The 70,148-nt window shown below is 45.1% G+C and overlaps 5 protein-coding genes across 8 annotated transcripts in view; 1 reads left to right on the top strand and 4 right to left on the bottom strand.

Moving 5' to 3' along the window:
* The window catches only part of cipcb (CLOCK-interacting pacemaker b), a 5,428-nt gene extending 2,196 nt beyond the window's left edge, over positions 1–3,232 (bottom strand). Inside the window, exons 1-3 of the mRNA XM_048250654.1 lie at positions 2,926–3,232; positions 1,387–1,559; positions 450–631 (exon numbers count right to left, since the gene is read on the bottom strand). Of these exons, the coding sequence (XP_048106611.1) occupies positions 450–631; positions 1,387–1,495 (291 nt within the window). The 5' untranslated portion in view covers positions 1,496–1,559; positions 2,926–3,232. The remainder of the gene's footprint in view (positions 1–449; positions 632–1,386; positions 1,560–2,925) is intronic.
* Positions 3,233–3,304: 72 nt separating this feature from the next.
* LOC125299396 (snake venom vascular endothelial growth factor toxin ICPP-like) lies at positions 3,305–18,113 on the bottom strand. 3 transcript variants are annotated; one of them, XR_007194353.1, is made up of 8 exons: positions 17,529–18,113; positions 7,620–7,653; positions 6,146–6,351; positions 5,403–5,482; positions 5,001–5,030; positions 4,832–4,897; positions 3,790–4,506; positions 3,305–3,387 (listed from the first exon to the last, which is right to left on the bottom strand). XR_007194353.1 is itself a non-coding variant. In XM_048250657.1 (8 exons), the coding sequence occupies exons 2-8, from the start codon at positions 17,601–17,603 to the stop codon at positions 4,482–4,484; spliced, it is 516 nt and encodes a 171-aa protein (XP_048106614.1). In that variant the 5' UTR covers positions 17,604–17,819; positions 18,001–18,113; the 3' UTR covers positions 3,706–4,481. The 3 variants fall into 3 exon arrangements, 2 of the variants coding, with proteins under 2 accessions (XP_048106614.1, XP_048106613.1); XM_048250657.1 differs by lacking the exon at positions 3,305–3,387 and having other exon boundaries at positions 3,706–4,506; positions 17,529–17,819; positions 18,001–18,113; XM_048250656.1 differs by lacking the exon at positions 3,305–3,387 and having other exon boundaries at positions 3,706–4,506.
* An 11,165-nt stretch (positions 18,114–29,278) lies between these two features.
* actr10 (actin related protein 10) lies at positions 29,279–43,760 on the bottom strand. The gene is made up of 13 exons (XM_048251068.1): positions 43,571–43,760; positions 42,913–42,985; positions 42,708–42,790; positions 42,284–42,392; positions 41,090–41,197; positions 40,482–40,549; positions 38,289–38,368; positions 36,804–36,839; positions 35,233–35,312; positions 34,332–34,405; positions 33,864–33,945; positions 31,644–31,845; positions 29,279–30,318 (listed from the first exon to the last, which is right to left on the bottom strand). The coding sequence occupies exons 1-13, from the start codon at positions 43,645–43,647 to the stop codon at positions 30,137–30,139; spliced, it is 1,254 nt and encodes a 417-aa protein (XP_048107025.1). The 5' UTR covers positions 43,648–43,760; the 3' UTR covers positions 29,279–30,136.
* A 670-nt stretch (positions 43,761–44,430) lies between these two features.
* Positions 44,431–57,381, top strand: LOC125299114 (armadillo-like helical domain-containing protein 4). 2 transcript variants are annotated; one of them, XM_048250238.1, is made up of 8 exons: positions 44,431–44,634; positions 46,034–47,446; positions 50,312–50,689; positions 51,118–51,276; positions 51,861–52,025; positions 53,427–53,458; positions 53,788–53,922; positions 55,282–57,381. In XM_048250238.1, the coding sequence occupies exons 2-8, from the start codon at positions 46,126–46,128 to the stop codon at positions 55,351–55,353; spliced, it is 2,262 nt and encodes a 753-aa protein (XP_048106195.1). In that variant the 5' UTR covers positions 44,431–44,634; positions 46,034–46,125; the 3' UTR covers positions 55,354–57,381. The 2 variants fall into 2 exon arrangements, with proteins under 2 accessions (XP_048106195.1, XP_048106194.1); XM_048250237.1 differs by having other exon boundaries at positions 44,432–44,634; positions 50,309–50,689.
* Positions 57,382–57,812: 431 nt separating this feature from the next.
* On the bottom strand, positions 57,813–65,266 carry naa30 (N-alpha-acetyltransferase 30, NatC catalytic subunit). The gene is made up of 6 exons (XM_048249701.1): positions 64,234–65,266; positions 62,581–62,704; positions 62,395–62,450; positions 61,150–61,383; positions 58,382–58,472; positions 57,813–57,934 (listed from the first exon to the last, which is right to left on the bottom strand). The coding sequence occupies exons 1-6, from the start codon at positions 65,050–65,052 to the stop codon at positions 57,813–57,815; spliced, it is 1,446 nt and encodes a 481-aa protein (XP_048105658.1). The 5' UTR covers positions 65,053–65,266.
* Between the last annotated feature and the right edge of the window lie 4,882 nt (positions 65,267–70,148).

The following is a 70,148-nucleotide window of genomic DNA, read 5'->3' as shown; positions in this document are numbered from 1 at the left end:
TTCATCTGCATCGCTAACTTCAGCTAAATATGTTACGTTGGTTAGAGAGGTATTTTTTGTTTTCACTGTTTCCGTTATATGTAGCATGGTTGGAGAAACGTTAAAGCAGCTGCAGGTCAACTAACGTTATTAGCTAAGTGTTAATTACATCTGGCAACCCAGAAGAGGCTCGCGTCTTGCGAATGTTTACCAGTGTTTTAATTTTGACCTACAGAACGTTCGATAACAATCCTACAAATCGTTGCATTTTCAATAAAAAGGTGCTACAGGTACAATCAACCAGGAGTTGATACACGTATTCTGATGTGATCATAGAAACTTCTTGATTCATAATCAAAGCAAGAAAACACACACAACTGACCAAATCTCATGGTCACATTATTTAAAAAAAAAAAAAATGAAAAAAAGACTATATATAAGAATATATACACACACAACTGCTTGTTTACCTGCTTAAGGAGAACGTTGTTCATGATGATCATGGGGGACAGGTTCGGGGAGAAGCCCCCGATGACAGCCAGCTGTGAGTGCTGAGAGGATGGCCGAGAGGCTCCCTTCCCCGCACCCCCTTTCCGAGAGTTGTCGTCTGACTCCGCCTGGTCCATCACACTGAAATGCTCCGAGCTTGTATCTGTGGGAGAAACCCAAGCAAAAACAAAGTCACCACACTGCGTCATCATGGTGCACCACAGCTTGTTCTTAAGAGACAACATGCCCCAGACACATCAAAGATCAAAGAAGCTCAGGTTAGCTCAAGGTGTCTTCCTGTTAAACTGTAGTAGAGGTCTGCACTCCCGCGGTAGACCCGCGGGTCCCTAAGCAAAAGAGTGCGGCGCGGGACAACTTTTGAAAGCTCTTTGCGGGAGCGGGCGGGATGAGAGAGGTCGCGGGTGCGGGACAAACCGATGATTCACTGCACTCCCGCAAATTAAATATGGCCGTAAAATTAAATATGGAAATGATTAAAAGTAGTGTTCATAACTATAGTTCAGCTGGATGTTCTGTTAGGCAGCATTAAAAAACGGGGTTTAAGCATAACTGACGGATAGCAGGCCTATAGCCTATATTGTCATTTACGTGGGTTCAATTTGTTCCAGCTGCTGATTGTCAAAACTTGAAATCGAAAGCATGACAGAGGAAGAGGGCACCAGACTAGGCCTACTTCAGCTGTTAGCCTACATTCAGAACCAAGAAACTGACATCTGGAGTCTTTCTCAGGTGTGTGTGCTCCTTTCGTGAGACAGAAAGAAAAACTGAATAGGCTGTCCCTCCTGCATGCGGGCTTTAGCGGGCGGGAGCAGGACAGAAAATTGCGGGAGCGGGCGGGCGGGTATTATTTTTAATACAACTGACATCCAAAAAACATTAATCATGGCAACCACAGACCTGAGAAGCCGGAGTCTCTCTCGAATTCTGGCCGGGACTGGTCAGGTCTCTTGGTGCGAGACTTGCCCATTGTCTGAGGCAAGCTCTCCTCCTTCCTCTTGGTACTCATGTTGTAGTTGCCCTCAGTCAGGGCTGGTCGTTTCGCCACTGGTCACACTCCGCAGTAGGCAGTCCTGGAAAACACAAGGGTGCCGAGACAAAACTTGTGTTCACAAACTCACCACCATCAAAGCTTGCTGCATGATCACCACACCAAGCAAACGGACACGAAACAGGCTGGCTAAACCACATGATTAAGGGCTTTTACAATCAAATGTCACCATCAACTGATACGGCCATACCATATGATCAGGGGTGTATTATTTTAAATTAGGCCTTGACTAATGTCAAGGTTACAGCCATAACTGGCATAATTGTCTCAACGTTTAAAAAAACATAATACCAGTCACTATTGATAGGCAATGGGCCATAACAAACCAGGTGGAACTTAAGTCTGCCATACCATAGGAGAGTCGACGGTAAAAACAAATTTGAAATCTTAAACTTTGCAAAACCAGTTCATGTTATCATTTTTCATTGCCTTGCAAATGCTGACCATCATCATATTTGTTCATTTAATTGATCATTTTACGGTTAACGTGAACAATCAAAACAAAGACATTACAAGTTAGAGGTTAGGCGACATTCCATTTAAGTTACAGTAACGTTAACGTTGTTAGATAGATAGATAGATACTTTATTGATCCCCAGGGGAAATTCAATGTTGACCATTGTTGACGTTAGCTTACTAGCTATGCAACTCTAACGTGACTTTGGCGTACTGTTCAATACATCAAGGGGTATTCCAAGTATGTGGTTTAGTGACAAACATGGGTAAGTTAACTCAGAGTAAGTGGTAAACCTCCTAATAGATGAGCTGTATGTAACAAAACAACACCATAGGGCTTTTGTTGTAGGAGGTTTACCACTTACTCTGAGTTAATTTACCCAGGTGTATCACTAAACCACGTACTTGGAATACCCCCCTGTACAATTATCTATCGGCAGACAGCTCGACAAATACATAAATAGCTGGGCAGCCAGACTAGATAAAACATCCGATCAATCGCCAAATCTTGCCGACCCATTTTCCCACAAAGCTAGCGAGCGTGCTATGCTTGTTTATCTGACTAACTTCTTGGCAAGACATGCTACTGGCCTTGCACCCATTAACGTTACCCCTCAACCTACGTTAACGTTAGCAATTGAAGTTACCCTCGGCCTGATCAACTCAACATTATGATGTCAAATCAGGTTGAAATCTAGCAAATTCGGACACACAGCTATGCTCGTTTCATTCAATTGCGATGTCTTGTGTTGACGACTTGCAAAACAGTGTCGAGGCTAACGTTAACGTTAGCGGTTTCAGAGGCAAAGTTGACAATAGCAGTAGCAAACACCTAAAATGGTAAATTAATCTGCAATAACCTACAACTAACTGCTATGAAATGTAAATGGTCGAAGTTAGTTTATGGTAGTTAACGTTAAACCCAGCCTTACCTTTCAAATGTTTCTCAAGTCTCAAAATGAAGACCAACTGTTTGGCTCCGTCGTGTCAGCTGAGACTGGGTGGCTAGCGTTAGTTCTAGTGGCTACACGGTGCTGTACACGGGACCTAGGACCACACTCTGTACTCCTGACAGCTGAATCACATGCCAACAGGAATGCTTCAGAAGATCCTCATCATATCGATTCCCACGTCGCTTAACATAGAAACTTGGAGCCAAACACACAGGTAATGATTGTTATTGGATCTGAAGGTGTTAACTCACCGGATAAACAAGGAATATGCAAAATATTGTGAAATACGTTTGCTGTCTTTGTGTTCCCTCTCACCTTATTTGGAAATACGGGGCGTGTCTAGAAATACTATTTAATTGACGTCATGCGTTGTGATTGGTTGGTCCTTCCCACGTGAGCTATCATTGGTTAATGAGATAGACATTAAGCCCTGAAACGTGACTGCACAACAAATGTGTGGCAACATGAGTACACAGTGTTCAACAGTAGACGCGACGCACAGTACAGGTTCAAGAAATCAAGACGTAGTAGGCTACCGCCTGTACACTGTTGCAATTACATAATCGAGCTCACGCTGCATCCCCAGCTTAACCCGGGGGTGACAGGGAACCCCACGTTGTCCTGAGTTTCCAACTCCACCCTAATGATATAGGCTACTCAATTACTAATTTCCTAATTTAGTTTCATGCCAAACTATAAGGCATGGATTTAGGTCTTTAGATATATCATGGCAAATAAGTGATAAGTTGACATATCAAGGATGATTGCATACATTTAATAACACATTAGGACATATTTACAAGTCCATCATTCAACATAAACTTAATCAAGAACTCAACATACTTTATTTACATAATATTCATTTTCAGACAGTCCAGCCCTCTGCATTGGTGCTATTTCATCCACTCCCCATAAGCCGACATCCCCTTGGGTCCAACCCACACAGGTAGTATTGTTTAGTATGCTGGCAGACGATCTGTCTGGGATCAAGGTATTGTGTGTCCTTGTCTCAGATAGGCTATAGCCTATAAAGGGATCTCTTTCAGCTGCTGTGGTCCAAAACAGGTAGACACCCACAGAAACTAGACCTGTCTCATACATTAGGCTACTTCTCTTATGTCGATCAGTCAACACAGGGATGGTAGTATGAGGATGGGGGTCATAGTCTATCAAAAGAGCTGTGAAATGCATCTGGTTAAGGTCAAATCGGTCCCAAAGGTGTCTTAGAAAATCATTCTGTGTCAATGTTTTAAATGGCAGGATGATCTAGATGGTAACTGGCTGACTTGTGGCCCAGATCTGGCCCCTAGCCTGTCAGAGCCTAGAGCTGTTCAATAGAATCATCTGAGATGTTAAGGTGATGATGTCACTCCTGTTCCGGATGCATGCGTGCACGTGTGCTGATGGATCAGGCATGCTGTTCATTGAAGTTAGTGTTCTTATGATGTCATTGTGGGCATGGGGCGTGCGGGTTGACGTGGTGCCAAGGCCGGCGGCAGCCCGCGGTCAATCTGAGGGGGAAGCAGAGGTCCCCGCTAGACGCTGCGTGGATGAACACACCTGCCAACAAGAGAACTATCTTCACTTTCCTCGTAGGAGTGAACAAATAATCATCACAATAACACTTCACAATAACACTTCCAGGAAGTAATCAGGAAAAAAATACAATTCAATGAGGTAATAAACTTTTGAGGCACCAAACACCTCCCTCGTTTGAAAATGTAAATACAGCCATATCAAAAATGCTAGGAACTGCAGGCTAATTGTTTTCAGCAAAGGTTTTTTGAAAACATGAAGGCCAGTCAAGCAGCATCACACACTGTACTGCCAAGAGAAATCCTGGATGTACATGCAGATGACCAGAAGAGGGCAGTGCAGCACTTACTTGCCACAGTTTTTCCCTTGTTTCCTGTCTTTTCGCCTCCTGGCTCGTCCCCCCAGCCTGCGTCCACTACATTGAAAAGGTCACAGCACATAAAGGAACAATAAAAACAGTAACAACATGTTTTTCTTACCCTCAGATAAACAAGCTGACCATGACCCAACCCACTTACCTCTTGTTGGTCAAATAACTCCTCTTTGGCCTGTTTTTTTTTTTTGGGGGGGGGGTAAACACACAAAAAAATCTAACTTTACTGATGGCAGAGGGTACAGGACAAATAATGATCTGTTATAATATTGGTCATTCATAGTGTTTGAAAATGTCATAATGACTGATATGAATAAAGTTGAAGAGAATTCAAAGTGTTTGGTCTGAATGGGTAACAAAGAGGAGAGTTCTAAAGAGAATAGCCAAGTTCAGAGGCTCTGGCCAAGTTGAGCTCTAAAAAGAACAGTTGAGTTCTAAAGACAACAATTGAGTTCTAGAGACAACAGTTTATATGTGAGTTATAATAAGAACAGTTGACTCTAGAACTGGTCTGTATCTGTCCCAGATCCACTGTAGGAGGTCCTACCTGCATTCACAGGTGTCATGCTCCATGAAGCTGAGCTCTACGTAGCTCCTGGTTTTCTCAGAGGGAGTTATCCTCAGGAGCTGTGGGACAGGGGGACCAATACCCATCAGGCAACAGGACACAGTTATGAACCAAAAGGGGCAAACACAAGGCAACGGGACACCAAAGGGGCAATGTGGACACAGTTATTAGCCAAAGGGGAAACACAAGGCAACTATGGTATATGGTTACAGGTAAAGAACTTATGGTGCATACAATTAATTCAAATGTGCATAAAACTTATAAACAACGTTAATAATTTTAATAATGCTTAACAAATTCATAATACTTTTTATTTGTATATTATCTTTCTCAAACCGAAGGGCGCTATAAAACGATGCACACTGATCTTAAGGTCAACCAAGAGGAATAAACAGAGGATATTCTAATGTATTTAGCACTTATTATGTCATTAAAAATATCAATGTGTTATAACTTATAACATGTAAAGCCATTGTATATCATGACATGCCAAAGAGATATTGCTTGATCTAAACCTGTAGAATGTGTGAGTTAATGAGCTAAATGTGTGATGAATCCACCAGAGTTGACGTGAGCGATGAGCTCAGAAGATTCTCGCAGCAATACCGTGGGCAAATACATTAACCTCTGTAGCTAGGCAGCAGTGGACTGTGGAAAAAATTTCGGTTTAAACCATCCCAGAATCAGCTGCCATGGGTAGTCATAGCGACAGCCTCAATTACCTGCATGGTGACGTTATGGGTGAGAGTGGGGTGGCACTCCAGGTTCTCGTCACTACAGCAACCGGAGCAGCGTCGTAGAAGAACGCAGCCGGGGCTGAAGACGTACTCGACCACGCCAGGGTACTCCTGCTCCACCTCCACCATGCTCTCCAGCGTGCGGCACAGGCTGCGCCCCCACACCTCATGGAACAGCAGCGGCGCCATCACTGCGCAGGGACACACACAGGTGGAGAGAGAGAGAGGGAGCTCCGTAAGTCATACAGCAGAGCAGCGAGACACTAGATAGACTCTTCACCTTACCCTGCACCTTACTCTCTTCACCTTACCCTGCACCTTACCCCCAAAAACTATATCTCCAAAAAGCTATATCTACTGACAAGGTATGTTTCACGATTCTCGCAAGATGTCTTCAGGTCGACAATTCTTGAAGTTGCATTACTGGTTCTCTCGGCAGCAACCAGCTACAGCTATGCTCTATGGCTATGCTAGGTGAACGATTGCACTATTACAAGTTCATTTACCATCAAATTGGCTTTGAAGAGGTTATATTAAGGTAAAAATATTGCATAGTGTACCTTTAAGCTCAAAATTGTGCTTCTCACATTAAAAGGCCTCCATAACCTGACCTTAACCTGGATTTAAAGGGAAACTTGGCAGGATTAGCTATATTTCCCCCTCTGCTGGAGAAATTGTGCATTATGCTATTTCAAACTGTGGAAAAAAGGCAATGATATGCACATGGATTTGTTTACAAGCTAGCGAAACAGTTAGCATAAGTTCGGCAGAACAATGTGGATGTTACAAGGTAAGAAACAGTTTCTCACTTCCCTTTCCGGGAAGGTAGTCTCAATGTTGCAAGGTTGGTTTTCTGTCTGGGGACGCTAGGGGCAGCGGGGAAAGTCACCATTTTCACCGGAACAGGTCATTTAACCATCCTAATTTCTAAACGGGTTTATTATGTTGAAAAAGTAGCCAAGTTTCCCTTTAAATACTTATCTTTCTCTATTCAATACTGATTTAAAGACTTCTTTTTCTTCATAATTTTTCATTGCTCTTTCTCTGCTACTTTGTGTGTTATTTTCTGGCCCTTTTTCAGAGTTTATAGGCCTTGAGCTCTATAAAGTGCCTTGAAACTGTTGTTCACAGCACTATAATGAATAACACTGAATTCAAAAATTTAATTTACTATGCTTGATTGGACATTGCCTCAGTTGCAAGTCAGTGTGGATAACAAAGCCTGTTACACATTATGAACAAATTGCATATTATGTTGATGATTAGCTGGTTTATAGCTAATGCGAATGCTGTTGAATATAAAAATTATGTAGACAAACTGCAGATTATATGCTGAAATCATGATTCTAGTAACAGAGTCATTATTTACTTTTTTTTGTAACTTTGGCAGTGGTTACAGCTGTATGAAATACATGCAAGTGTGAAATGGATGCAGTCTGGTACACATGCTATCACTCACCTTTACTCTGGTTTTTGCTGAGGGAGGTAGAAGCCTGAAAGACAAGAGAATGAAATCAGCATACATGTCACTGATAAGTCACTCCTCATTAAGGGCTCATGAAGATCACCAACACACAGCTGACAGCTTTTGTGATGGACAAAATGGCGCAAATAACAGCCCAGAGGTCACAAATGCATATTCATATGGGAAGGACCACTCAGTCAGTCAGTCAGGACCATTCAGTCAGTCATCTGCTTCCTGTCTCATTCACACCATTCACACACCATTCAGTCAGTCATCTGCTTCCTGTCTCATACACGCCATTCACACACTATTCAGTCAGTCATCTGCTTCCTGTCTCATACACACCATTCACACACCATTCAGTCAGTCATCTGCTTTCTGTCTCATACACACCATTCACACACCATTCAGTCAGTCATCTGCTTCCTGTCTCATACACACACTCATTTGTTTACATCCAGGGCACACTCATTCATATCCAAGACAAAGATAATTAATGCGTAGCAAGATGGGTCGTCCTAGTTCATGTCTATGAGCGCAAAGTGGAGTTCAGTCAGAGACGGGCTCTGGTTCAGTTTGGAGGGTTTGGAGATCATGATACCGTGTCCGAAATGTGCATCCATTGCTCAGAAAAATATGGCTTTGACAAATTCTGGGAAATTCTTGGATTCTGCCATAGACCTCAATGTTAAAAAGGGAGCCTGATCACTGCATAAATGGGGGATAGTGGCCCCATCGTGCGGGGCGTGTACTACTGCTACCCTATTTGCATACATTTCAGGGGACAGGAAATGGCCTCTCAGGAAGTATCTTCGTAATCAACCATCTTTGCCCAAGAGCAGGCTGGCAATCATGCACCAGGAGACTACACACTACTGCCTCCTAGTGGTGGAGAGTGGCACTACTGCAGAAGTAGGCCTCATGACCACCGAAATTCAGGCACACACCTGTGTCCCCCCTCCCACACACACACACCTCCCCCCAACCCTCACCCCTCAAGTGTCTGCATTCCTCGTACTAAATGAGCAAAGGTAGATCGCTTCACTCACTGTGTGCTAAGGCCAAGACCGGTACGCATCGCAGACAAGATCTTTTTATATACTTTATTGCAATTGTTTATCTACATCCATGTCAGGTGCCCACTTCACTTATTTCACACGTTACATTGCCATTTTTGTTTTTTTGTTATTTTATACCTAAAAAAAAGAAATAAGAAAATACATGACAAAAAAAAGATAGAAAAACTTATACAAAACAAAACATGACACACGGAAAAAAGGGGGGAGGGAAAGAAGGAAGTGGTATTTGAGCCTACTTGTGTATTTTATTCTATGTGCAATTGTACTTGTTTTTAAGTATTTATAGGAGCATTTTTGGCCATTTATAGGGGGGTGTTTAAGCCTACATGTGTTTTCTTGTCCTGTGTGGAGTTATATGTGTTGTTGACCGATGTGTGCATATAATTTCTATTATTGAAAGAAATCATTATTTTATGTAGTATTTTTTTGGGGTATAACTTATTCCATTTACTAAGTTGGTTCCTAACTCTAAAGGTAAGTCTTTCCATATCAAAAATGTTTTCTATTGTGCTATGCCACTTACACAAATGGTGCTTTTTCTTGTTTCCATCCCCTTGTTAGTTGTCTTATTGCAGATATACGTATTATATTGAAAATTTTTTGATATTTAGGTTCTATTTTCTTGGACAGGCCTATCCCTAAAAGGTTTTCTAATGTTAAGGTCTGTTGCAACTCAAAAATATATTTTATCGCCTTCCAGAATGTTTTTAGTACTGGGCATAAGAAACAAATATGGCTATAATTTGGGTTTTGCTCTCCACAGCTTCTCCAACAACTAGTCCCTAACGGCTGAGATTTCCCGCATTTGTCAGGTGTAATAAAAAAATCTCTGTTGTAATTTCCACGCAAATTCATTCCAATATTTTGATTGTGTTATTGCAATATTTCCTTTTAGTGACTCAACTTTCCATTGTAATATACATTTTCAACTCTTTTCCCCATTTTTCTTTAACTTCAACCTTTACCAAGGTGAGTTTTTGGAGTATTTTGTATATTCAATATTCCCCTTACCTGTATTCCTATTCTTAATTAAATATTGTACTAAATCATTTTCTGTTTACTCCGCTAAGTTTTCCTTAACATAACTTCTGACCTGTAGATACTTGAAGAAGTGTTTTTTATCTAAGTCGTATCTTGAAGCTATATTTTCATATGTATCCACCATGTGTTTGTTCAAAACTTGTGAGAATGATATTAATCCTTTATTAGCCCAACTGTTCAAGATTTGGTCCAATCTGTTTGGTAGAAAGTCTGGGTCATGAGCCATCTCCCTGATATACATAATCAGTCTTTATTTTTAGTTTTTTACAAATTCGTTTCCAAGTTCTTATTGTGTTCAAAATGCTAAAATTTTGACCCGTGTGAAGATTTTGAGTCTTTTTCCCTAGGAAAGGTAAAGTCCCTAATGATACAGTTGCCAATTCTCTTTCTATTCTAATCCACTTAGTTTCTACTTCCTTGTTCATCCACATCATTATTGTTTGAATTTGTGTTGCATAAAAGTAGTTTTGTAAGTTTGGCACACCTAACCCCCCTTCTTCCCTTTGTTGAGTTAAAGATTTTAATTTAATTCTATGTCTTCTATTATTCCAAATGAAATTAGAAATCAATTTGTTCCATACCTTAAACTGGGATTCTAAGAGTGCCAATGGTAATGCCTGAAACAAAAATAAAGCTAAACTATCTAGTCCACACAGCCATGAAAGTCATTGGTCTGAAACAGTATAACAACCCTCAGTTTATTTTCGATCAATGTGTGTTAAAGCAAGCAGACATAATTCTTTCTGATCCCTCTCAAGTCCTGCATGCACAATATGAGTTGCTGCCATCAGGCAGGCGTTTCAGAGTCCCCCACTGTAGACTGAATAGATTCAGAAACTCCTTTATCCCCATATAAATAACACTCCTTAACAAACACCGCAAATAAGCGCCCTCAGCCATCAGGTTCAGCAAGAGGTTTCTGTTTTTATTACTTTATTTATTTAATTATACTGTCTGTTATTAGCCTTTTATGTCCATGTCTCTGTGTCTGTATTGGGTCAGAATTTCTGAGAAGTCCAAGACAAATTTCCCCAAGGGGATAATAAAGTATCTATCTATCTATCTATCTATCTATCTATCTATCTATCTATCTATCTATCTTATGCTCCAGCACGCCATAGTTATTCTCATACAGATCATTCAGTTTCTTACTTATGTAGATACCCAGATATTTTATCTTCTGCACATATTTAAAGTTATAGCAGTCTTTGACCTCTTGTGTAATTTCTTTCCCAATTATTAAGGCTTCACAGTTATGTTCATTTACCTTATATCCTGAAAGTGTTTATATTCTTGGATTGTTTTCTTTAACTCCGGCACTGATTCGTCTGGTTCTGCTAAATAAACTATAATATCGTCTGCATATAATGCTAATTACGCAGCGAAGCGGCGGTCATATAGGTTTAGTCAGATTTTTTCTTTTTTCTTTTTCGCATGCCCAAATTTCCGTCAATGATTCCCGGGACACTGAAAGACCGGGGTACACGAAACTTGGTGGGCATGTAACCCCACATGGATAGCATGGAACCATCGTTTTTTGTTTTGATCTGTAGCCCCCCGCTGAATTGGACCCCCCCGAAAGGAGGGTAGGGCAGACACAGTTTTCTGTGAATATCTCGAAAACCGTAGGGTTTAGGAGGACCATTTTTTTTTGTATGTTGATCTCAAGGGGCCATGTCAACCCATTCCATAACCACTCATTTCATGTATAGCGCCACCTAGTTAAACACAAAAAAATAAAAATGAGGTGTTGTAATTGAAGGTATCTGTGACCTAACATAGTCAAAACTGCACGAAATTGGAAGTGTAGGATCATTATGACACCCTCTGTATGCACGCCAAGTTTTGTGGAATTCCGTTCATGGGGGGGCCACACAATAAATTAATTTATGTTACTATACACCAACTGGCCTGTAGGTGGCCGGAGACAGTTTTCTGTGAATATCTCGAGAACCGTAGGGCCTAGGAGGTCACCCTCCGAATGCATGCCAAGTTTTGTGTACTTTCGTTCATGGGGGGCCTTACAATAAAATAATTTATGTGTACATTTAGTGACGTACACCAACAAGGATTCCCGGGACACTGAAAGACCGGGGTACACAAAGCTTGGTGGGCATGTACCCCCACATGGATAGCATGGAACCGTCATTTTTCGTTTTGATCTGTAGCCCCCCCGCTGGACAGGACCCCCTGAAAGGAGGGTAGGGCAGACACAGTGCTCTGTGAATATCTTGAGAACTATAGGGCCTAGGATGACCATTTTTTTCCGTATGTTTGCCTCCAGGGGTCATGTTAACCCATTTCATGTGCACACATGTGCACAAACAGATACACACACACCCACACATACATTCACAGTAATCATACATATGACACATACTCACACAGTAGACATATGTACGCTTGCATGCACAGGCACATATGCAGGCAGGCACACACACACACACACACACACACACACACACACACACACACACATAACATGAACATAACACAAACAATCAAGAATTTATCAGAATTATGAACAGGCAAGATGGAGGTGGGGTTGTATAAAATGAATTTTACATGTAAAATCTATGAACTAATCATGTTTTGGTACTTGTTGTCTAGCAGATACCAGTGAGAATTGAGTGTGGATAATGCAATTTAGTGAGACAGTTAGAATCATATAGGCCTTTCAGTGTGATTTCTTTTTGTGGAAAAAATGTGCTGGACTGGGCGGCGGTCATATTTTGTACCGCTCTGCAGTACATCTAGTTTATGTACATCTTGTCCTATATGTATCCCTTTTATACATGTGTTTTGTCTTATTGATGCTGCTAGCACCTCAATATATATTGCAAATAAAAGAGGAGAGAGAGGGTCTCCTTGCCTAGTACCTCTTTGTATTTTAATATTTCTAGATAAAGTACCATTCATTTTTATTCTAGAGGTTGGATTTCTATATATTGCTTTTAACCATAAACAGAATGTTTTATTTAAACCTATTTTATTAAAAACCTCAAACATAAATGGCCAGCTAACTAAATCGAATGCCTTTTCTGCATCTAATGTAATTAAAGACAAGATCTGAGATTTTGTCTTGGGGCAAGATTTAGATAAACTTGTTCATGCCTTCATACTGTATCTTGCAGGGTTGACTACTGCAATGCTCTCCTGACTGGCCACCCCAGACTCCTGCTCTCTACTCTTTTAAAACAGGCAATACTGAGCACGGGCTGAGCTGAAACTGAAACATTTGTCTCTGTTCTTGTCAATGTAACATCCTCATTACACTCATATGGTTTTCAGTGCATCATCTTTTTAGGATCGGGCTGCTTGTGGGGTCCTGTTCCATATGGTCACCTACTCTTGCCTAGCATGAGAGTTGGCTATGTGCATGGAAGAAGGTCAAACACACCCAGGACCAGTTTCAAGACCAGACATGGATTCAGTTAAATTCAGTTCAGTTCAGTTCAGTTCAGTTCAGTTCAATTCAATTCAATTCAATTCAATTCAATTTTATTTACATAATGGCATATGAATATGTCTTCAGGCACTTCACAGGGCATAGCTAGAACTTAATCCCTTTAGTGCGAGCACTATGGCAACTGGAGCGGACTAGGCTTAATCTACATTCTGGAAACTGGAGCAAGGAATTGGACTGCAACTGGCTCCCACAGTTTAAACTGAACTTTTTTTTCTAACACCTGATCCTTTTACATGCCCTAGAGGTCCCTGATCCTTTCATATGCCCTAGAGGTCAGATCAATGCACTGCTTTGATTAGCAGATGTGATACTTGAATCTTGTTTTGGTATGGGTCTTATCAGTCTGATCGTGTCAGCAATCCTTGCCCTGCTCCTGTCAGCAGACTGCTTCAGTCCCAGCGTATTGTTAGGTGGTTAGCGGTAAGACAACACAGCAAGTGCGAGGCTGCCAGAAATCCTCTGCACGAGCTAGTCTGCACGTAACTGCCCTTACCTAAAACATTCCTTCTCTCGCTTTTTTTTTTTTCCAGGGCAAAAAATCTGGGGTCTGTCACCATGGAGACGGTTGCCAGCCACGGAGTGCCCTGCTGAGCAGAGCATAAAAAGACACGACAGGAAATGTTTATCTTTGTGTGTGTGTGTATGTGTGTGTGTGTGTGACAGCATACTCTGAGGTAAAAGGGGCATCGTTCCGGATGTATACACGCACACACACACACACACACACAGTTACCGACCTGGTGGGTATCTCTCTTTCTCTTTCTCCCTCTCTCTCTCTCTTTCTCTCTCTCTCTCTCTCTCTCTCTCTCTCTCTGTGACCATGCACAATGGAGGCAATGAGGGGGCAGCCCTGAGATAGCTGAGCTGTATAGCCCACTGGCCTGCATCAGGTTCAGGTTCTGGGCTCCCCGCACAGGGAGGCCCGTCTTTTGGGCAGCAGCGCCTGACCCGTGCTGCTGTCAGGGTCGTTAGTTCCTGTCGCGGGGCCTGTCTGGACTCCTGGCCTGTCTGGACTCCTGCCCAGGGCGGCGGGCCCGCGGAGGGGCACTAATGGGAGGCCGATTGGTGAGGGCGGGTGGGGCCCAAGTGCAGTGGAATATGGCCCAGTGGAATATGGCCCAGTGGAATATGGCCCAGTGGAATATGGCCCAGTGGAATATGGCCCAGTGGAATATGGCCCAGTGGAATATGGCCCAGTGGAATATGGCCCAGTGGAATATGGCCCAGTGGAATATGGCCCAGTGGAATATGGCCCAGTGGAATATGGCCCAGTGGAATATGGCCCAGTGGAATATGGCCCAGTGGAATATGGCCCAGTGGAATATGGCCCAGTGGAATATGGCCCAGTGGAATATGGCCCAGTGGAATATGGCCCAGTGGAATATGGCCCAGTGGAATATGGCCCAGTGGAATATGGCCCAGTGGAATATGGCCCAGTGGAATATGGCCCAGTGGAATATGGCCCAGTGGAATATGGCCCAGTGGAATATGGCCCAGTGGAATATGGCCCAGTGGAATATGGCCCAGTGGAATATGGCCCAGTGGAATATGGCCCAGTGGAATATGGCCCAGTGGAATATGGCCCAGTGGTGGATTTCTGTCGGGGGCCTGTCTGGACTCCTGCCCATATGGCCGGGCCCACGGAGGGCACTAATGAGACGATTGGTGGGGCCGGAGTGACGGGCGGGCGGGCGGGCCGAGCGGAACCAAGTGGGCCGGACTCACACACACACACACACATACTGAGCACTGACCAGAGGGGCAGGGCATACAGGCTCCGATGCACACTCAGAGAGGAGCGTGGGGGGTGGGTGAGTTGCGGGCTCCAATGCACACACACAGAGGAGAGTAGAGAGGTGGGGGTCGTTTGGGGGGTCGGGGGGCATCAGTTGGGGGCTCCAATGCACTCACAGGGAAGAGCGAGAGATAGGGGGCTTTCAACGGGGCCCAGTGGAATATGGCCCAGTGGAATATTCCATTGTGACTCTCTCTCTCTCTCTCTTTCTCTGTCCATATTCTCACTCTTCCGCCATATCTTCTGCCATATTCTCATTGTAACTCTCCCTCTCTGTATTACTGTATTCTCCACCTCTCTGTGGTGTCGAGTCACATATTAGAGCACTGCTGTTGGCCATAAAGTCTTCAGGCGCGTGATAACTCTGACAAACCTCACAGCCCGGTAACCGGGTACGAGAGGACAGGCCCATAAACTAGGCTCGCCAGTAAGGCCTTTCACTCTCACACAGCATGGGTTTCGGCAGGCCTTCCTCTCCCACATGGTGTGGGTTTTGGTAGGCCACATCTGGGCTTGTTCCAGGGCTCTGATTAATCACATCGTTTGGGTTTTAATGGGTCTCTTCGGCAAGGGCCACAGACGGGGACATAAAACATCCTCGCTGGTGGAGAGCCGGCTGGAGGCAGTTAGTCGAAAAATAAATGTCATGTCCTACATAGCAGCTGGATCAGAGGCGATGGTTCTGAAACAGTTCTGGTGTCATGTCCTACATAGCAGCTGGATCAGAGGCGGTGGTTCTGAAACAGTTCTGGTGTCATGTTCCAGATAGCAGCTGGATCAGAGGTGGTGGTTCTACAACAGTTCTGGTGTCATGTCCCAGATAGCAGCTGGATCAGAGGCGGTGGTTCTAAAACAGTTCTGGTGTCATGTTCCAGATAGCAGCTGGATCAGAGGACCATGGTGGATGCTGGTGCTGGTCAAGTGGCCAGTGATCACGGGCGGATTTGTTCCAGAATAAGGTTCCATCTGGGGGTGGGGTTCAGGGTGCCCATGGTGCTGATAGAGGGAGGAGGCAGAGCTGATGGAGCAGAGCACCCTACTGTACAGGGCTGATGGAGCAGAGCGTCCTACTGTACAGGGCTGATGGAGCACCCTACTGTACAGGGCTGATGGAGCATCCTACTGTACAGGGCTGATGGAGCAGAGCACCCTACTACACCATCCTACAGAGCGTCCTACTGTACAGGGCTGATGGAGCATCCTACTCTACAGGGCTGATGGAGCATCCTACTGTACAGGGCTGATGGAGCAGAGCACCCTACTACACCATCCTACAGAGCTTCCTACTGTACAGAGCTGATGGAGCAGGGCACCCTACTGTACAGGGCTGATGGAGAAGAGCACCCTACTACACCATCCTACAGAGCTTCCTACTGTACAGAGCTGATGGAGCAGGGCACCCTACTGTACAGGGCTGATGGAGCACCCTACTACACCATCCTACAGAGCTTCCTACTGTACAGAGCTGATGGAGCAGAGCACCCTACTGTACAGAGCGCCCTACTGTTGAATGAAGAGGTAGAAGTAGAAGTGGTGCAGGCAAGCCCACAATACCCAAACACTTACAAACACAAACACACATGTGCACATACACACACACACACACACACACACACACACACCTGTGCACACATACACAGACATGAACACACATACAAACACACATACACATTACCAGAGTCTTCCACTCTTTCACTCAATCTCTTGGATTTCTTTTGGTCTTTATCAGCTGAAGCCTCCTAGCTGGCACGCAGTCTTTGTTTTGCTACTGCAACCCCTTCCACACCACTGACATACAGTAGCTATGATCTTCACAGAACATTCAATTGTATTCCAACTAAATCAGGAAGAATTAGCCTGATATGTTTTTTCCTTTTTTATGAGCTTGAAAAATGAGGTAAGGGGTGGGTTGGGGTTTGAAATAGCTGGCAGAGAGAGAGAGAGAGCTTGCTGCCAGTCACATAGACACATTATTGTTTTACCAACAGCTAATGTGAAAGCAAAGATCATAGTTTTTCAGAGGAAATTGACCATGCCATGTCTACATTATTATATGGCTGCAGTATTTTTTTTAACAATGAGATATGAGCTACAATGAGATATGAGCTACTGCTACTGCTATAACACAGATAAAGAGATTCCCTTAATTATGTCATGCTGTGCAAATAGAAAGGACCATTTACAGTGACACCAACGGGGTGCATGAACATTACATGAAGCACAATTAAGATCAACAGACAGAAGGCAAACACCCAATAATCATAATCTGTTTAAACTTCGCTGCTTGAACTATAACTCTTATCTTTTTGAAACCAAATATGGGAGATTTAATACCACAACTACACAACACCAACTGCTGCACGCGCCCTGCTACATTTGCATACGCGCAGTTTCATTATTTTGCCAGATCTATAAAAATGAGCTATACGGAAGTTTTTCTTTTTAACTTCGCGATATTCCAGCGCTCCCATCATTCATGCTCCTCCGGCAGACACAAACACATTGAGGGTTCCACATACCTGGGCACAGTGGGCAGGTGAGAAGTTGAACAGCAGGGTCGCGAAGATCTGAGAGATGCCGAGGAAACTTTTCATTTCGAGCGTCTATCATTCAACAGGGGACGGTGAATGTCGACTGCCCCTTGAGAAACGGAGCGAATTCCCTTTAGGACTCGGGGCGGAGAGAGAGACCGGTCATCGCCAGGCGTGTTTCACGGGAGAGAAGAGATAGTTGGTTTCGCGTTCTCCCTTAATAAACTAATCCCAACCGGATATTCACGTGCATTACTTGCCTTTTCAGCCGACGATGCTCTTATAAACGAATGAAAAGAAAACAAGGCTGTATGAAACTTAATAAAAGTTACAGTGTGGGCTAAGCCTTTAGTCTTTCATCAGGTAACCTTACTGGCAGCGTAATGTGATATTTGATATCTAGTTATTAAACAGCAATGATTGCTCTGCTTCGTAGACACAGCTCCTTTGATGGACGCACCTCAGCAATCTCCCATAATCTGCGTTGGTGCCCTCTAGCCTAGTTCCCTAGAATGTGTCCAGACAGCGGTGATGGAGATGTCTTGGCAGCGGCAGGCGTGTCAAGCAGGCTCCTCTGTCTGGCTGCTTCACAAATTTACCCAGGAGCAAACCTAAATACATGTGAGTGACGTCATGCCAAACAGGATGGAAAGTCATTATTGGGTCAGACTTCCTATCATTTCAATGTTTTCTCTCTCTTTGTCACTCACTCATCCGTTCGTCATCTAGAGACGAGCTCTTGTGCAAGTTAATAGTCGGCTAAATTGTTGGGATTGTTAGCACCTATAAATTAAGAATAATAATCACCCAACGGGACGTTTGGCACCTTTTTGCAAGCTTGTTCATTAGTTTTAGAGGCCATTAAAGGTCTAGCTATGGAGTGCCCAGTCCTCTTTCCAAACGAGTTACAAGACTCCCCCTTTTAAAATACCGCTCAGGGCTCATCAATCTTCCTACCACCCATGTCTTTAGTGCTTTCTCTGATCCCTCCATTAATTGATGGCCGCGAAGGCGGCCTCCGCAGGCCGCACACACAAACAGAGATTATCTGTTCCCGGTGACCAGGCGCTATGTCAGGACTGAGCGCTGGAATGAGAGGGGAGTCTGATCCTCCGTGGCATTCTGCTCATAGTTGCCGAGGAGAAGCGATAACACTCCGGGCTGGAGGGAGATGTGTTGCACTTAAGATACCTCAATGAAATGTAAACAAACGTACACGAGCCACAGAGGTCCTCAGCCAAGGCGCTTATAAGCAGGCGGTAGACTTTGCAAAAACTACGGTAGCAGTTAACAGTCGGCTCTTACACCAGAGTGAAATGCTGTTGGCTACTGTCTCTTAAATAAATCCTCCTGTTTATCACATGCACTCTGTGTGTGTGTGTGTGTGTGTGACTGTGTGTGTGTGTGTGTGTGTGTGCACGTGTCCCAGCCTGCTAATGGTACCATCCTTCTACATCACCAAACTAATGAAGTTGACCCATCTGCTTAGGATGTGATGACTCCAGCACCAGATAAGAGAAACAGATCATCCCCCATACAATATAATTTAGCCACTTATCTTAAAGCTGCTTAATGTGCTAAAGACTCAATGGAATACTCTCTCTATTTTTCATTCTTCACTCTCTACACACTCACAGAGAGAGTGAGACAGAATGGGTTGTATTCAGGGCCGAAGTAAAGAGCAAGACGCCTGAATGTTGTTTATTTACACACATTCCCACATGAATTCCCACAGAACACACCACAAAAGCAAACACACACACACACACACACAAAGAGAGAAAGAGAGAGGAAGAGGGAGAGATTATATTTATGTTTGACTGGTTACTTTGTAGCAGTGTTATTGTAAAGAGGGCCGCGTTTGTTTGCTTGTCTGTCGCCGTAGCGATGGGAAGTAGCTGAGTAAATGGCAGATACTACGCTGAGGGCACCCTCAGTCCACCCAACATTACATCATCACGCGCCACTGGGGAACCCTGCAGATGTCAAACATGCAGCTGGCTGGATACACACTCCCCTCCCCTAACACATACACACACACACGCACGCACACACACACACACACACACACACACACACACACACACACACACACACATACACACACAGAGTGGAACTAACCACAGGGCAAAGGTGTCTGGCTCAGATCCATCCCCGAGCTGGTCTCATCCTGGCCCATATCCGGTGCAGAGCTGACCAGGAAGTGGACACTGTCTGGACACTGTCTGCATGTACACACTGCACTGTATGCCAACTCAGTGGTGAGTACGGTACTCTCCACCGTGACCGAGTAGATATTTGGTGTGAATGTGATCTTCATGGTTTTTGGGCAGCCGTGGCCTACTGGTTAGCACTTCGGACCTGTAACCAGAGGGTTGCCGGTTCGAACCCCGACCAGTAGGCACGGCTGAAGTGCCCTTGAGCAAGGCACCTAACCCCTCACTGCTCCCCGAGCGCCGCTGTTGATGCAGGCAGCTCACTGCGCGAATTAGTGTATGCTTCACCTCACTGTGTGTACACTGTGTGCTGTGTGTGTTTCACTAATTCACAGATTGGGATAAATGCAGAGACCAAATTTCCCTCACGGGATCAAAAGAGTATAAATATCTTTTTTATAAATACTTAACCAAAGTATACAATGCCCCTATGGAGACATGACTTAGTGGTCTGTGCCTTTAGGAAAGACAAGTTGATGGATGTGGTTTTAATTACAGGAACTAATTACATTTACATGTACATTTATTCATTTAGCAGATGCTTTTATCCAACCCGACTTACATACTGTATGTCAATTATATTACAAGGACATTGTCCCCAGAGCAACTCAGGGTTAAATGTCACAATGGTGGAAGCCAAGAATTGAACTTTTCAGGCCACTGCATGCTAGCTCAGTAATTAAAGTAGATCACAAGTTAAGTTGTCTTCTGAATTACATGCAACAGTCCGGTAAACCTGACCTTGTTGCTTGGAATTTTGCCTTTGCATTGTGTAATTTTGCAGACGTTATGGTGCGTCAGCTATTCGGAAAACCAAAATGACGAGACAAAAACAATCTGTCAATCCCATAACAAAAACCCTACCAAGTAGAAGTTACATAATAAAAGCGAGTTGGTGTGGAAACGTGTCTGCAGTAGTGAGAGGGTAAGTTGTGTTGTGTGGAGTTGTGAAAAGGTGTCTGTAGTAGTGAGAGCACGAGATGGTGTGAGAAGGCGTCAGCACTAGAGAGAGCACGGGTTGGTGTGAAAAGGCGTCCGCACTAGAGATAGCACGAGTTGACGTGAAAAGGCGTCTGTAGTAGTGAGAGCACGAGTTGGTATGAAAAGGCGTCTGTAGTAGTGAGAGGGTGAGTTGTGTTAAGTGAAGTTGACGTGAAAAGGCGTCCGCACTAGTGAGAGCACGAGTTGGTGTAAAAAGGCGTCCACACTAGAGAGAGCACGAGTTGACGTGAAAAGGCGTCCGCACTAGTGAGAGCACGAGTTGATGTGAAAAGGCGTCCGCACTAGTGAGAGCACGATTTGGAGTGAAAAGGTGTCTGTAGTAGTGAGAGCACGAGTTGGTGTGAAAAGGCGTCTGTAGTAGTGAGAGCTGGTGTAAGTAGCGAGCCTGCAGGGCGAGAGTCTCTGTGGCGAGACCCTGACAACGCTCTGGGACCAGTCAGTCACCCTCCCACTCTTGAGGTCAGAGGTTACTCCTACAGCTGTTCCTTCCTGTCTTTGGGAACCGTGCCGACGCCAGGGTCCCATCCAACCACAAAGCTCACTAGCAGAGGAGACGGGGGGTGGGGGGTATGTGTTTACGAGTGTGTTTGGAGGACAGGGTGGGGGTGGGGGGTGTAAGTTGGCGAATAGAGTAAGTTTGGGGTGGGCTGGTGTGTGTGTGTGTGTGGGGGGTGCTGTTGGCGGATAGAGTAAGTCTGGGGTGGGGGTGGGGGTGGATGGGCTGATTTATGCACCGCCCAGTTATCTCTTCTTTCCGCAGGTGCTGCCAGGGTAGAACACCCTGTGGAATTGTGGGAGATGCGGGGGATTGTGGGATACACAGGGCTTAATTGCTGGGGTCCTGACCTCCAGTGCATCATGGGAAAAGAGATTTCCTCTTTAAAGGTCACAGGTCTGACTTACATAACATGATCCACAGACGCTCAGCAGACTCACTGGCCTACAGGTGGACTAAAGGCTCGTCCACGCTGCCCATGATAATTGCTGTATAACGACAACAGCAAAAACTAGTTTCATCCACTCCGCACACTATAACGACAACGTCATGAAGAATGATATAACTGCACATGCTCCTTTAAGATGATGAGTTTGATATTTGATTTCGTGGGGTTTTACTGGCAAAAATCCGAGATGTTATTCCCACAGGCAGTTGCCAGGCCCTTAAGTCTCCAAGTCCCAGGTGCATTGTGGTTATGGCTACTTGGCTCTCTCTCATACAAAAACATCTGCTTCAGTATTCAGTATAGTATCAACATTTGGGTGGTAAAGCTGTGGCATTGCGATATAGTAAGAATATAAACTCATATATATGCTTCTGCATTAAAGGTGCAGTCAGGGATTGCTCAGGAAGTTGTGTTTGTTTGTGTTTATGTTTAAATTTATTAGCAGACGCTTTTGTGCAAAAAAACATGCATTATATTTTAACCAAGGACCAAACAAAACACGCCAGAGAGGTAGCTCACCCCTCCCTTCAGTATTCCCAGAGAAATTCGAAGCAGGGTTTTGTTTTTTGTTTGAGGGACAGGCAGCCCCCACTTTGTTTGTTTCCCGTTTTCGGAGTCTGGGCTGCCTACAGAGACCGGGGTTTTTCTACAAGGTAGGCTACTCACGGAATGGGCAGCTAGCAGCCGTGAGGAGGTGATTGCTGAATGTGACAAAACATTTTATAGGCTTGAAATCACGTAAAATACCTGACTGTAATTTTAATGCATTTAGCTGATGCTCTTATCCAAGTGTGGTAGAAATGTTGGGTCACTAACAAAATCTTATGCAATTGAAGTGATTATTAATATGTTTATGTTGAAGTGAATAATCTACATGTATTACATAAAGGTGATTAACATTACATTTTCATATATTATGTGTATGCTTTTCTGTATATTCAATTCTATGCATCAATTTTGCTTTGTCTGCCATTTGTTCTTTCCATGTCACAACTTTCTAATAACGGTCATGTGACCCCTTTTGTCACAAGTTAGGGGTATTCTGCCTGGATGCATAATACTGTATTAGGAATATCCTGACAGGGAGCATACTATGACAAGAAAATGCTGAAGGATGTATATGTATTGTATTGACCTATTATTTTACTTTCTTGGAGTAGCCTAATGACTTGTGTGAGGAGGATCACATGCTTTGTCCAAAAAGTATCCATGTATTGTTGTATTTCTGCATGTATGAGGAGTTTTGGAAAAGACCATTGTATGTTCAAGTTAGAAGGACTCATGTGATTTGTATTACTATGATGTAACTAACATGTATAAGATGGGGCCTTGCCTATAGAGAACTGTGGGTAGTCTTACTGGAAAGTGCTGGTATCGTGAATAAATCTGCAGTGTTTTCTCACACCTGAGTGTGCCTGGAGATTTTTGACCACACAAGGGTGACTTACAGAGAATCCATTACAAGGACAGCACTCTGTATGCCATGTTACAGGGACAGCACTCCGTATACAGTATGTTACATTACAGGGACAGCACTCTGTATAAGTGATATTACAGGGGCAGCACTCTGTATATCTCATATTACAGGGACAGCACTCTGTATATGTCATATTACAGGGACAGCACTCCGTATATGCCATACACTGCACAGCATTCATCCTTAATAACATTAACCCTGTAATTGCCACACGTTAGTTAGGCCTTGTCAGTCTCCAGAAATGTGACGTTTGAGTATGATTCTACAGGTTTAGGTGTAGGTTCCATCTGGTCCTATGAACATGAAGAGTCTAGTTTCTGTACGTTTCTCTGTCTGTGATCTCTCCCAGTCATTTGACCTAAACGTGAAACGAAGCACACTTTGATACAGTGATTACATAACGCTTTAATTTCAGTTGCTCTCTCTCTCTCTGTCTGTCTCACCAGCAGCACTCACCACTGCCTCATCCAAAGATTGAAATGTCACAACTCCGACCGTGTTGGTTCTCTCCTCAGTTCTTTTTCTTGGATCCGGCATTTGTTTGCTTTAATAGTTTGAGTTTAAAAAAGGGCTGAATTCCTTAGCAGTGGGAGCTTAAAAGGCCGGTATGCATGTGCCGCCCCTGCTATGTAGTGCCTCTTGATCATCGCGCGCATATATACGGCACTCATATGGGAGCCATCACAGACACAATTCACTAAACCACTGTGACGCGTTTCAATAACATTGATTTAACGTTACTGTAAAGTTAAACCCTGACTGTGCTGGTGAGGGCTGAGGGAGCATGATTGCTTTAAATCCATGTTGATGTCCATTGCGTCAGAGCATGGTGGGACCTTTAGAAATCTGTAAGGTGATATGGTGCACGGGGGTCCGTGGCCCTGATGTTTGATCCATGGGGGTTCAGACATCCATCTTCAGTCTGAGATGAAATTGAAAGGCAGTCACGCTGTGCACAAACATCCTTAAATACCCCGACATCGCTTCGCCCAATGAGCTACCTGTTTGATTGCTCCAGAGTCAACCATGTCTCGGACGATTTTCCAAATACAACTAAAACAATCTTGTTGGCATGATTTTACAATCTGGTTTTCCAAATAATCAAGAGAAATTGAGAGAAGGTAAACAACGGCATGGCATTTCCTGTCTGGTCTGAGGTTTCACATATGAGGACAATGTCATGACTGCTCCCTTTTGTCCATTCATAGATAAAAAAGGGCTGCTAATCAAATTCAAACATGCTAGCTTGATGCTTTGTAATCACAGTCCTGCCACAATTATGACTGTCTACCCAACCAGTCCAGGCAGATGGGCCCCCCGTTAGGAGTTGGTCCTGCTCAAGGTTTCATCCGCTATAACGACCAGTGATGGCGTAGTGGTTTGGGAACTCAGCCAGAGTTGTGGGTTTGGTTCTCTGCAGCCGCTGCCGTTGAACCCCTGAGCAAAGCCATCTAACCGTATATAAGTAAGTACATATACTCTTTTGATCCTGTGAGGGAAATTTGGTCTCTGCATTTATCCCAATCCGTGAAGTAGTGAAACACACTCAGCACACAGTGAGGTGAAGCACACACTATCCCGATGCAGTGAGCTGCCTGCTACAGCGGCGCTCGGGGAGCAGTGAGGGGTTAGGTGCCTTGCTTAAGGGCACTTCAGCCGTTCCTACTGGTCGGGGTTTGAACTGGCAACCCCCCGGTTACAAGTCCGAAGTGCTAACCAATAGGCCACGGTTGCCCCTCAACTGAGTTGTTCCAGAGCGCCTGTCTCTGCTATTGGGCTCTGAAAGCTGAGTGAATCAGATTAGGTTTGAAGGCGACCTCTTAGTCAGTCCGTAACATACATATGGACTTAATCATTGCCCATTCATGTAGAGAAGCACTGACATCATTGTGTTTTATGTGCCAGCCAGGAGTCGCTGTAAGTTGGTCACGTAAGCCTACTTCCCACCCCTCTCACTGCTGGTACTTGCTTTGGAGGCCAAAGAGGTTTTTGTGGTTCAAATTCAGGTCCTCCAGCGTAACACCCAGCCAGGCCTCTAACCTACATGTACGCTTGACAATCGCCCTTTTGTACATGGAACAGACATGGGATGGATTAAACTACGTGAACATATATTATATTTCGAACACTATTTTAACATTTTGATTTCAGTAGGTCCATTTTTTATTTAATACAGTACCAAAATTATTCATGACTTATTGAGTAAACAAATGGCAGGTTTGTCCGAGAGCCAGATGCAGTTCCCAAAAGAGCCACATGTGGTTCGCGAGCCATAGGTTCCCGACCCCTGCCTTAAAGGAATTATCCGGAGTAAAATGCACTTTGGATTAATTTACGGATGATTGGGAGTAGGCTACATACGTTGAGTTGACATCAAAATCATGTAATTCGGATGTGTTTTGAGAAAGATTTTACCGTTTTTAGTCAAAACTTGTTAGCCTGGAAGTGACCTGGGCATGTCATTTCGCCGCTACAAAACGCTATTTCTTTCTAAATTAAAATGAAGTTGGACTACTGGACTATGTTTAAAAAAAAAAAAAAAAAAAACGGCGACAAAATTGTGAATTTCCAGAGCGTGTTACTCCACACTCGGCAATCGACTCCTACGGACTTTCCCCTAAAGATGGCAGCTGCAGCAGCAACATTTCCGGAAAGGTACTTTCTTGATGAAATTCATTATGGACTCTCTATCCGACCACATAAAGACCTCGGGATACTTCGGTTTGGCTTTAGGGACCCTCTACTCACTACCACGTAAGTGTAATGTTGTTTGGAACTGTAGAAGAGGTATAAAAATAGCGTTTTGTAGCGGAGAAATGACATGCCCGGGTCACTTCCAGGCTAACGAGTTTTGACTAAAAACGGTGAAATCAAACTTTCTCAAAACACATCCGAATGACATGATTTTGATGTCAACTCAACGTATGTACTCCCAATCATCCGTAAATTGATCTAAAGTGCATTTTACTCCGGATAATTCCTTTAAATAACAACTTCTGGTGAGATTTTTGGAAAGAAGCATTAACACTTTGAGACCTTGAATTTGTCATTGTAGGCCTGTACATCCTATATCTTGTTTTTGTTTATTTTCCTGGACAGTCTGGGATTTGTATCCATCTTGCATAGCTTATGTCTTTTATGTCAGCCTTTATATCAAGGGGAAACCATTTGTGTTTTTATGTCACCAGGAAGCATGTCAATAGAAATAACTTTTGATATTTAGGTGGGATAGATTGGAATTTTCAAATATAATAATCTTGATGGTGGGATATTCTATGGCTCATCAATTTACCAGATATATGTACTGAATGAGACAAATATTTTATTTATTAGGCTTGCTTTTTTCACTTGAGTAGTCTATTGCCACTGAACCATTGGATCAAGAATGGGCATGCCGAGACCAACTTTTTATTTTTTTATAAGGACAGCAAGTTAATTTTGGGTTGCTAGATTATGGTGGTTGGCAGCTTGTCTGTAGTCCTGTATCTTTAGAAAAAAATGTATGTGTAGTATACTCGCTCAAATTGATAACACTCATTGATAATAAGCTAATTTCATTCATTGTTGACATGGTCCATCCATGGAGGCTTAGGGTGTCCCGGGACCTGATGAACACGCCGCTAAAAAGCACAAACGAGTGCGAAAGTTGCAGCCGTGACGACAGGGAAAATGCAGGCAGCCACGAGAGTGATAGGTCGTATAAAATGAACGTTGCTAATGTCTGGGTTACACAAAGCTACAACGACACTTCATTATGTTTTCTTAATGACCGACAGTTTAGTTTATAAATAGGAAAATATTTTTGCCATAAAGTAAGCTAGGCCTACAGCGTTACAAATGTTTGTAGAAAGGCCTGATTTACACGCACTGTTAAAGTGCCATAGGCTGGTTTACCAAAATGACAGACATTGAATTTCTAAATAAAAATAATATTGGTGCAGTTTGGACATCTTAAACGTGTAACCCCACAAAAGCGCACAAACATAACGTGGTTGCAGGGAGGGATGTTCTATTTTAGAATTTTACCCGGATACAACGAACACTATTTTTTGATTGTATGTCGGTGGCTATTTATTTATTTTATTTATTTGGCTGTTGAGTGGTGCGCTAGTTCTGAACCCTGCGAGATATCCTCTCGTATCCCTGCGCTTCCACTAATAATTATGCAGATACCTTGACATCTCTAGTAATATCTCTGCGTGAGAAATGCAAGGTGTGGCGTGTGAGCGTGTGAACTTGTGGAATTGCGTGTGAGACTTGAGAACCCTGAATGACAGTAGGGCAGTGTGCTGACGAAGTGCTGTTGTAAGGTTTTCTCCAGCAACTCTGAAATGTCATGTTGTTCTCACCTCGGGATCTACCATCTGTTGAACGCCACACACACACACACACACAAAACACCCCTGGGACAGTCTGCAGCACTAGGAGTCATCCTCATACACACACGCTGTGTGTGATAGGCCTACTCTTTGTATAGACGGTTATAATGAGGTGCCGTTTACACGACGCCGGTTTTTGTGAAACCGGTGAGGTTTTGTTAACGGCTTGCGTGTACACGATGCCGGCAGTTTAGGAGACTGAAACCGATCAGCTTTTGAAACCGACTTCCGAGGTGGGAACTTTTGAAACCGCCGGCTAACTTTCGCCGTGTAGTCGCCTGTAGGTGCGAAGCCGGCAACTTTATGAGGACATAGCCCCACCTCTCAACTCAGCCACTGCACTCGACCTGACATGCTGCCTGTCAAAACAAACCAAACCATTTATTTATATCAAAATACCGACTGAAATGGAGTGTTTGTGCTGTGCAGAGTGGGATAAAATACTGCCATCGATGGTGGGCAACGCTCCCGAAGAGATGCTGCGTGATGTCTTTGTGCCTGGCAGCGGTGCTTTGCCTTGCCGGTGCTATGCCCACACTTGCTATGCTTTCTGCACAGCACAAACACTCCATTTCAGTCGGCATGGGTTGGCACACTCCACACTCACACACACCAGTTAGGTGTTTTGCTCTCGTTCTCTCATCCGACTTCGCCTTGACCCCTATTCGCCAACGTCCACTCTTCCCAGATCCAAAGCTTCGCAACTCCTCTTCCAGTGAACTCAGGTTCGAAAAGGTAGGGTCTTGGATCTTGGTAGTCGTCATCATCTTAGGGCTCTATCGTGTAATCTTCCATATTCATCGCCATTAGAACTCTTAGAGAAAGCCCACTTGTCAGTGTCAGCCTAGTAGCAGAGAACTTGGTAGTCACGCTGGTGTATTGCTGGAAGTTGAGGGTTTTCATATGCTGCGTGATGTCTTTAAGCCTGGCAGCGGTGCTTTGCGGTGCTATGCCCGAAAAATAGTTCCAAATCTAAATTGGTCTAGTAAATCCTTCGTGTTAATTTGCATTGATATTTGTACCGATGTGAATGTACAGGTTACGAGAAATAATTATAAAAAATCTTGAGTTATTTGATTCACTTTTGCAACGACATACTAGCTGATATCGCCAGATTACAGCGACTACGCTAAACTAAAGCTAACCGGGCCGTTTCTAGATTAGGACAATGGCTGGGTCGGCTATAAAATGCTTTGGCTCACTCCTCCAACTCTAGGGACTGCGAGGAGTGACCCAATTTCACCTAGGGGTGGCGTATTCCTTTAACAAACGGTTTCAACAATGTTTTCTTCTATGCGATTCACACGAAATTATCGTGAAGCTTCTGCACAGCGGCGCCATCGACTGGTCTGGCATATGCACTACAGCACATTTAGCCAGTTACACCTGTGTGTTCACGCGAGGTTTTTTCTCGCCGGTGTCGTTAAAGGTGTGAAAGCGGTAAGAGAAAATTCACCCGGCGGTTTCTTGTAAACGGCCCCTAACTGTATTACTTCCATCTGCAATCAGTGCCCTGAGTTATGGAACCAACACACCAAAACAAACCACTCCTCTCTGCTGTGATGTCCATGCTATATAACAGAGTTATCTGTCTTATACTGTGGGCTTTGGGCCAGCACAGAGAGAGAGAGAGAGAGAGAGAGAGAGAGAGAGAGAGAGAGAGAGAGAGAGAGAGAGAGGAGAGAGAGAGAGAGAGAGAGAGAGACGAGACACAGGAGGAGACTTTCTCTGGGAATGTTTATTTAAGCCACGGGACTGTGGGTCCAAATCCAGATCAATATAGGAGATTCTTTTTCTCATGAAAAGCACTAAACAATAAATAAGAAGCATAACAGAACGCCATAACGATGTTCTACAAACCAACAGGGACTTGCAATATCTCTTTATGGATATTATATTCTGTGCTGCCAAAATATGTGTGAGAACTTGTAATGTAATGTACAGAATATAATGTACAGAAAATAAAAGGCATCATTATTTAGAGACCTGACCTACATATGCTGTAGGAAATAGGTCCCATGTGTCTTCCACTGATCTGTGTCCTGGCATGAATTTTCCCCACTTTCCCGGCTAGAACTCCAGATAAAGTGGATCAAATGAGATCTGTATCTCAGACGTGAGCTCTGGGAAATGTAAACAGAGACGTGGGTCCGTACGGTGGGAGCTGCAGCACTGACTCTATCTGACAGATACACACTCACTCCTCTCACTCGGCCTGCACACTCTGCTCGTCGCCACCTAGTGGGAGCACATGGGAACTACTCACAGAGGTGCAGAGGGTCGTGTCACTTAAGTCAAGCTTTAGGGGAGGATTTATTTAAACAGAATACTTAAAATGATGAAGAAACAAAAACACTATAAGAGAACATTAAGAGCCACAGTGATATAAGTTAAATACGTCTACCTCAAGCAAACCTGACAGGCGTATGCATGTATTAGAAGCATGGTGTGATTTAAGTAGCTGGTAGACAGTTGCTCATGTCTTCTGTTCATATTTGTAAAGCAATGATGTTTTATCTGTAATGAACATACACAGGGCTATATACACAAGTGTTGGGATGATATGTGGGGTGGGACATTATTTCTCTGTCGAGAAGGCTCTCTTCATGAGGGGTGGGGCGGCTTTGCTGGCGTCGTAGACGGACTCGGGCGGAGGCGTGCTCAGGCAGCACCAGTCAGGGATGCGTCCCGTCTGGTTGTAGTAGTCCCGTGACACAGAACGACTACCCAGAATGTCCTGCAACGCGCCGAAGATGGCACCTGCAGAGGGACCGGGGAGAGACGGAATCAGGTACACAGTTTACACCAGTTTACACACTTGAACACGGTTTACACCAGTTTACACACTTGAACACTGTTTACACCAGTCTACATCCGTTTACACACTTGGACACGGTTTACACCAGTTTAGATGTGTTTACACCAGTTTACAGCCATTTAAACCAGCTTGCATCACATCTTCTTCCACTGGCATGGCGGAGCAACAACATAAAGACCACACAACACTAAAGACATGAATCAGTCCGTTCTCAAAACTAGAGACCATCCGGAAAAGATGTGTTTGGAAATGCGTTGTGATTTGTTCCGATCCTCAAATTCATATTTCTCCGAGCCAAATGTTGGCATGTTGAGGAATGGCAGCAGTGTGGAGAGGTTTGGGCCGCTCTGTGGGCGGCGCCGGTTATGGGTCTGATTTCCCATGAGGCTATGTGCTAATAAATATATTATACGGACTCAATGAAATGTAAATTGCATTAGCCCTTAAGTCAACAGCGATAAAGGAAATCCATTGATTCCAATAGCCTGGGATGTTTGGATACAAAACACAATGTGCTCAAAGATATACGATCAGAGCGCTTACAAAAACATATTAGCACAATGAAAAAGTACCGCAAGTACATCCATGAAAAAGACCCTGCTCTGTCGGAGGCTGGCAGTACACCCTGATCAGTCTGCTGTCTTTACTCCAAGCTAAACCACTGGGGTCCATAGATGCGGCCATTACTGACAACATCAACACATACACTCTGGCACAATTATCCTGGTTAGAACCCATCTTGGGCTTGGCAGGTACGCAGCTTGACGCTCTTGGTGGCCAGTGCATGTGTGTGTGTGTGTGTGTGTGTGTGTGTGTTGCCTCCTCACCTCCAAGCCAGGTGGTGCAGTTGGGATGGGCAGCTTGCAGCCCTTGGTAGCCAGAGCCTGCGTGCATGCGTGTATGTGTTTGTGGGCGTGTCTGTGGGTGTGTGTGTGTGCATGCCCGTGTGTTGTCTCCAAACTTCCGAGCCAAATGGTGCAGTTAAGATTGGGGAGGAAGTTCTTGGTGGCCTGTGTGTGTGTGTGTGTGTGTGTGTGTGTGTGTGTGTACTGCCTCACCTCTAAGCCTAACTACGCTGTGCAGCTTGAAGCTCTTGGTGGTCCGGGCATCGGTGTATGTATGTGTGTGGTACTCTCCCTCACCTCCGAGCCAGGCGGTGCAGTTGGGTTTGGCAGGTGGACTGTGGAGTTTGAAGCTCTTGGTGGCCAGTGTGTGTGTGTGTGTGTGTGTGTGTGTGTGTGTGTGTGTGTGTGTCACTCTCTCTCACCTCCGAGCCAGGCGGTGCAGTTGGGTTTGGCCGGTGGACTATGCAATTTGAAGCTTTTGGTAGCCAGGGCCTGCCGGTACTTTGGCTTCTCCACCAGCAGGCGGATTTCGGCCAAGAGACGGTGCAGGAAGCCTGGCAGCATGGCCGTACCACCGATCACCACGATGTTCTCTGACAGGGCCTTCCGCGTGTCTATCGGACACTGGGGGGAGAGGATAGATAGATAGACAAATAGATAGATAGACAGATAGATAGAGAAAGATAGATACTTTATTAATCCTAAAGGAAATGTAGGCATCATGTTGTTTATGGTTATAGGATTTGGCAGACTCTTTTGTCCAAAGCAACATACAAATAAAAACAATACAATAGTTAAAATTATCAGTGAACAATTTTAAAATGTTGGTAAGACTACATTAAGGAGAATAGCAATAATAAACAATAATGTCAATTCAATCAATAGCCTAATGAAAATAAACAATACTATAATGTACAAACCATAACTCATAAGAAATGCTCAGTTAACTAAGAGTATGCTGAATAGAGACCCCTCTTGAACGGCCCAAAACTATCACCGGAATGGAGAGCACTGGGCAACTCATTCCACCAATAAGGAACCACTGAATTTGACCAAGTGTTTATGGCTGGTCGACACAACAGACGCTCATCAAAAGACCGCAGTGGTCGGTTGGGGATATACAGCTTGATCATAGACTTGATACAGCAGGGAGCAGATCCAGGCAGTGTCCTATAAGCCAAAGTGAGAGATTTAAATTGAATGCTGCCCCCTATAGGGGGACAATGGAGTAACCAGGAGAGGAGTTACATGTGTCCTCTTTGGCTGACTGAAGACCAGGTGTTCTGCAGCATTCTGTTGTAACAATCTTACCACACAAGCAGGCAGGCCAGCTAATAGTGAATTACAATAGTCTAGTTGGGAGATAACCATGGCCTATACTAGAAGTTGTGTAGAATCTTGTGTCATATAAGGTTTGATCTTCCTAATGTCAGAGAATTTAAGTCAGTCATCAATTACGACACCCAAGTTACATGCCGATCTAGTTGGCCTCAGTGAAGATGAGTCAAGCTCAGCTCAGTTTTTGAGAGATTAAGCTGAGGGTGCCGAGCTTACATCCAGACTGAAATATCTTTAAGGCATGGAGAAATCCGATGGGAGTTGGGAAAGATGGGTAAAGTTGAGTATCATCTGCACAGCAGTGATAGTCAAATCCATGGGAGTGAATGGCCTCACTCAAGGAAGTGGTGTAAATAGAGAAAAGCAGGGGCCCTAATACTGATCTGTGAGGCACACCTGTGGTGAGGTCATGTATCCACAAAAGGTGGAGAGAGTTTTCTTGGAAGAACCAGATCCACTACTTTACCACCCTTCTTAATTAAAAGTAAACAACTTTCAACAATCATGCTGGAGACAATGTGCTGATATGGCACCAAACCATACACACATTTTTTTGGGCTGTAAGAATATAGAGCCTTCTTGGAGAGACGTACATGCCGTTTTATGCGAGATCTTGGGTTATGCATTCTCATGTATTGTCCTACACCTTGGAGACTTGGAAGAATATATATCCAAGGATGACCAAGATCCAGTGAAGATTCTGCTTACAGCGAGTAAGAAGACTTTCACTAACAATTAGCTGAAAGCAAACGTGCCAAATCGTAAACAATGTTTTTTTATCATTAAGGAAATCCAAGAGATGGAAAGGCTAACATACAAATTAAAAATGAAAGAAGAATTATATGAAAATAATGGGGGAAAGTGGTTACAAAATTAAGTAGATATAACCAGTTTAAACAAAACTGTATAGAATATAAATGCCCCCTCCTGTTATAGGCCTCCTTATTTTATTTAATTTTTTTGTGTCTGTGTTTATTTGTTTTTTCTCTATGTATGTATTTGCTGTTTAATGTTTGAATGTCTGTGGAATACCAATAAGGACAAAGTAAAACAAACAAACAAAAAAAGACAAGCAGACAGTTCCCTGCACATGATTCAACCCTCATCCTAGACTAAAATTGTTTTTCAGCGGACATTTCCATTGAAGTTTTCTTTTGGTCTAAGACTAGGCTTAATCTACGTACAGGAAATCAATCGGGAGAATAAACTTGGTAGCAACCTATTAGCCGATGCTAACTAGCTGAAGCTAACCCCCAGACATGGATGGGTAACACTGTCAAGGAGGACCCCTTTCTCCCTCTCACCTTCACCAGAGAGTCCAGGATGAGTGTGGCCACCGACTTCTCCTCATTGTCCTGCTCAAACAGCATCTCCATCACAGAGTCCCTATAGGAAAAAAGGACAACAATGAACTCCATCATTTCAATAGATAGATTAGAGAAACTTGGAGGCAAAGAGAGGTCTAAAGAGCCAAACCATACAGTTTGAGACTGATTCACTCTGCCCCCATTCACTTACAGGAAAGCTTCCACTACATATGCACATACTATATTGTGTGGTGGTGGTAGCGTAGTGCTCCGGGGAGACTGGCCCTTGCAATAATTGACATATGTAAGGGGCTTTGGATAAAAGCCAAAAGCAAAAGTAAGTGAGTAAGTAAGTAACATATCTGTCTCCAAACAGCACATTCAAACAGACACCCCTGACAGGTGCCATCCTCGAGGGGTTTCATGATGTGGCACAGAGGTCCACAGCTTCAGAGCTCAACCCACCGTATGGAGCCTTTGATGTGCAGGATCTTCTCCCCATCCAGAGGATAGTCAACATCAGGGGGAGGGGCTGGGCGCTGAAACAAATACAAAGAAACAAATAAATAAACAAAAAAAAAACAATTAAAAGTTATGTGTGCTGAAATTGTTAACAAAGAGGCAGTTTGTGATGTTGAGACATGTATAACGAAGAGACAGTTGAAGTCCCGTACGGATTGGTGACAACTCGGCTAATTAAGACAAATCTACCCCAAAACAAAGCAGCAAACCCAACATCTGGCCCTAACTTATCAGGATCTATTCTGCAACTTGTCTGCTACTGTCATCTGTTATCTAACTGGACACCCTGGCCAGCACCAACAGCAAACAACAAACCTAATACACTCTGACACCACAGTGTTCACGAGCACCACTCTTCCACTGACTGAATACAGACTACTGGGCCCTCATCAACATTAATATCAAAGAACATGACGGCACTTCAGTGCTGTTCATAGAACTCCTTCAACAAACAGGAGGAGAAGCTCATGCGCTTCTTTAGCAAATAGAGAGGAGTAGAGGTGCTGAGAGGAGTAGAGAGATGCTGAGAGGAGTAGAGGTGCTGAGAGGAGGTGAGAGGAGGTGAGAGGTGCTGAGAGGAGGTGAGAGGAGTAGAGAGGAGAGAAGTTAGTAAGTATTTAAGGGAAGGGGAGGTGAAGAGAGAGGAACAGAGAGGAGAATCGGTGATTAGCCAGGTGCTGAGAGGAGGTGAGGCGAGTAGAGAGTAGGTGAGATGGAACATCGAGTCACTCACTACATAGTGCACGTTATGGTGGATAACCAGTATATTGTTTTCACTATAACGCACAGTGTACTACGCCGGGATGAGTGGGTATTACAGTGCTCTGGCTGGCACACCCCTTACCTCAGCAGTTCCGTCCAGGTTAAACTTGGCCTCCTGAATCTTCAGACCCCTCTGCAGGTCACTCACAAAGCAGGTCCGCACTGAAAACGCACAGGAGAACACAAATGACTGAGAAAACACACCCTCATTTCATACGGCCTGTTTCTACGTTTTCCAATAACATAGTCTATTGCCTATGGTATTACTTCTTGTTTTCTAAGGTATTACTTGATGTCTATGGTACCATTTCTAGTTGCCTATTGTATTACCAAAGATGACTTAAAATAACCTCCACCTCAATCCACTCTGATATTTTCAAAGCCCTAACAACATCTCCAGTATTCCGGAGAGTGTTCTAACTGGTAGCATCATCACCTGGTATGGGAACTCCACAGTTAGAGATTGTAGTACTCTGCAGAGAGTAGTGCGCTCAGCTGAACGTACTATAAGAACTTAACTCCCTGCTCTACAAGACATCTTCAGTATTCCGTCTTACTACCTTCGTCAGCTAAGGAAATTCAAAGTTTCTACATGCATCATGAAGGCCTTCTACACTTCAGCGGTTGAGAGTGTTCTAACTGGTAGCATCATCACCTGGTATGGGAACTCCACAGTTAGAGATTGTAGTACTCTGCAGAGAGTAGTGCGCTCAGCTGAACGTACTATAATGAGAATCCTGAATTTCCCCTTGGGGATCTATCTATCTATCTATCTATCTATCTACACCTACCCACACACACACTGCACACACACAGTCACTGCTCCACTCCCCTCCCACCCACACACACATCTTCAGTCATAACTCACATACATCATACATACTTGAAATAGTAAGTCCCTTCACCATACTTGCAGTACACTACACAGTACACTACACAGTATGGTGACACTGCACATATTCCCACACCACTCTTGTCCATCTTGTGGCTTTATACTATTTCTCTTGTGTCTAGCAGGGCGCAGCTCCACCCCACTGTGCCTGGCATAGCGAGCTGTGTTCCAGGACGACCTCCTGAGGCGGACTAATCCACCTGGAGCAGAGAGAGAGGGCTGCTGCAGCACAGCGGTGGAACCGAGAGCTTAGAGGACCAAATTAACTGGACATGGCACCAGCAACAGCCTGGCCGGCATTCCAATTTCATGAAACACACACACACACACACACACACACTTACTTCAGTCTACACTGGTACTTTGAGCTGGGTTACATTTAACAACTTGCAACTGTCTAAATGTTGACACCTTTAGTGCTTGCTGAAAATTGTTGAAGCCATTGAGCAAATTCGTAACAGCTTCTCAATGGCTATTACAATTGGTAAGAAGAGTTTTCTGTTTTGTTGGTTATTGGCCTGTTATGGTGTGAAGTAATTATGGCTATGGGCCTGTTACGGTGTGAGGTAATTATCGATGGGCCTGTTACGTTGTGAGGAAATTATGGCTATGGGCCTGTTATGGTGTGAGGAAATAGAGTATAGGCCTGTTACGGTGTGAGGAAATAATGGCACTTGTGAATATAGGGTGAGGTTGATTTGTGTAGTAATAGCAGAGAGGGAAACCGTTGTAAAGTTGGGACTTGTTATCTAGGAACCTACCTTTGATGTCCTCAACAACCTCTTCTGGAATGGATCCTGGAAGGGGCGGAGAGGGAGAAAGGGATAAAAGAGAGAAAAGATGAGAGTAGCAGAGAGAGAGAGAGAGAGAGAGAGAGAGAGAGAGAGAGAGAGAGAGAGAGAGAAAAGAGAGAAAGAGGATTATCCATCCACCCTGAAGAAAAGCTCAGATGACTGATCTATGCTTGCACTCCAAGTTTTTAATATAACTGAATCATTGTTCCTTGATTCCTCTAAGGATTTCACTAAATGCAGGCCAAGAGACTCGTGGCCTTTTGCCAGACAATATACTGTCTAAACTTACTGTTTGTTCCCTATACCCTTACCAGCCTAAGACAGATCGGCCTCTGCCAACTGAGGCGGTGTGTAACAGAGCAGGGCAGAACAGAGCGGGCCCAGTGGCCTTGGTGTGTGTGTGTGTGTGTGTGTGTGTGTGTGTGTGTGTGTGTGTGTGTGTGTGTGTGTGTGTGTGTGAGTAGTAAGGGTTCTGCCCAAGACAGATCGGCATGGTCATTGTAAAGTATGCCAGCTGAGGAGGTATATGTAACACAGCAGGGCAGAACAGAGTGAACCAGTGGCCTTCATATGGGCATGAATAAATGATTCATTCACACAGGAAAGAAAAGAATGTGTGTGCCATCTTCCCCAAGGAAAACAGGGGCAGGAGTGTGTGTGAGTGTGTGTGTGTGTGTGTGTGTGTGAGAGAGAGAGAGCAGCGCTGAAACAAAAAGGCAGAAATAGGGCATATTTCATATATTATTCATAGGGAGAAGTAAAGGAGAGAGAGAGAAAGAATGAGGGTGTGAAGAAAGATGAGAACGACAGATTGAAAGTGAAAGAAAGAGAAAAATGCAGATAGAAAGTGAAAGGATGAGGGCGTCACGAAGGATGAGAGGGCAAAGGGAGGTGGAGAAAGAGACAGAGAGAATAAGGAGGAAGAGAGCAAAAAAATGAGGGTGTGATGAAGAATCAGAGAGAGAGAGAGAGAGAGAGAAAAGAGCTGAAGAAAGGGAACAAGAGTTTGGAAAGGCAGGCAAAGACAAAAAGAAGAGAAAGAGTTTGGAAAGAGACAAAGTTCGATGGCAGCCATCTTAGTGACTGTATAAGTGACTCACATGCTGGAAGGGAGAGGGAGGTATGTAGAGAGAGAGAGAGAGAGAGAGAGAGAGAGAGAGAGAGAGAGAGAGAGAGAGAGAGAGAAAATGTGTTGGGAGGTAGAAGGGGATATGCAAAGAGAGAGAGTGCCATCATAGTGAGTATTCATGGTGGTAGGTGTTTGCGAGAGCAATACACTGGTGACAGCAGAACAGAAATACTGATAAGAGGTGTAGGGAGAGGTGGAGAGACTAGATAAAAACACCCATGTTGGAGATCGAAGAGATGGAGAGAGAAAGAGAGAGAGAGGTATAGAAAGACAGTCATCGTTGTGACTGTCTGGTGCTAGTGGCTATATAAGAGAGGACTCACCGATGACGGTGGGCAGGCTCTGGCCAGGGCTCGAGTCTGTGTCTACTGTGCACTGCTCAGTCACCAAACCCTCCAGCTCCCTGCAGTACATGCACGCACGCACGCACACACGCACACACAAACACAAACACAAACACACACACACACACACACACATTAATGTTCAGTTCAGACTGGTATACTCTACTTGGATCAGGTTGATGAGGTGGCACAGTGGTGTCAATCTAACAGCTTGACACTGAATGTCAATAAAACTAAGGAAATGGTAGTGGATTACAGAAGGCAGCAGCAGAACTACAGTTACACCCCACTAATGATCAGCGGGCAACCTGTAGAGAGTCACAAGTTTTAAATATCTTGGTGTCCACATTACTGAAGACTTAACATGGACTGTTAACACTCAATATGTTCTGAAGAAGTCCAGACAACGACTACTTCCTTCGTCAGCTAAGGAAATTCAAAGTTTCTACATCCATCATGAAAGCCTTCTACACTTCAGCGGTTGAGAGTGTTCTAACTGGTAGCATCATCACCTGGTATGGGAACTCCACAGTTAGAGATTGTAGTACTCTGCAGAGATTAGTGCGCTCAGCTGAACGTACTATAAGAACTCAACTCCCTGCTCTACAAGATATCTATTCCAGAAGAGTACTCCTAAGAGCCCAAAAGATCCTGAAGGACTCTTCTCATCCTAACAATGGATTATTCCTACCGCTGAAATCAAATAGACGCCTATGTAGTCACAAAGCCAGAACTGAGAGACTCAGGAGAAGTTTTTATCCCCAGGCCATCCGAACTCTGAACTCACACTATACTGACTTTGCACTCATTCACTCCTCAGCACACATGACCCCCCACACACACACACACACCTACATGACTTTTAGCACTTTTACATCCCTCACCCTATGCTACAGACCTTTTATTTATTTTATTATTTCATCACACGTCAAAACACACACACATCTGACTTTCTCCAACTTTTGCACATCTCCATAGAACTTTTTATTTATTATTTTTGATTTCTCCTCCATCTATCTACCATGTCCTTGATTGCCTAGCCTTTCTGCCCCCCCCCCCCCTACACACACACAAAAAAAACACACACACATACATACAGCACACTGCTTGCTACAGTAAGCCTCCTCTACATACTTGCTGCACACTGCCCCCCCCTCCCTACATACACATAACATGGTCTTCAGGATCTTCTCCAACACACATCCTCTACATACTTACAGCACACTGCCCCCACCTACCCACACACACAGTCACTGCTCCACTCCCCTCCCGCCCACACACACATCTTCACTGTCATCACTCACATACATACAGTACTCTGCTTGAAATAGTAAGTCCCTTCACCATACTTGCAGTACACTGCCCCCCCCCCCCCTCTCCCCAACATACCAACATACAGCACACTGCACCCCCAATACACAGCACATTGTCTCATGAGGAAGCTTCTCCAACACACATATTGCATACTGCCCTCTCCCCACATACACAGCACACTATCCCATCTCCCTTGTCATCCCCCCAACACACACACCAAGACCCCTGGCAGTTGGGTTAGCCCCTTGAACCGTGGATCTGCCCAAGGTTTCTTCCTTGGTAAGGGAGTTTTTCCTTGCCCCTGTTGCTCTTGGGTGCTCCTTGTTGGTGCCTCCCCCCCCAATCCCAATCCTCCCTCACCTTTCTTATGCAGCCCTTGCCACTTAATCTACTAAACCCCTCTTCTACTGCACTTTTTTACTCCCCCACACACATAAATGCACAAATAGGCTGACACCAGACATAATTTCACTGCATTTCTTACTTCCAGTAACTATATGCATGTGACAATAAACTTCCTTGTATCCTTGTATGATGAACAAGCTATCCTGTAAAAAGTTGGTAATGTTACCGTTAACTTAATGTTGCTGTCTAGTAGTCCTTCAGGATTGTTATTTCTTAAAGGGGCTATGTGACCTGTTAGCCACACATTACATAACTAATTACATCCATTCATGTAATAATCACAACACAAGCAGTTTTAACATGTTACTAATACACTGTTATCATGTTATTAACACACTAATACACCAGATGATGCATATCTCCTTTGGCATTTTCTACAATAACACAATTTAAGTCTTCATTATTCTATCTTCTATTGTGTCCATGTGTCCTTGTGTGTGAAGGTTTACTTACTTATGAATAGCCTTCCCTGCCAGAGGAAGAGCCTCCCATGTGGGCAAGATGGGGATCCCTTCATAGACCTGATCACCGTCAAGGCATGATACCTCACACACACACACACACACAGGTGATAGAACCCGGGGGCAAGACAAAACCCAACATCCACTTTGTATTGTACAGGCTCAAACACAACAGAGCCCTTTATAAGAAATGCTAGTGAGAGGAGTAGGCTGTTCAGATGAAGAACATGCATAACTAATCAGGTCTGTAGCGAACACTGATAACACAGAAGTTCAGAAGTTCACAGGATTATTTCAATGTAAAAGAAGAGATTCTTTAGCTTATATCAGCTAAATACAGTTCACTCAAGTAAGGCGTCAGGACCGGGACTATAGCATATCCACTGCTTGACTCCAACCAAAATTGTGTCAAATAAGCAATACGTAGTTAGCAATATGTGGCCCCAATCTTATGCTTCATCAATATGACATGGTTGAGGGACCTCAGCATCTTCTTTAAAATCTAGATACAGTGTAAGCCAAAGCTCTGTATCAACACAACACGGGTTACACATTCACATTCCCTTCCCCCTGACATCATGACCATAGTGGAGAGGATACGGGCAACACAAGTGTCTCCGCGTATCCGCAGTCCATGACCAGGGCGGAGTTGATGCCCAGCGTCATGATGGCCATGAGGTGGCTGGGAGCGAAGAGCACTGAGGGCACCTGAGGGGACAGGAGGAGAGCAATTAACTTAAGTCACTAGACTACAGGAGAACTTGAAATGAAATGCTCCATTGAAAAAAAAGACTGTAGTTTAAGACGCTCGATGGTGTTTTATGCTCCCAACGTTGTCTTCCAGGCAGTGCTGCCTTATAGACAACGTTGGGGGCATAGAAGACCAAGAAACGTTTAAGACAAGTCAAGTCACATTTATTTATATAGCACATTTTATGCACAGAGTGCAACCCAAAGTGCTCCACATACAAGACATTAGCTGCTTTCAGGCCTAGGTGTAAGTCTGCATGTTCTTCGGATGTCAAGCGGCTGGGCCGATTATCTGAACAACAACCGGCCATTTCCGAACTAAGCCGCCTCTTACACTACTCCCCTCCTAGTATTTCCGACGGACATTATATAAATGAGCTTGCGTCTGAATGAAGCGAAGAACATGCAGAGATTCTGTTCATGTTTGTGTTCAACCACGTTCAGCCACATGGAGATTCTGTTAATGTGTGTAGGTGTCGTTCACACATATGACTGCATGATGTCAGCATGTTAGTATCATATCTGAATTACCCGAAGAGTCGGACCTTTGTTTGACAAAGATCTGCATATACTGTGGAGGACGCGTCTGAAAGCAGCTATTGACACAGGACAAAAGATGCCGAAAATGTCATGTTAATAGTCCAATTGGTTGCATCTAACCGGCTGAAAAACGTCCTTCCATTAAGACTAGGCTTAATCCATGCACAGGAAACTGGCCAATAAGAAGCAGCACTAAATTTATGAAAAGACTTTATCAGAAATAACAAGCTTATATGGGACTCTTTGTCAACCGAAAAGGATTTACAGGGCCTGAAAACTAGCTGGACGAAACAACTGATCCAAGTTCAACACTTCACATATAACCCAGGTTTATGCTGTATTGACCTGGGTTATAAAAGCATACAGTATACCATGGCTTCAATACTTCCATTTTTGCTTCTTTTTGTGGCTGTTTTACTCATGGCTGCCTGAAAAAGGCTGCCTGTGTGTACTAAGCAAGAGTACACACCCATGATAAACAGAGATTAACAGTATTCACCATACCTCAAACTGCTTGAAAAAGACTTTGGTGAGGGTTTCCCGGAAGTGTGAGGGGCAGAGAATGGATTCGATGATTACCACTCTCCTGTCCCGGGGGTTGACCAGAAGATGCCTGAAGAAAAATAACATTGTTACAGAGGGCTGCTTCTTTAAGTAACATACAATATATCGGCACAACAGAGTAAGTGCATGTTGTGTGTGTTGTCTGTATGCTACTGAGACCTTGAATTTCCCCTTGGGGATAAATAAAGTATCTATCTATCTATCTATCTATCTGAAAGGGTGCATGCATACCACACATCAAGGTAACTAATGTTACAGGAATTGACAGTTGATATCAGTGTCTTGCTACCACAGCTCGTCAATGACAACTCAGGACAGTGAGATAAAGCCCAGGAGGATTGTGGGAAATAAAGTCTGTCCCCACCTGAAGTACAATGTGTGAATGAACTCCTTCAGGATGGTGTAAAGTTCCTCTGTGTTGATGTTGTACTGCACTACTTTGATGGGCTGCAAGGTGGGGGAAAAGCAAATCACATTTATTGTTCCATCTATCCTGGTCCACGCTGGACCAAACCTGTCCTTATTCAGAGTTGGTGAGAATAAACACTGATTACTATAGTTCCACTGACCTGTTGAAGGCCTGGTCTCTGAATCTCGCTGGGGATGATGAACCTAGGGCCAGTCTCCCCAGCAAACCCGCATCTGTAACACGACAGAACAGTTAACGTGCATTATTACAATTTGACGTAACCACAGTTTGTGCATTCTCATGAATGCTTTCAATTCAAGGCGCTGGCAGATGTATTCGCTACACTTCAGTCTTATGCTAATCATATGACTTGCCCTAAGGTTGATTTTCTTCCATCATCATATGCAAAAAAGCCTCGCCACAATTGACCACTGAACCTAACTCATTTATGAAAAACAACACTACGGTTAACACTAGCATTCAAATTAGACACAAACAGACAAATAATCACCGTTTATAATTAAATCCATCAACTTGATTTCGGAAGACTAACGTTAGAGCTTGATTAGTCTGTAATGCTAATGACATCATTGCTAACCAAACTATCTATACGTCAACGCTTCAAGACTGATTTACTCAATTTAAGAACACCTACAGTAAAAAGACCATTTCCAACGAATATTGATTGTTATCTTTCCCCGAAACAGAGAAAAAATCACGGGACAGCTAAAGTTAGCAAGTTAGCTGTTATCTGATACAACAAAGTTAGCACTATGCACAATATAAGCACACCGTTTAGTCATAGCTAATAAACTCACTTTGTGTAGGCTGCTCCTAAATCTATTACAACGGCAGTCTTCTCCCCTCCGCTCCCTAAACCTTCAAACAGAGGCATTTTGATGCTTTAGCCAGAAGCACAGATAAGTGCTTTTTCTGAGATCCAGAGTTGCTAGCTGCTGCTAATGGACACAACAACAGCCTCTGTCACTGGTCACTGCGCAGGGCGGGGTCCTAACGAACAGAAGCCGAAGAATTGCCTGAAACATTTTATCTCAGGAACGTGATACATTGTATCCTAGAAAGGCTGATGTCTTCTTTCGTCCTTTATAGAAAATGAAAATGAATGAGTTTTGTATTTAAAAAAAATCCTCCTCTGAAAACACAGAACAACAGTGAACAAACGGTGTTTATTTTTGCTGTCTGTAAGGTGTACTGTAAGGCTACTCACTAACAGTAACTTAAAACATTAAATCAAACGTTGTAGCCTACTTATTCACTGTCATGATTAATTAACATCCATTTTCCCTATGCTAGGGTGCTCCTGTCTTGGTGTGCTAGCACTGATCTATTTTCATGACTGGTTGTAGCCTAATAGGCTCATAAAAATAGTTCTGAACGGTTCAGATGCGATAGGCTCTTGCAAATGAATATTATACATTATGTATTTTGTGTTTCTTACTCTGTCATTCATTTTTAATATAGCAGCCAAAACAATTCATCATCAGAACCTTATCATTGAAGATTTGGACAAGTTAGTTAGGCTATATAGGCTATTTTTTAGCCCTGTAGTATTTCAGTTCCCCATGGACTGAATCGTAATACGTGATAAATACGAAGCAAAAGTATGTAGGCTATGAAACATGCATAGGCGGTGCGCGTACATGTTCAACCTTGCCTGCCACCACCGCTAGCAGGAGCGCGCACACACGTGCACTTCTCGCGCACCTCGCATTGAGAAGGCTACAAACATCCCGGTAGACATGCTGCCGGACCAATAGTGACTCAATTGCAGTGCGTGTGTTCTGGAAAAAACAACATTCATGAGACACTTTGGGATGAATCAGAACATGAGATCGGGGTGAATATTTCCACAGATCCACAGGTAAGGACAATGGCATCATTTTCATCCTCACAGACTTTCTACGTCAATTTCTTACTGGTAGCTAAAATGAGAAGAATCTTTCTGTAAGACTTGATAAATAAGATGTTTCTCTTTTCTTATAACAAGAAAGTGGTGCATCTTACGTCTCATTCACTTGAATGAATACGCCAATGTATGTGTCAGCTGTATGTTCTTGGTAAATCAGAGTTTCCATGAGCCATTCCTCTTGCGCAGTCGAGTGCGCAGCGATGGCTATTTTTCGTGGTGAAGAAGTCCAGCGCCAGTACGTGTTTTCATCCTAGAGTCAGTCTCATCACTTGCATCCTTAGCAACGCTGCCTCTCTTGGTCCTTCACGTGTCCATGAACTGGATTGATTTGCGATTGATTGACTGCTCGGCAAGTTGTTATTGAAACTGATAAATACCGCTTGTAAATAATTCATGTATCGAATAGAAAGCTTGATATATTTCAAACAGAATAACGTCGTCATAATACTTGAATGTTCTTCGCAGCCCTGTGGCGTATATTTGTTTTGGCATAGGCCCTATAGGCTATAAATCAACCTTACACATTGTCACAGTGTCTACTAGATTTCATTGTCTTCCAGACTAAAGCCAGCTATTTTTAGAGGCTGGAAGTAGACACACATTGCAGTGTGCTGTGTCAGGTTTCTACTGTGTGGCAACGAGGAATAGGGAGAGATAGAGAGAGAGAAAGAACAAGAGAAGAGAGAGGGGGTGTGCATGAGTGAAAAGAGTGAGAAAGGCTATTTCCATTCCCTACCCACTAAGATGCATTTTTTCTTTGCCCTAATGGTTGTATCATGTTGGTTGTATCATGAAAAGTTATGTCAAATCTGCAAAAATACAGCATTAAAAGTGATCATTATAATGTTCCCACATATATTCTGGACTCTGGACATAGACTATACTTTTATGATCTTGGTAATGTCTCTATGGTATAAAACACATGACATTCTTTTGGGTTGGACACATTTCCTATAGTGTTTAAGCTATGCGTTTGTTATTACACAAGTACTGTATGACTAACAGCAGTTCAACACCCAGATAGCTTCCAACTGGAATGGTCCAGGGCCCTGATCTGACTCTTATCTGACTCTGATCTGGCCCGTACCTTGTCTTGATCTGTTCCTGAGTGAATTAATACATTTGAAAGGTTCTGTGTATCGACAGAAAGAATACATCTTAAAGGTTCTGTGTATAGCCAGAAATAATACATTTGAAAGTTGGTATATGAGATAACAGGGAAACTCTGGGTAAATGAAGGTGGAGGAGCATTTGCATGCAAATTAAGAAAAAAACAATGTAATCGATTTAATCCACTTAAGTATCTGGCTGTTCTCTGCTCCATCCTCCCCCCCTTTTCTTTATGCCAAAGGGTCCTTCTGGCAGTTTGGATGTGATCCCCCCGTCCACCCTACTGCTCCTCTCCTGTCTCCAGCAGCTTTCACGCCCCTCTGCCCGTGAGCCATGGTGGGCTTCTGGACGCTCCTGGGCCTCTACTTGGCCGTGAGCTGCCTCTCGACTCAGGCTGCCCCGCTCGCGCCCGAGGCTCAGGGGACCTTCCCGCCGGGGGCCCTGGGCTGCACCGCTCGACAGGACGGACAAGCACAAGAACAAGCCGCGGACGGATTAGAAGCACGGCACGCCCAGCGCTGGAGCCAGGAGTGCCCGTCTGTGCCAAGGCTTGCGCAGGCATTGGTGCCCGCCGCAGAAGCTGAAGCTACCGCAGCTCGACTCACGGAGGGAGGCCCAGAAACGGCAGCCAGGGAGGAGGAGGAAGAGGAGGAGAAGGAGGGTAGGATCCCGGAGGGGCTGGTGCAGGAAGAGGCTAGAGAGGAGGAGGCACGAGGCCAGGTGACACTAACCACCACCTCCACCACCACCACCACCACCATCACCACCACCACCACCACCACCACCTCTATGGCTGCTGCCGGGTCGGTGGCCACACAGAGCTCTGTTGAGGAACGACGGAGCAGCTCAGCGCTAGTCACCTCCACACCCTCAACTGCCGCCGAGCAGCAGGTGCCATGGCAACGACCAGACAGGCTCGCAGACCGGCACAGGGACGCAGCAGAGCCAGGGGACAGGGTGGCCGAGGAGGAGGCGGAGGAAGAGGAGGAGGAGGGTGAAGGCGAGGGGGTGGCACACTTCTTACACTCCGTCTCAGTCACAGTCTCTCCTGCAACAGACGGCAAGAGAGGCAGAGCCGCTGCCTACGCTGCCACTGCCGCCGCCGCCGTTGCCACTGTGCCACCCAGTGCCAAGCCCGCCATGCCAACGGCAGCGCCACCCTCCGAAGGGCCGTCTGGCCGCGAGACAGATGGCTGGGGAGAGACACAGATGGCCCAGCAGAGCGGCGACCCCGCACAGGCTGGGGGTCAGGCCACGAGGGGGCAGCGGTCAGGCAGCCACGCACATACCCCGGGCACGCCTAGGGGGGCAACACCAGAGGGGCACTGGGGCGGATACGAGGGCCAGTGGGAGGCGACGCTGACCCGGGCTCCCCAGGGCATGCTGACGCCCCCAGACTCGGAGAGCGGGAGAGGAGTAGTGGCCACGGCTGCATCAGCGCCTCCATCCTCCTCCGTCCAGCACGGTCTCCTCAGCCCCTCTCTCCAGCCTGGTGACAGCACATCCTCAGTGGAGCGGATGAGCGAGGAAGCGGGCGCAGGGGCCACCTCTCCTGCCTCAGGACCGGACTGGGCTTCCCAGCTGCCGATCTTCACCCCGAGATCAGATGCTCCAGTGGCTGAGACCTGGACAGAGACGGTGAGCCTGCAGGGAGGTGAGTCTGAGAGCTCATGGAAATCATCCATTGTGTCATTTCATGAAAGGCAACTTTTCCTTTTTGTTGTTAAGTAAATTATCTTGCTGTCCATTACATAGGCTCTCTGGTTTTGTGAGATTTGTATACAAATCATTTCACTTAGAATACGCAACAAAAAATATAACTTATTTGACCATATTCCTGGATGATTAAACACACCTGCACTGATGATATTTTAGCTATCTTAGGTTTTTTCAACATTAATTTGTGAAAAATGTTTTGGATCATTAAGGGTCATGTGTTTTATTTTTAAAAGAAAGAAATCACAGTTAAATATACTGTGTTTTTACCACACCACTTTGTCAAAGTACACGCCCCTGTGAGCTTCTACACAGGTACACAGTTGGAGGTGTTTTGTATGCTGTTGATGCAGCACGCTAGCACAGTATTACAACACGCCTGCGATAGCACTCGCATTAGGTGTGTCAGTATCACAACAACCCTGCGGTCTTGCTTGCGTCAGGTGCGTCAGTATCACAACAACCCTGTGGTTGCGCTCGCGTCAGGTGCATCAGTATCACAACAATCTGCAGCCTCGCTCGCGTCAGGTGCTGCGTCCCGCTGTGGAGCATGTAAGGCCGGCTTCAGATGTGCCAGAGACGCGATCCGAGCGTCAGACAGCGGCGTGTGCCGAGATGAGCTGTGATGATGCGCCGGGACACCAAGCACCGCTCCGCTTGCTCCACTTTGAGCTACCGCCGTCGCCGCGGGAACCCAGGACAGCCTAATTACTTTCTATTTTTCGACCGCGCCGCTTGAAATAAGCGCGTGTGACGTGGCGAGACTAGAGCAGGGAGCCAGGGGTGCCGTGTGAATTCCTTTGAGCTTTGAGTTCTTCTCTTCTCTCCGCTGAGAGATTAAAGACGAGCTGTCACTGATTGCACCCTGGGTGTAATAGAGCTTTGAGTTCTTTGTTGTCCCACTCAAACATGTCTAGTGCCGCCACCAAAACACGCCTGGAAAACAGGTGCGCTGAGCGCAGTCTCTGGACAGTGTACAGCTGTATTATGAAGGGTATTGATCAAAGAGAAATGCTTATAAGGAATGAATAGCAGATTATATTATTATATTATATTATTATTATATGGGAAACATACAATAGGCCTACTGTGCAGGCTTACGTTAGTAAGATGCACGGGAATGAATTATCGATGCTTACTCGTGTTTATGTTGCATATGCTGTCTTGAATTTCCCCTTGAGGATCAATAAAGTATCTAACTATCTATCTATCTATATAGGCCCACTGCAGTCCACATATTCCAGGGCCTGGATGGAGATGAGTGACAGGCGTATTAAATATGTATTTATCCTTTCTTTGTCACTTTGACAGGCTCAGTTATATTTAACATTTCTTTTTTAACTGTCCTCAAAAGCTATGCAGCTTTCCATTTCGGCCCTGAAAAAGCCTGCTATAGAAAGAACTTGTTAAATATTTGAGAGAGGGAAAGGGATTTTAGGAGATGTCTAGAGTAGTGTCCGCACGGCCTTACAGGACTGGTGAGAGCACAGATGGGATGCAGATGTCTCCCACAAACTTTCAGATGTCATTTGTGCTTTAATGAAACTGGCCTAGAAATGTGTTTGAAGTCAAGACAGGAGGCGTCAGGCTGACATGAAGAAAGTTGCTCCTCCGAGAGGCTCTGAAATTAAGATTCTGTCTTAATGACGGGTGTGCTCAGACTCACCAAAACACGTGGATCTCTGGCCCATTTAAAATGTGTGTGTGTGTGTGTGTGTGTGTGTGTGTGTGTGTGTGTGTGCATGTGTGTGTGTGTTTATAGGTGTTACCTGAGACAGCTCTCATGTGCTTTTGGAGAGCCAAACACCACAAGTCTGCACACCAGAGGAGACAATACAGAGCCCAAAGCGCACACACGCGCACGCACACACAGGAACGCACACACACACACACACACACACACACACACACACACACACACAATATATACTGTTGACGTCCTGATGTATTTATGCTGTTCAGTGTCCTTTCCTCTGCATGGCCCCACCCAGATGCTCATGATCTGGATCTTTTCAAAAGTCTTTGTATACGCCTAACGTAACTGCGTCATTTTTTCCGGGAGATGGACCTCACATTGTGCACACCCAAAATGTTGGTTTGTGCAGTGCCACGGAGCAAAGTTGTTGCTCCATGGACATGTAACTTCCAGTTACCACAGATGATAATTTTGGTACTTTTCTGTTGATTTACACGCGGATGGACAGGGAGAAATATGCTGTTATATCATGGCTAGGTGCAGCACCATGCATGACACTACTAGGTGCAACTTGACCACAACCACAATCAGCCAAAGTCAGTAACACTGAGAGAGATAAATTATGAAAGAATTTTAAAAGTATCATGAGATTTTCTGGCTTTAAATGTTTACACTATTTTATCCTAAAGAATATATTAAAACCCTAATTCTTGAACTCATTCCTTTGTTTGTTTGTTTGTTTGTTTGTTTGTTAGTTTAGTTTTCTCTGTAAAAGTGAGTTGTGAAACTAGTGTTTGTGTTCCACATCCATGCTGCCCATAATCACCCTAAACAAACAAACAAACAGCAGCTTCCTGATTCCGTTATGGTTTTGGCCCAGATGCGCTCCAGACTCAAACACAGTCTGTGCCCTGCAGTCTCCTCGTTTATCACTCTGTAAACGCCAGCTAGCTGCACTCTGACTGCACAGGCTGCTTGCGCTGCAGATGCCTCGCTCTGCCTCGCTCCCAAGCCAGTTGGGCGCGGCTGACACTGGCACTGCCACTGGGGGGCCTGGTGAAACACACAACACAACACTTTTTTTCTCTCTCCCTCCTCTGCCAGCAGAGGGAATTGGTGTGCTGTCGTCCTCTCAGGAGGTTGGCATGGAGCCAGCCATGTCCTCCGAGGACCTCCCGCTCATCTTTGAGCCCTTTGACGAAGCCTCGCCGGAGGGGGGCACGGCCACGGCGCCCCCTGGTGGGAGTGTGCTGGCATCGCAGCCGCCAGCCCCTGCCGAGCTGGCAACAGGCACACTGATGGAGGCAGACCTCGGGCGAGTGGTTACCATGGACACAGACCGAGCCCTCTCGGATATCCCTCCCCCGGGGGCTGCCGAGTGGCCGTCACCATGGCAAACGTCTGGCGTGGAGATGGCGGAGGCTGCCGAGCCGTCACGGTGGCCAGTCAGCACAGTGTATCCCAGGGCACCAGCAGACCACACAGGTGAGGGGAGAGGGAGAGGTGCCGCGGGCATCAGGGTATCAGGAGGGCTACTGTCTCTTATTCGGATCAGATCCAGTTCAGATCCAATTTAAATCTAGTTCAGGTCCGGTTTAAATCCAGTTCCAATCTGGATCTCACCTGGCTCAGATGTGACCCAGAGTTCGTTGCTTTCCTGGTGTGGGCTCACTGGACTCTTAACCGTAAGTTTCAGAAATACTAATCTGACAGCCACATGTCAAATCTACTAACTAATTAAATCATTTCTACCTAAAAAAGGACAGTTAAGTAAGCATGTGAAATTTAGTTTTGTGTGTTGAAATAGTTCTGGTACTTTCAAGTGTTTTACTGTAATGAGAATATCCTCTGTGCTGTCTGATTGAAGGCACCGCCACGATAACTGAAAGCTGGATTTTGATTGGCTCCTGCAGGTGCTGACATCACTCAGAACCCCGGGAGGACTCCTCCCACCATCTCTGCCACCCTATCAGCCAGCGTCACTCAACAACGCCCCATGGCAACTGTTACCAAGGCAGCACTCTTTCCAGCGGCCAGACCCAAATCTGGGTTGGAGGAGCTGGAATCTGAGGGTGGGTGTGCTCACATTCTCACATAAACTACAGCCATAACTAATCGAGCCCTCACTGCTGTACACAAATAATTATATCTCTAGATCTATACACACATAAACGTCATACACAGACATCAAGTATATATACTCTTTTGATCCCGTGAGGGAAATTAGGTCTCTGCATTTATCCCAATCCGTGAATTAGTGTAACACACTCAGCACAGAGTGAGGTGAAGCACACACTAATCCAGACGTAGTGAGCTGCATGCTACAGCGGCGCTCGGGGAGCAGTGAGGGGTTAGGTGCCTTGCTCAAGGGCACTTCAGTCGTACCTACTGGTCAGGGCTCAAACCGGTAACCCTCCGGTTACAAGTCCGAAAGGCTAACCAGTAGGCCACGGCTGCCTATGAGCCTGGTGCTGCCATGATTGCAGCCGGTGTCCCATTCTTTGTTAAAAGAGACTTGTTAGAAGCTCTATGTCTGATCTATGTACTTGTCTGATCTATAGTACTACAGTCTTCTATTAGAAGCTCTATGTCTGATCTATAGTACTACAGTCTTCTGTGACTAGTTGAACTGAGAGTGCTCTTGTATTTGCTTTAGAAGAGGAGGATGAGGAGAACGAGGACACAGAGGACTCAGAGGAGGAGGAAGAGGAGAGTGATGAGGATCTGACGGATGGTCCGGCGCCCGCTCCCGCCTCCACACGCCCCCCCTACAGCCTTATCCCCCCTCCCCCAGTGTGGGTGCAGCGGAACCAGGGCCTCGGTGAGTGGGAGTGGGCAGCCAGCAGGAACACAGAGCAGAACAGACCTGGGGTGGATTAGAACAGACTTGGGGCGGATTAGAACAGACCTGAACAGAACAGACCTTGGGCAGATCAGAACAGACCTGGACAGAACAGACCTGAACAGAACAGACCTGAACAGAACCGACCATGGGCAGATCAGAAACGACCTGGACAGAACAGACCTGAACAGAACAGACCATGGGCAGATCAGAAACGACCTGGACAGAATAGACCTGAACAGAACACCTGATCAGAACCGACCTGTTCAGAACAGACCTGGACAGTACCGACCTGATCAGAACAGACCTGATCAGAACAGACCTTGGGCAGATCAGAACAGACCTGGACAGAATAGACCTGAACAGAACAGACCTGATCAGAACAGACCTGGTGCTTGTCTGCCAGATCTGAGTGGTGCTGGTCTGTATGTTCTGGATGCCAGAGACTTTGATTCCAGGTCCTTCCACTGTTGCACTAGACTGGGAACTCAGCCTGATCTGGAGGCTGGCTGGAAACCTGAGCATCTTTTTCTGCTGCTTCCGTTACAATTTTGCCGGGACCAATCACAAGCTGGCTTATCCACCTGGCGCACTATTGGCTATTAACCCCCTACTGAGTTTTTGCGTCGCTCTGCAAACGTCACCCGGTTCGTTGGTCAGATTGGTGAATGACTATGACAATTGCGTACAGAGTCATTTGAACTATGCCCGTTGATCACGACTCTTGTGCAGTAGAAAATACATAGTGGACTCCCCAGACCAATGTTTAACCTTAAAAGATTGAGCTTGGTCTGGTGAAAGCCAGACTACTGTTGCACCGCTGACAAAGGCACCTGACCCATTAGTGGCTCCAGGGGGATTGGTGTTTGTGCTCTATAAGCTGCTTTGAATAAAAGCATCAGCTAAAAGCCCAATCAAAATAAACTAAATCAATCAATTAACCAATAAATCAATCAATATATTTGGGTCTTATCTGACATGTGTTCACATTCTATTCTGGGTCAGATTTGGGCCAGTTCTGTTCTGGAGTCAGTTTCTGTCTGGGTCACAGCGATGCCCCAGGTCTTCCAACTCTGTTCCAGACCTGGGACCAAGATCAGGTGTGGACACGCACCAAAACAGTGCCAAATGCCACCAAAACAGCATCTACACTGTTGCCACTACTTGCAGCAGCTTCTTGCTTGAAAGCTGCTTCCTAAAGTGGCACTAGAACTTAGGGCTGGGCTGACCGTAAAGCGTCAGTGTATTTATATTATGTTTTTGTTTGATGCTTTTCGCCTTGGACTACTACTCACACAGACAGTTTGGCAGGAGTTGTGTGTGTTGTGCTTCAGAATGAGGGCGGTTAAATCAGCTCCTTATCTCCCTCCTCTGTTTCAGCTCGCAGCTGGGTGGAACTCATCCGTGAGAAGGTGAGGGGGACAGCAGCCACAAGGCAAACCAGACACACATGCACACGCACACGCACATGCATGCATGCATGCGCGCACAAACACACACACACACACACACACACACACACACACACTGCTGTAGTACTGTATGTTCCTTCCATGTGTACATTTACATCTCAATTAGCAGGTGCTTTTATTTATTATAAAAAGTACTTATAATGACGGTTCAGATATGCTATACATTCATCAGTATGTGTGTGTCTGTATGTGCCATCTTGTCTGGCTTGTCTACTTGAATGTGTGTGTGTGTGTGTGTGTGTGTGTGTTGTCTCCTCTGGTGTCTGCAGGCAGGGTACGTGTCTGGCATGTTGGCACCGGTGGGCATTGGCATAGCTGGAGCTTTGCTCATCGTCGGGGCGCTCTATAGCATCAGGATGATCCACCGCAAGAGGAGGAACAGCTTCAAACACCAACGCAGGAAGGTGAGACAGAGAGACAGGGGAGGGAGGGAGGGAGGGAGAGAGGGAGAGAGAGAGGGAGAAGTGGAGATGGAAAGATTAAGAGAGGGGGAGAAATAGAGATGGAGTGATTGAGAGATTGAGAGAAATGGAGAGATGGAGTGATGGCTAGGGGGGAGAGGGGGAGTGATGGAGATGTAGACAGAGAGAGGGAGAGGGGGAGAAATGGAGAGATGGAGAGGGGGGGGGAGAGGGATGAAGAGGATGAGAGAGAGGGAGAGAAGTATGAAAAGGAGTAGAGAGGGAGAGTGAGGGATGAAAAGGAGGAGCTAGGGAGAGAGGGGGGGATGAAGAGGAGGAGAAAGAGAGGGGGATGAAGAGGATGAGAGAGAGGGAGAGGGGGATTAATGGAAGGTGGGAGATGTGAAAAGGCTTCACAAACTAGCAGACAGGTGTAGTACAGAGGGAGGGGTGAGAGTGGGCATCAAGGATAAACGAAGCTGATGGTTTCAAAGATTAGTGAAAGAGAGGGGGAGTACAGAGAAAGAGAGAGAGAAGGAGAGGGAGGGATGGAGACAGAGAAAAAGCTGTAGCTATTTTCTCCCCAGGCTGGACCAAGTTCTCCATTTTCTGGTAGAAAGTGTGTTCTCCTACTATTCTTGTTTCCACTAGAGATTTAAACATGGATGTCATGTCAGTATAATGTGGTCTTCATTTAAAGCAACACCAAAGAGTTTTTTCTACCTTAAAATAATGTTTCCAAAATCGTTTCAGTGGTTCATCAACTCGTAACAGGGTGAACGGCACTTCTGCATTAAACCATGACCCTCTATCGGCTATAACCGCACTATGTAAGTTTGCCAGATCGGGTAGCGGATCTGTAGTTCGATGGAATGACACATACAGTAAGCAACTACAAATGTGACTTGCATCTGATGTCGCAATACATCGTACTTTCATAAAATAATGCAACATATTCTACCTTGTCTGTGGACATTGGTATTTCCAAAGCCAGTGTTGGATAAACAAATAGTGCGTGCGACAGAGGAAAAGTTCTTTGGTGTTGCTTTAAACATGGATGTCATGTCAGTATGATGTGGCCTTCATTTAAACATGGATGTCATGTCAGTATAATGGCCTTAATTTTTTGGTTTGTATGATTTAAGAATGGCAGGAAAAGAGGAATAGAAGGAATGAAATGAGTGAGAGATAAAGAGAGAGAGAGAGAGAGGCAGTGGGAGAGAAAGACAGAGAGAGAGAGAGATGGAGGAGAAGATGTATGTGTCATTCTCCCCTCCTCTGCTCTCCTGAGGATTACAGCAGGCTCGTTCTGCTCATAGCGGCCCTCCTCTCCACCACTCTCTCTCCCTTCTGTCCTTCCAGCAAACCAGAGAGGTGCGAACCGGCCAGGACCAAGCCATGCTATTGGCCGACAGCTCAGAGGACGAGTTCTGAGACATGCACTCACACCTGTTGTCATGGAGAAGAAGGGATGCCCTTACTACTCCCACCCCTACCCCTTGCACCGGACCATCTAGTCAACATACACACAAATACACACACACACACACACACACACACACACACACACACAGCGCTGAAGAGGAAGTTCCCTCAGGCACCATGCTATCTCTGATTAGCCACACAGCTGCTGACTGTGGCCTGGCTGTGGCCCTGATCTGGTGTGTGTGTGTGTGTATGTGTGTGTGTGACTGTGGCTCTGATCTGGTTCTGTTCCAGTAGGTCCACACAAGATTTACACCCTTCAACCATTCACTGATAAGCACTGTCTACTCTGGCTTGTGCATGTGTGTGTGTGCGTGTGCGTGTGTGTGTGACTGTGGCTCTGATCTGGTTCTCCTTCAGTGGGTCCACACAACATTTGCAAGTGTACCACACATTAACTAAAGTTAATTGAATGACATGGCAAAAATGGATTTTGAAAATGTAATGGAACATGAAAATTGTTTTGCAATTAGTTTGCAAGACTTAACCTTTTGCTTGGTGTTGATACAATCGGGGCCCAAGATGTGCTCCAGACCTGGGCCACGTCTGAACCGCACTCAGCTCCCTGCTGGTTTGGGCCTGCAGACATCTCTCAGCCATGCCTACAGTCCATGGAGCAGATCACTTAAGAGTCCAAAAGTGGCCGGTGCGTATCATAGACCAGCCCATCTGCCCCCTGTCCCAACCCCGTGTGCTCTGTAAATATCCTGCTGCTGCATTCAGTGAATTATTTAATTAAATTAGATGTAAATTAAATACAGAAACAATGCAGGCCACAATCAACATTAACATTTCTGCAACTCAAACCAGCAAAATATTAGCATAATACAGTAAAATTAAGAGTAGGACTTTGATTATATACAAATGGCTATTTTTCGCCTTACTGATAATTTTTTGAAATCATGTTATTGTAAATATTGACTTTTGGTTTTCTCTCGCAAAAGAGAAAAGATGTACAGATTGTCATTGTTTGTTTTCAGAGCATGGAAGAGAAATAACTTCATCAACCTGCTGTTCAGTACAACATACATGTCATATCACTGGAAAGAGTTTGTTTATTTTCATGCAGTGTGCATGGTAACCAACCCATGAAGTATCGCCTCTGAATTGGAAACATTTGAGACAACCTTGACCTTGAAGTTTTCAGAGTTAAAGACTCGATACTGTTGATGTCAAGGTTGACCCTCATCGTGGTGGACATCATGTATGCTTGCTGCCACAAGTGAAGGTGTTTTAAGACTGATTATCCTTCATTCACACACATTGTGCAGCAAATCAGCAGCAGTCGACACTGGAATGGGTCTCCTTGATTTAGCCTGGATGTGGCTTGAATTGAGCCTCTAAGCTCGATTTGGACCAGATCTGGTTTTAATTGAACCATGGGGTTAATTGAGTAAATTGAGCCAGAGTCTAAGCTGCATTCAGACAGGAAGAGACTAGCGGTGAAAGAACATGGAATGGTAATTAAATTCTGTAACCATCGACTCTTAACCCTGTCCATTCCAGGTCAGGTGCCATCTGGTTGCGATTTTCTCTCTCATTTGGATAAACCTTTACGCCTGCTTGCTTTACCACGCTTCTGGACAGATCTACTCAATACACCTGCTTGCTTTATAGTGCATTTGGGCAACTCCTACATACCTGCTTGCTGTGTCATGAGAATGGGTCAGGAGTGGTCATCTTTCATTATGAGTTAACAGTACTACCACACAGACACGCATTCAAAGTTAAATCCAGTAACAAATAGTCTCTTCTCACTGGTTGGTATGTAATGGACACCTATAGCTTTCAGATACCCTCTCCTGTCTTTGACTCTGTGCAGTGCCACCTGTTTTCTCTGTAATGTGAATGCACTGATTGCCTGTGCCCATGTAATTATGCTCTAAGTGTCATGTGGCCTATGATTACAGCAGCCATATTTTGGTCTGTTATACTGTTGACAATCTGTAACTCCCAATAAACTCACCTTTGACCTGGTTTAAGCGGAGAGGGTTTTTTTTGTTGTTGACAAGGCTAGTGTGTGGTGGTATTGTTTTTCATAAGATGGGAAGTTAGAATAGTCTTGACACAGTCACACACATACATACATATAAACATGCACTCACACCGTTCTAACAGGCTGCAAATAATATCATCACTGTGTTTAGAAAATCAAATAATTTATTTTGGAGATATTTTTTTCCCACATTTAAATAAAAGATATCCATCTTCCTTTTTCCATTGTTGAAATCAACCCAAAACTTGACAGAAGAGGTCTTAACAGAAACCCAACATGCAACCCTCTCATCCCACACCAACCCAACCCCCCCCCACACACACACACACTTCCCCTCCACCACGTCACCATGTCATCACATCTGCAGCGCTAGATCAGGTCGGAAACGTGAGGGCACTGCCTGCACCAAGTCCTACGAGCCTGGCAGGCAGCAGGAAACTCTATATCCGGCTGAGTCTTGGCCCACATCTGGCCTGGGTTTCTCCCCGGAGCGGTCTGGTGTGTAGTCGAGAGGGACTTGACTGGACCTGAAGCCTGACGCATGCTCCACACCTGGCCACACCTCCTCACCGCTTCCTCTTGTACGATGGGCATCGCCAGTGAGCCTCCCAGGAACACCTCAAAAAAAGAAGTAAAGTGGTGTGTGTGTGTGTGTGTGTGGCTAGTTTCTCTAGGGCAGGGGATTTCAGAGTGGGAGTGCTCTCTGCCAAAACAAAAAGTCAGAACCTACTCAACATGACGCACACAATGACGCCTGGAGGAAAAAAAAATAAACACATGTTTGTTTGGTATTTAGGAGATAAACACTGCTCTATGTGTGTGTGTGTGTGTGTGTGTGTGTGAGAGAGAGAGGTCAACCCTGAGAAAGTGCCTCTTGGGTCTTTCCCATAGCGAGCAGAGAGCCCCGGAGTCTGTACTCCTACATCCCAAGCTGATGAGCTGGACTGAGACGGACAGGGCAGAGCCTCCCCCGAAGCAGACCAGGGATCGGACCACTTCTCTGGGGCTGGCCGTCGGAGGACGGGCAGTTGCTGTCATCACAGTGGATGTCCCAGGACTGGCTGCCCATAATCTGAGACAGACTTCAGCCACTGGAGGAAACGTCACTGATAGAGGCCAGGCTCTGGCTCTGTGTGGGAACGGAACTTCCAAACAAATAAACAAGAAAATAATAATAATAATGCCAGCGAGGGATGGATGGAAGGGAGGAGGAGAGAGAGAAAGAGGGATGAGAGATGCCATTCCTCCAACTTGTTTCACTCCAGGCAGTATGAGAAAATGAAAGAAACTGATTAGACAGGTAGGGAAATCAGCTGTTCCTTTTACAATTATGTATGGCACAGTGAGTTGTTCACATGGGCTTACTGTGTACTGCAATTTGTTACTCTTAAGTCTCTCACTGCTCAGAGCTGCATGAAGCACATCACAGTTCTGTGCTGCCACCTAGTGCCCCGAGAAGGCATTACAGAAAACTCACTACAGGGACTGATGGAAAATCTTTTTTTTTTTTTTTTTTTTTTTTTAAACTGAATCAGCACGAGGTGTATTAACATCAACAGACAAAATTAAACAGAGATGGATGTATGCACACTTTCGCACGCACACACACACACGTACAATCACACAAGAGCAGCAATGCCAAACAAAAGTGCATCCAAACATCATTCATGAACTTCTTGTTTTGACACAGTATGTCGTATGCATATTTTATTTAGGGTCTGTCTGCGGTGTGGGCGTGCAGACGTCTGTTTGGGTATAGGTTTGTTTGAGCAGGACAATCGGGACTATTTGACTAGCGCCGCCCGGTCTGCCACTCACTCTTGACTGGGCCTGGCCTCTGGTCCAGACGTACCACTGGTTAGGCCATGATCCGGCACAGGTCTACCAGGACCCGCCCATCCCAGATCCAGCTACTGTTTGAGAGAGGTTTGACTGAACGAGGGCTATACCAGGCCCACTTGGGACCGGTTCAGAGCTAGATTGGGCCCAGATCCCTTTAAGGGCCATACCTGAAGTCACTGGTGTCTAGGGTCACTTCTCTCGGTCCGAGTTGGGCTCTGAGGGTGGGGTGGGGAGGGGTGACTATGGGCCCTCATCGCTACCAACACTGCTGGCTCAGATCTTCCCCAGAGGGATTCTTTTCTACATAATTTAGTTACGGACCTGGGTACTTAACTCAAAGTGGTAAACCTAATAAAAGGCTCTTCTACTAGGTTTACAACGTACTTAACCAGGTTTGTCACCAAACAAAGAATAGCCCCTGTGATGGGCCCTTGCTGGCTTGAGTAGTGGACAGTGCTAACTGCTATCTGCTCTCGCTGGCTTGAGTAGTGGACAGTGCTAACTGCTATCTGCTCTCGCTGGCTTGAGTAGTGGACAGTGCTAACTGTTATCTGCTCTCGCTGGCTTGAGTAGTGGACAGTGCTAACTGTTATCTGCTCTCGCTGGCTTGAGTAGTGGACAGTGCTAACTGCTATCTGCTCTTGTGACAGAGTAGTGCTATTGCAGCACCCTTTAGCCTGTCTTATGGGATGAGCAAAACATCTTCCCTTTTATCGCCAATTCTCAGGTCAGATTGTTTGGACTGCATCTTGAGGACATAAATACTTCTCTTCTTCTCTCTGCATCTCGTAAACACTGCTCAATGGATGCCGCTGGGGGACAGGTTAATGGGAGGAAATGGATGTACTGTATGTTCTCAGGCATTGAATGTAAAGCATAGAAAATGTGCATGAGAAGTCTCTCTGCATTCACAGCTGACCTTCCTGGCCTGTGGCTAGCAGTGCATTGTGGGAAGGACAGGTTTTGTTCCTGGGCAGCTTGGGGGGGGGGGGTTGGTGAGTGAGGAGTTTGTCTGAGAGGGCTCTACCAGAACTGAGACACGGAATCGTCAGTCCGACTAGCACTCTTTTCACACTGCGAGAACTTCACACTGAATAGTACGTCCACACATGTATCTCACACACACACACACGCACGCACGGTTACAAACGTATCTCCAAAAACACATCCAAAACCCCACTCAGCCAATAGAGACACTCCTACAACTTCAATTCTTCCAACACTCTTGTTAAAAACAAAAAAAAAAAAAAAAAGAAACACAGAAATAAATTCCACATAAATGTACATCTGACTCCTTTTGTTCCTTAGCCCCTCCTCATCCTCGGCCATTGAAAATGAGTGCATCAGAACCACCCCCCCCCACCCTCTCATTCTTCCCCCCTCTGCTCAACAGGCTCAAGTAAACATCTCAGTATCTCAGTTCACCATTACACACATAACACAGACAGGGCAGCTAGCTCTGGAGGGGACTGGAATCAGAACCAGGCTGGACCTGGGACAGAACCCTGTCCTATTCAGCTTAGATCTGGGACCAGAAGAACCCAGTCTGATCCAAGGGCCAGAACAAGGGCCAGAATGTGGCCTGATCCTGGTCCGATCTGGGTAAAGATCTGGACCAGAAAACTGGGCCAGATGCTGGCCAGGCCCCCTCCAGTCCAGTCCTCTGTCCAGAGCCTGCTGCTGCTGTCTGTGAGTTTTTAACTCTTGCAGGAACCACACACACCCTTTCAAGCCATCTCTAAACTCTTTTATATGTTTTTCAGAGTAAAAAAAATAGTCCTCAGAGGGAAACATGGCGATCCTGTAGGAGGCTGTGCCTGGGCAGAGAGGGCTCTGTGTGTGTGTGTGTGTGTGTGTGTGTGTGTGTGTGTGTGTGTGTGTGTGTGTGTGAGACAGAGAGGGTTTACAAGAGGAGGGGTGGGGAAGGGAGTGGGTGTGTGGATGAGGGGGTTTGTCAGTGCTGGGGGGAGGCGGGGGGTGTGGGTCGGGTCCAGGTCAGGTAAGCCGCTGAGCCACAGTTTGAGCCTCAGAGCGTCCACTCCGTTGAGATAGTACCGGAACAGACGCTTGTCCCTCACAAAGCCCAGGTTCTCATACAGCTTCAGCGCAGACTTGTTGGTGATCTCCGTCTCCAGGACAACCTGGGATGAACACACAGAAAGAACAGTCAGAGAAGAGAAAAGAGAGACAGAGGGGGAGAGAGATGGAGAGAGAGGGATGGAGAGAGAGAGGGATGAGGGGGAGAGAAAGGGAAGGGGCAGGAAGAAGAAATAAGTAAAGGTAAAGAAATTGAGGGAGGAGAAAAAGAGAGGGAGAGAGGGAGAGATACAGGTAAGAAGAAAGAAAGGGAGAGAGAGGTAGAGACGGCCTCTCAAACCAGACCATCCGTCCACCCCTCTCCACTCCCACCTTGTCTCAGAGTGGACGGCTGCTGAGGCCTCTCTTAATGAAGAGGATTTGGGATGCCCTTGAAGTTTTAAGGACATTAATATCAGAGATGTTTTATTGGAAATAATGGAACTTATTATATATTAAACGCACCATGAAATATACATAGGATATCCATATACAGGATTTGTCCCTAGTTTGAAGCTGTATTCATGTTTTATTAAGGTTGACTTAGACCTTAGACCTACTCATGTTGTATTAGGTAGGACTTCTTCTTTTAGGACCCTTAGCTTTTTACTGCTTTTGCTGTTAGTATCAGTTCTATGATATGATTCAAATTACTCTTCAATGAACAAATAGGGCCATGAGGCCAAAAAACACAAGTGGTGGAGGTAAGGTGTTGCAGAGGGATGACTAAACTGCTACGCATCTTTGTGCAGGCCGCAGTGATGCAGACTAGCGACTGGAGGGTTTTATAAACCACTTCCACCCTGACTAACTGGTCTTGAATAGGATTTAATATGGCCGACCCTCCATGTATGCACCCACACAGAGTTGAGGTAGGTATGGTGAGGGTGTAGGGATTGTTTGCATTGGAAGGCCTGGAAAATGAGAGAGAGAGCGAGATAGAGAGAGAAAGAGAGAGAGAGAGAGGGCAGCTCCAGAGGCACAAATACACAGTGACACGCTAATACATCATGAGCGTGTAATAAATGTGCCAAGAACAAGGCCAGCACACAACGAGACGAGACGGACGCTTTTACCTCATCACAGTCGCCCTCCACCATGGCGTAGATGGCCTTCTTCACAAGGTTGGTACCTACAGGGGGACAGCACACAAGGTTAACATGGGACCGCCCACACAACACACCTACAGGGTGACAGCACACAAGGTTAACATGGGACCGTCCGCGCAAGAGGACAGCGCCGTACGAGATGACCACACTCACCGATGCTTTTCCGTCTGTGTTTGGAGTCCACGGCCAACATGGCGATGTACCCGCGACGGAACATCTTCTTATGCATGTCCAGCTTGCACACAATGGCACCCACACACTCGCCATCCACCACCGCCTGCGCGCACACACACACACACACACACAAAATAAAATAAACACACACAGCCAAGCAGTCTGAGGAACACATCAGCAGGCCAGTTTGTGGCAGGTGCAGCACAGATCAGGCTCTGACGTTTCGGCAGGTTACCAGGAACAGATGGCAGATAGCCTACATTCCAAAGTCGACCACTTGCAACGATTTCCCACCTCTCTCCTCCCCATGACACCCTAGCCCTGACGCAGGTCAGAGTAAAAAGACCTCCGGGACCCTGGGTGTGTGTGGCCCTTTCCGTCTTTTGAGGAGAGCAGTCACAAAAATGTGATTGAACGTTCCATTTGATGATGCAATGTAAATGTCTAGATCTGTCAGGTGTAAATTAGGAATGAAACACTAGGCTACAACAAACAAGCGTCCCTCACCAATACACAAATTGCCAAAAAAGTGCTTTAGAAATAACTCATAAGGCACACAGACTTTAAGGAATGTAATATTAACTACTCTGAGAGCTCATAAGTGCTGGATTTGGTCCTGATGTAGCGCAGGCCTGCCCCAGCTGTTGGGCTACATATACACGTATAGCTATCTGTCAATAACGGCACTCAGCTTACTGATACCGCGTCTGTTTAGAAATAAAACAAAAACAAACAAAACACAAGCGCTTGGCTGCTTGAGTGCACTTGGCATTTGAGCCCTGAGGAGCCCCAAGCATGTAGCAATTGCAAGGCTATAATTTACTCTAGGTCAGTCCGATCACATTTCAATATGTGTGTGTGTGTGTGTGTGTGTGTGTGTGTGTGTTGCGTGTGTTTGCTGCGTGCTGTGTGTGTTTGTGTACGTGGGAGAGTGTGGTCAAGCGGTTGCTTGTGGACCAACACCTGATATACCTATATAGGGCCCATCTGAATTACTGCAGTTAAACACTTGACAGCCAATGGCATCAGGTTTCAGTGTCCAGACCCAGAGCTGTGTGTGTGTGTGTGTGTGTGTGTGTGTGTGTGTGTGTGTGTGTGTGTGGGGGGGGGGGGTGACGTTCATAAAAATAGCTGTGCGAAGGGCCCATAGGCCCACATTTCTGCACATTTGGGCACCACTGATAACCATTCACCACACATAGGCCTACTCAAGGCCAGCCCTAACTCTACACTGACAGGGCGCAGTGCAGCTCACATAGCCAGAAACTCTCTTTGGTCTGTGGAAGAATCCCTGTTCTGTTTTGGGATCATTTGTCCATCAAGTAAGAGTGGGAGCATTTGCCATGGCAGGACTTTAAGAGGCAGCATGCTATTTTGCCAGTGCACTGGTTTAAGTAAAGCTGTGTTGAATGAAGAATACATAAATTGATAGCACAAATTAAAGCACTAAAATCTGTGAGTCTGTGAGTGTTTTACTAATGCACAAAATACCAAATGTGTGAGTGTTATATTATACTATAACATAATACTACTGTCTACCAAAAAGTTAAGCTACAAAAGACAAGCACACTGTTAACTATGCTAACTATGCAATTAACGTCATTGATAGGTTGACGGGGCGGATGTACGTACCAGGAAGCAGAGCTGCGGCCAGTTATGGATGAAGTACCTATAGGTGTATATGGAGTAAGGCTCGGACAGGTCTTTCGTAATGAGTCGCATGATTCCTGGCATCTGTAGTTCCGACTCGTAGCGAACGTAGCGGATCTCTTGGTCGAACCCAGCTTCGCTATTCAGGTCTAACCTCGCGAGTTGAGCCGCTGGGGTTGAGTCTTCTACCGGGTTGGGTTTGGCAGCGTTGGCCCCTTTATCCAGGTTTTCACCTGAATGTCTATGTGCTTCTGTGACATCGCTGTTGGTTTCCGTGTTCTGGTCACCAACGGCGCTGCCACAGGGGCTCTGGCAAGCTTCAGAATTGGGTTCAGTCCGAGTCTCCCGGCCGTCACTATTGTTCGACTGGGTCTGGCAGCAGTTCGCACACGGACCACGCTCTTGACGTTCGCAAAAGCAATTTCTGTCGCTTGCCGTGCGTCTTGCCGCATCGACACAGCTGTCAGAACGATCTGGAGATTGTCTCAGTTCGTCTGGACTCTCGTCTACATGGTTGTGGCTGAAGCCGTCCTCCATGGAAGGGTTTACGCCGTTCACTTGCTGTTCTTCTGTTCGATTGTGGTTGTGCTGGGTTGACTCTGAGTGAGAAAGCGAGCACTTCTGGTTTGTATTTTTAACTATTTTGCCCTCAGAGACCTGCTGTTCCAGTACTTTGGCAGGGGTAACCAATTCCTGCCGTTTCCCTTCCCCGGGTACACCGCACCCATCCCCGGGGAAGGGAGTAATTTCAGCCGGGGATTCTGGTAAGGCGCTGCTAGGCCCAGTCGGCACTGCGGCCATCCCACCTCATTCAGAGCAAAATAAAGACTACAGAAACGCAACGAAGAGATACGTATCCACGGTGTAACGACGTCTTTAAAACAGGTTTCCTACCATTCTTTAAAAATGTAGAAATTCCGATGGTGAGGGTGACTACTTCGGCTTTCCTCGAGACCCTAAACGTCTCTTTCCCCCTCGGCTTCCCTGTTCCTCGCTGCCGTAAAGTGCTGTCGCAGCAACCTCCATTGTAGCTGCAAAGCAACTGTCATTTTACGACAGTTACTGGAACCAGTCCATCGTCCTCCTCGACCTCAATGGGTTGTAGAACATGCTAAAGATTCAGGCCTTAAGATCGAAAAAATACCCAATTTTCACTGGAAATGTATAATTTAATTTACATATGTGATTGTTACAAATGCTGGTGAACTAAAGATTTTTAAAAGGTTAAAAATACTTTCTTATTTTTGTAGGCTCAAAATACACTGATTGTGCCTTTCAAGGACACTAATATATTTAAGACCTATGGCCTAACAAAATATAATTACAATTATATTAATACAGATTTTGCATAAAAGTTAAGGGCAGTTGTGGGATAGGCCATGTTGCAAATGGCTACCAAGGGCAGTGTCAGCAGGAACTCAGTGGGCCTAGACCTAGTCTACTCATGATTATAGACTACCTACCAGTTTCCCTACACATTTCTGTTCCATGACTAAGAGCGTTAAGAAGCCAGCCGAGGTGAATAAAACATGAACCAAAAACGCTTCCGAGGACAAACATGCCTGAGACACACAGACAGCGACCCCCACACCCACACCCACCCACCACTAAATGGTTATTTCACCCAGTTGGCAGTGTTGGGAGAGCCAGCGCCATGGAGCAGACGGGTAACAGCAGGGGTAACAGTCCCCATCCACTGCCCAGCGAGGGGCATGGCACTGGCCTGCTGTGGGTGGGGAGATGGAGTGCAGGGGTGGGGGGATGTGCCCAGCCCTAGAGGGGGGCATGAGCCTCAGGGAGGGGGGCTGGGGGTGCAGGAGGGGTGGGGTGGGGTGGGGGATCAGGGGCTGCTGGAGGGGGTTGACTCACCACCAGCTTGGCAGAAAGTAGCGCCACTGAGATGGTTTGGGTGCTTTAGCAGGTGGAAAGGATTAGGAACGGACACAAAAACACAAACACACACACACATACACACACACACACACAACACACTCACAAACAATACACGCAAAACAACACATGTGCATGCATACATGGACAAAAACAGGAGATGGTGCAAACACATTCACATGCATGGGCGCACAAACAAAATCACACATTGCTTTTGCTTTAGCTGAGGCGTAGATGTTTATGTGTGTAAAGTTTTTCCCTTTATTGTGACTGGTTGTCTTCTACTCGGAATATTAGATGAAAGAACATTTTGCTGATGGATTCCATAGCGTTGCTCCCCAATCCACTAACCTGCTGTATATTGCGATAAGGCAACACCATGTTTTGACCACCAGGGGGCACTGTTGGCCTGTCATCAGAAGCTTATTCAACAGTAACCTCTGGTCACCGCGTCCTTCAGTTCACAAGTTTTCTGAGTGCTGCCTTGAGACAGCTGTCACTGAACGTTCCCTTACTACTTCCCTGAGAAACAAACAAACAAACAAACTAAAAAACATTAAACTTGAAACTTTGTTCTGACGATGCAGTATTTATACTGCCGTTCTAAATACCGCAGCAAACATTTTTTTTTTTTGGTTGACTAATGTGAGTAGCCTATTCATGTGTCCTAGGTGGGCACCGATAATATCACTATCAGTTTTTAATTTTCTCCCACATTTAAAGCTAAAAAATAAATGACCCCACCTCTGATTCACTTCAAGCCTTGGCCGTAGCATATATTTGCTCCTAAAAGCCTTTCTTCCTCTCTTTGTGAGGAGAAGAGATTGAAAAGGAAAGTGGAGTGGGTACTCCTTTGGTGCAGCCAGAGGGGAAGTAGGGAGGAGAGAAGGAGGGGTTGGCTCCCATATCACACACCTTCTGTGATAAAGCTGGTAATTGACTGTAAGAGGACCATAGCTTTAATGAAACGCTTCATTCGATGTGTGTGTGTGTGAGTGTGTGTGCCTGTGTGTTAGTGTGTGTGTCAGTGTGAGTGTATGACTGAGTGTTTTTCTGGAGGGTATGGTTATTTGTGCATGATAATGTGTTTGTTGAGTGCAGGATATGAATTATTAATGTATGTGAAATACTGGCAATCAGTGAAACTCTCTTTTTTTTGTTTTGTTTTGCCTATAGTGTATCGCTGGGTGTTTGTGTGTGTGAGTTTTTATGTGAGTCCTCCTTGCCTGAGTGTGTGTGTGTGTGTGTGTGTGTGTGTGTGTGTGTGTGTGTGTCTCAGGACTCCATACACGTATGTGTGTGTGAGTGTGTTTGTGTCTGTAAATGTGTGTGTGAGTGTGTGTGTGTGTGTGTGTGTGTGTGTAACCCTGCTTTGAAAGCTAAGCCTCTAGGCGGAGAAGCCCTCGGAAGGGCTGAAATCAGACATGCACAATCAGTTCCCCTCTTTAAATCTCCTTTAGAGGCCTATCTATCTGAGCAGCCCGGCCTTAATTACTTTCTCTATCACTTTGCAGGCGGTGGCAAGACTGGAGGGTGGGGGTGTTGTGTGTGTGTGTGTGTGTGTGTGTGTGTGTGTGTGTGTGCGTGTGTGTGTGTGTGTGTGGTGTGTGTGTGTGTGTGTGTGTGTGTGTGTGGTGGTAGGTGCTGAGGCAGTTCAGGATCTCCTCTCTCTTTCTGTCTCTTCTCTCCTCTTTTCTCCCTCTCACTTTCTTTCCTCTTCCCTCCATCCCCCCCTCTCTCTCTCCATTTCCCCTCCATTCCTCTGCTTCCCATAGAAAGAGAAATGATGATCTGATCCAGATGATTTAAAAATTATTCTGCTCCCCATTCCTGCAAGGCATCCGGTTTTAGCAAATGAAGGTTTAACTCCAGAAGTGCTGTGCTGGTAAATATGCAAGTTGTGTGTGTGTTTATATATTTATATATAGCCTATACACACACACATACATACATACATACATACATACATACAGTACATAAAGTAATCCATGTAATCTCTGTTTTCTGAGGTTATACTGGTTTGTTCTGAAAAGACACACAAAACAGACCTTGGTCCGTTAAATCCCTGGTGTCAGACAGTAAAAGTGAACAGATGTTGTTCTGATCTGGAACGGTTCTGTGCCACATCCAAGCCAGACTCAAAAGGCCTCTCTCTCATGGTGATGTGAGGACAGAGCAGGACCGGTCCAAACCCAAACACGTCTCAACCTGGACACCTGACCCTCTGGAACTGGGTGCCATGTTCCTCTTTCCTCTTGTGTCATATTTGTGATTCCCCAAAACAAACCAGGATTGATAAATTAGTAATTTGCCTTCCCTTCTGTAGTTTAGAAACTGGAATCTTTTTTTTTTAAATAATGTGTATCTAATGCATTGGTTGTGATAATTTAGCAGATGCTTTAATCCATAGCTACTGACTGCACTGAGATTTCCATGGTTGCAGTTTATTCCGGGCCTTTGCGTCATTAGTTCTAATTTGCAAAAGTGAGAATGTGTGGGGGGCCTTAAAGCTTTGCCGGACTGCCTGTGCGCTTACCTTGCCCTGTGTCTGCCTTACTGCCTGTGTAAAAAGCCATTAAGACTGTCCAGACCTTTAGAACTGTGCAGGGGGGAGAACACTCAGTCTTTTAGGAGCCAGACTCACAAAGCAGCATGACCAAAATGAAAGTTGGTGAAATGGAGCACTGCAGAGTCAGAAACAAACTCACAAAAGTGTGTGTGGGCATGTGTTTGGGAGCCTGCCTCTGTGCGGCTCAGTGTGTGGAAGATGTATGAAGCGTTTATATATGTGTGAGCGTGTGTGCTTGTGTGTGATTATTTTTTTTATCCATGTTCTATGTCCATCGACTGCACAGTGCATTACAGTGTCGTTTTGCATCACAGCTTCTCCCTGTTAATCCCAACTCTGAGGAATGTGATGACAAGTATTTCTGTGGAGTACTGATGGCTCCTCAGACCAGCGCATGTGATATGCTGTTAAATATGGATTTAATATCTCCCATAGGAAAGGGTGAATGTTAATAAGAGCCTTTTAAAATGCAATTCATGAATAATTTATACACACATATACACACATATTGTAAATATTGGTTGAATCCAGTGGAGTTTATGTCCAACCAGCTGCAACGCATAATTCAGTGTAACCAAAAATACACAAATGGTTTTGGTTTGTTTAGCCTGGCAAAACAAACAAATACGTGTTTATTGTCTGCAATTACAGTTAATGATGTTATAATTATATTTGTAAAAGAAAGAAATAAAACATCTCACTAACAGATCTCTGGATACTTCTCTTCCTCCATTTTAAATGCATGAATCTAGCCTCTCATATGCATAATCACTAGTTAGCCCATCTTCATCTTTGAAATGATAGCCCCCCTCACACACACCCGCTGTCAAAAAATTCAGTGTATGCATACACTCACCCAGACTGACACACACACACACACACACACACACACACACACACATTGTCATCTACGCAGATATCACCCTCTTTATTAATAGGGAATTTAAACTCTGTCTCTAAAGAATATGAATGTATCTGCTACAGTTGAAAACTGGTCCAGGATTATAATTAGGTAATTTCTCTGTCATTTAGACTAGATAAAGCACATCAGTTCTGTTGCAGGTTTTCCATCGTAAATAATTTATGTTATTAATTCCATGCACTCTGATGGAGGGATATGAGAAAAAAAACAGCAATGAGATTAAACATCCATCGTAATGGATACCAAGACTATAGAAAATAGAACATTTCATATTGTGCTTTGATTAAACATCCATCGTAATGGATACCAGGACTATAGAAAATAGAACATTTCATATTGTGCTTTGATTAAACATCCATCGCAATGGATACCAAGACTATAGAAAATAGAACATTTCATATTGTGCTTTGATTAAACATCCATCGTAATGGATACCAAGACTATAGAAAATAGAACATTTCATATTGTGCTTTGATTAAAAATCCATCGTAATGGATACCAGGACTATAGAAAATA

This window comes from Alosa alosa, chromosome 8 (assembly GCF_017589495.1).
Source record: "Alosa alosa isolate M-15738 ecotype Scorff River chromosome 8, AALO_Geno_1.1, whole genome shotgun sequence".
NCBI classification, from domain to species: domain Eukaryota; kingdom Metazoa; phylum Chordata; class Actinopteri; order Clupeiformes; family Clupeidae; genus Alosa; species Alosa alosa.
The sequence above is the reverse complement of the archived record's forward strand: the minus strand, read 5'-3'. Positions and strand labels throughout refer to the sequence as shown.

What these genes read in the sequence shown, in the direction of transcription:
- LOC125299396 (XM_048250656.1), bottom strand. Translation starts at nt 17,603, where the DNA reads ATGAAAAGTTTCCTCGGCATCTCTCAGATCTTCGCGACCCTGCTGTTC. An exon ending in CATGACACCTGTGAATGCAG is followed by an intron (nt 5,031 to 5,402) that starts GTAGGACCTCCT and finishes AAAAAAAAACAG; the next exon opens with GCCAAAGAGGAGTTATTTGA. An exon ending in AGTTATTTGACCAACAAGAG is followed by an intron (nt 4,898 to 5,000) that starts GTAAGTGGGTTG and finishes TTTTCAATGTAG; the next exon opens with TGGACGCAGGCTGGGGGGAC.
- naa30 (XM_048249701.1), bottom strand. Translation starts at nt 65,052, where the DNA reads ATGGCCGCAGTGCCGACTGGGCCTAGCAGCGCCTTACCAGAATCCCCG. An exon ending in TGGAGGGCGACTGTGATGAG is followed by an intron (nt 61,384 to 62,394) that starts GTAAAAGCGTCC and finishes TGTTCATCCCAG; the next exon opens with GTTGTCCTGGAGACGGAGAT. An exon ending in CCTTCCCCACCCCTCCTCTT is followed by an intron (nt 58,473 to 61,149) that starts GTAAACCCTCTC and finishes AGTCTGTCTCAG; the next exon opens with ATTATGGGCAGCCAGTCCTG.
- LOC125299114 (XM_048250237.1), top strand. Translation starts at nt 46,126, where the DNA reads ATGGTGGGCTTCTGGACGCTCCTGGGCCTCTACTTGGCCGTGAGCTGC. An exon ending in GACGGTGAGCCTGCAGGGAG is followed by an intron (nt 47,447 to 50,308) that starts GTGAGTCTGAGA and finishes CTCCTCTGCCAG; the next exon opens with CAGAGGGAATTGGTGTGCTG. An exon ending in TCAAACACCAACGCAGGAAG is followed by an intron (nt 53,923 to 55,281) that starts GTGAGACAGAGA and finishes CTGTCCTTCCAG; the next exon opens with CAAACCAGAGAGGTGCGAAC.
- actr10 (XM_048251068.1), bottom strand. Translation starts at nt 43,647, where the DNA reads ATGCCTCTGTTTGAAGGTTTAGGGAGCGGAGGGGAGAAGACTGCCGTT. An exon ending in AGAGACCAGGCCTTCAACAG is followed by an intron (nt 42,791 to 42,912) that starts GTCAGTGGAACT and finishes CCCACCTTGCAG; the next exon opens with CCCATCAAAGTAGTGCAGTA. An exon ending in ATTCACACATTGTACTTCAG is followed by an intron (nt 42,393 to 42,707) that starts GTGGGGACAGAC and finishes ATTTTTCTTCAG; the next exon opens with GCATCTTCTGGTCAACCCCC.